The sequence below is a fragment of the Vigna unguiculata genome, chromosome 11 (assembly GCF_037176805.1).
Source record: "Vigna unguiculata cultivar grain cowpea cultivar isolate G323 ecotype 2 chromosome 11, ASM3717680v1, whole genome shotgun sequence".
In the NCBI taxonomy this organism is placed as follows: Eukaryota; Viridiplantae; Streptophyta; class Magnoliopsida; order Fabales; family Fabaceae; genus Vigna; species Vigna unguiculata.
In genome coordinates, this window is record NC_140802.1 from 4,654,054 (window position 1) to 4,726,142 (window position 72,089).

Genomic DNA, 72,089 nt, shown 5'->3' on the forward strand with positions numbered 1-72,089 from the left:
AGATAAGATTAATTTTCATGGAAAGTATATAAAATAAAGGTTAATAAAGATAAGATTGAAGATGAATACTTGCACTTTCTTGTATCACCATGAAAATCAAAGGGAACTTATGGCTTATGTGTATTAGAGAAGAGAAACAGAGAATATAGGATTGAAATGAAATGAGAGAGTTTGTCTAATTTTTATTGGAACCCTCATATAACTAAGTTCACTCATTATTCACTTTTTTTTTTTTGTAGTCCACTAATTATTAGCTTATCTGTTTTTATTTTTAACATTCTCCATGTTACCATCTTTATTCATTTTAATCCACTATAAATAGAAAAATCAAATAATATCTAAACTAATATACAAATCTTAAATAATATCATTAACAAAATTAAATGTAAATTTAATTTAATCATAACTTGTGAATAAATTCCACATGTACTTACATAAAAGCAGTTTTAATTAATTGAATTGATTAATTTAATTCTTTAAATATGATGATATATTTTCACTTATTAACCCTTTTTGATAACTCGCCCAGACTTATTATTAAGATTTTATTGGTTTTGATGAACAACAATATTAATATTTCTAACTTCGATTTTTTTTTTTTAAGAACATTGATAGTTGTATTTGATTTATATTGAAGTTCTATCTGAATGTTTTGATAAACTGATGAAGAGTTTGATTTTTTTTTTAGATATTTTTATTTGTTAAGTAGGTCAACACATGAATAGCCATTTCATAACTTTTTATTTTTCAAATTATAAAGAATTATTAACTCACCCCAATTCACAAGCTTCCAAGAGTTGGATAAGATTGTAACTTGATTTCTTAACTATTCTCAAAAGGGGTCCAGTACAATCCAAATTAGTTTTTAACTAGTTCAACACAAGAAAAATTGAGTAATAACTCATTTTATCAATCCATATCTTATTTTGAAACACTCAAGACATTGGATTAATTAAAACTCACTAAAATTTGGAGACAGATTCCGTAACTTATTTTCCAGAAAAGTCACATAATTTCTCAATTTTTAACTCATTTAAAAAAAAAAATAAAGTTGATCACTTAACAGATGAAAATTAAGAGAAGTTAAATGATTTTTTCAGGAAAAAACAAAACACTAAATCCGTTCCCCCTCAAATGTATATTTTTGGTTCTCAATATAACTATTAGCATTTAATGAATCTTAATCAATGGTGAAAAATGTTATAAAGAATGTATTGCTTAAACATTTGTACTTGTACATGAAAAGATAAAACACTTGTACATTTAGATTTTATATTACATGTGTAAATGATAAGATCAAAATTACAAGGCATTAGAAACAAATAAAAGAGTTAGCTTGAACTATGCCTCCAAGTCAAATCCCTGTCCCATAAAATTTTGATAACAATTTATTACCACCACTACATAGTAACAAATTACCAGAATCAATTCTACTTTTTAATAGAACCCTATCAATCAACAAGCTCTCAGTTGATGATTGAAAACTATACTCAAGAGGTTCGCAATAATTTGATCTCACAGTTGAAGACTTCAACACATTTTTTTCGAACTTTTTTATGTATTGTTGAATGTCTTGTTGAATTGCAGAGGTTTCAGATGGTTTCTGTGAAAAGGAAAAGCAGGGTTTGGAACCAGTTTCTGTGCTGTCAGTGGTTGAACTGACTTGACCATGAAAAGCTCCCATAGAATCATTGTAGGCAGGAGATTGTGAAATGCCATAATGGATATTCATCGATTGCCCTCGAGTGCCCGATTCCTGTGAAAATGATGCAACAGATTTGTTTCAGAAAAACACACTATTCATGATTTCCTTTACGAGTGTACAAGACCAAGACAGAATTTGTAACAACTTCAATGAATTCAAAAACAGGTTTACTTCACCCGACACATTTTTCGAAGCTTTTCTTGTCATAAAACTTTTTACATTCAATGGAACGGAAAACTAAGGAATTCCATTCGAATCATCATAGGCACGTGACTATGATTGAAAGTTGAAATAAGATCACTAAAACATTCCTCTTAGCATCTTTTGTAGAAAGATATTTCCTAACAAGCACATTTGACAAGAGTTATAGTAAGCTAATAAAAAGGCGTCTTTTCCATTCCTAACAATCAATTTTCTTCCTGCCTTTTGGTTCCTATTATCTTGAACAATCATAGAAGTCAAGATTTTGGTTCCAGCCTTCTTAATGCAACAGAAAATAAAAAAAACTGGAATGAATACCAGTAAATCTTTTATCGCTGGAAGTAAAAACTTCCAAACTTTCACAACCCAAATATTTAAACAGTGAGTATACAAGGGTACTATCCCACTGGGTGAGAGATGGGCTGCATGGCTTATATGCAGCTTAGTTAAAGACCAAATATTTTAAGATATTGTTAACCATGAAATCCATTTTTAGCAACTTCGCACAACTTTCTTGCCCTTCTCACAGAAATGAAAATCATTCAATCTATTCTCTAATTAGTGTCACACTAATAGGTTTTTCATCTACAATCATTTCCTATCATGATCTCTTTTGTGTGGTCAGAAACACATCTTAACATTGTCATTTGTTATTCCCAATTTTTCTTCTTGTCCCTTGCATAAGAAAAATCTTATAAAACAACAATGAACCATTTTCCCTGTTGAACAAAAAATGCCAAAATGTATAATGTGTAGTGAAACCATTGACCTCAATTTTCTTAGTGATTTGAACTGTAGTTTTTTTCTTCCTTTACCGGTTCCCCTTACCACTAGCAACATGGCTACCCTTGTTAATCTACTATCCTCTGTAGGGCATATACTAGTTTCCTTCAATAGGCAACACCTCAACTTTCTAATGCGTTCCAGCAATAGGCGTCAATTATTAACTTTTAATTGTGTAGAAGATCTATCCTAACAAGCCATTTGACAAGAGATGTATACAAGTCAAAAGGCATCTTCCACTGTTATCAATCGATTTCTTATGCCTGCCTTCCAGTTTCTCACTCTTGAGTGATAACTAAAACTTTCAAATATCCTTTAGCCAAATTATTCTGAACCATCATAGAAGTCAGGTTTTTCATTCCCACCTCTTCACTCTCCTACCAGGTTGTGAGAGAAATTTTACTGGCACACAATTAAGTAGCCTTGAAGTTATTATAGATCTAATATCAACATCAAAAAGAAAACAGTAAAAAATATAAAACCTCAAACAAGCAACATAGTTGATCAGTGTACATTACTTGCCTCTACTGAGAATGCGTATACTTTAGACCCCATTTTCAGGTGTCAATAAGCATGATAGTATCCCACCTTTAATTAGTTAATATTTCCTATTAATGCCTTCAAGACACCAAGATAACCGAAGGTTTCAAGTATTATAATGGATAATATTAAGAAGATATTATTTACGAACTTTATTAGGGATTTAGAAAAAAATTATTCGAGAAAGTAATCTTCAGACCTGTTAATCATTGAGGAATGTAATGAAAGTAGAAACTGAAGCATTAGGACTTGCCTCGGTTAAAAATACATGGCTGCCAGAAGGAGTAGGTGGACCAACCAAATTGTGTGAGGGATCCTCTTGGGAAGAAAAGTCAGAACTATCAAAAGTTGATAGCGAGACACACTCATCAAAATAAGCTTTGGCATCTTCTGCAAGACGTTTTGACATCTTCCTTCTTTCAAAGCTAGACGACTGTGACCAAGTTTTTGGTTCATTAAAATGGAAATGGAGCAAAATTAAATACACAAAAAAATGCACACCTGCATAAATATCTATAGCAACAGCTATAATATCATCATCTTCATCCCACAGCATGAGATTAATGAGTTAAAATATTTCAAATAAGGTTTGTGATTTAGGCAAATCTTTCCTTTCTACATACATAATGATAAAATAAGTTCCATGCACCGTACAAAACACATGCTTAATGGGCAAAAGAATTTAAGAATCACACATGACAAGTTTGAAAAGTTGCATTAGAATAAACAAATTCCAAAATAAAACATACTTTTCTTGCTGTACGAGATTTTTGTACAATAGGGGTCTTGGGAGATGGAAGAACTTCTCTCAAGATTCTATCCAGTTCCCGCTCACGGTGCTCTTCAATGGCCAGTTCTGCTCGAAGATTTCTAGCTCGCTGCTGGGACTGTAAGTATGATAAGGTCCGCTTAGAGTGAAACTAAAAATAGACGAGACTATAATCCTAATACACAATATAAACTCTAAAATAAAGGGCAAGATTTCTTTTTGTAGTAATTTGATCTTGAGAGAGGAAATGAATTGGTGGCTCGTTTGAGATTTCCCACATAAAATCATAAAAGAGCTTCAGAAACAAAGCATGTTCTTGGGCAACAATGATACCAACCCTCAAGCTCAACTATGAGATGAGCACCAACAAAGAAAGAAAAGTTAACCAGGCTCCATTTACAAGTATCGAATGGAACATCACCTCTTCATGCTTTTTGGCATACTCTTTTCTAATCTCCAAAACCAACTCTACTGCACCAGGGTTTACCAAGTCAGGAGGAATATCAGCCACATTACTAACAGAGATGGCAGTAACATTTCTCTTTTGGATAGCCTAAAACCCAGAGTTAGAAACATGTTAGAAACATAATACTTCCTTTTACAATTATATCAACAATAAATAACACTCAGACTTTGTGAGTTTTGTAGTGATGAGCAACCAGAAATTTTGAGCACAAACTATATAAAGAAAGAAATGATGTCAGTAAGCACTTCCCTAGAAATATAAATGAAAGTCACAAGAAATGCATCAATTGAGAAAAGTCATGTACAATGTCATGTGTCCTGGACCAGTTCAACTTTCAACTTTGAAAATACGGTGAAACTAGAAGAGGTTGTCCTCAATTTCTTCGTCAGGGGCAATTTATGATTTATTCGCAGAGAATAAACTGACATACCCTGCTTCTTGGCTAACAATTACTTAAGACTAGTAGCTGTCGAATCCAACCTTTTTCTTTCATAGCTTTATAAATGTTAATAATATACAATTTTAATTATTAGTATGAGACACACAAACCATACTCATGAATAGTGGCATATTGTATTAATCATGATTAGCTAAATCGATTCAATCAGTGGCAGTTGACTTAAAGCCAACAATGAGAAAGATAGGAGTTTATGAAACATACACTTTCAAGTTCAATCTGAATCTCAGAAATAGCTCGCCTCACTTCAGAACGAACTGTTTCATATATATCACTGGCTTCTGGCAGATCTCCATGTACTGACTACAGAAATCAAGACCAAAATATGCCAAAAGTTACTAATTGTCATCAAGAACAATTATTCATTTTATGCAGTCTCTATATCATAGAAGCATTAAAGTTATTCCCTAGGAAGAATAATTTCTCATGGATTGAAATTTCCTATTTGTGGGAAACAAAATCTACATCAGTGAACTGTGGCATTAAGTTTTTAAGCACAAATGACACAAACCTATGAATGAATTTGTATGGATTTTTTATGGTAGGAGGACTGAAATGGAATAAAACTACTGTAATATTGTTCATATATACTGTGATAGAATGGATTATAATAAACAAAAAAGTTGGTTCTATGTTGGAAGGGAACAAAAACAGAGGCAACAAACGGTGAAAACTGCAACCGATTCTGCTTGGTTCCTTCTAATTTCACCATATTTTGAAAAGTAAACCTTTAAATTATTAGACCAAAGTTACACATATCACCACATGTCCTGAAATTTTTTATTTCCAAACCTGTTTTTCAAAGAACTAGAACAACACCACAACAGTCCTCAAATTATTTTATTAAGCAAGTAGCCCCTAGAGACAGAAGATCTAGGGAACTACTGTGCAAGCTAGTAATTTTGAAGGATCAACTTGACAGTTTATCAATAACAGTTAAGACTATTCTATCCTGGTCCTTTCAATCAATCCAAACATACATTGCAAACTATGTTATACCTCACCTTCATCTGTTCAAAAACTGCCTTTATGGTTTTCTCATCAGAACCAAATCCAGAACTTGCTGTTGAAGCTTCGTCATCACAGGTTTGAGTTTGCAAACCAGACTGCAAAAAATAAAATGACCATTGAAAAATAAGTAAATCTTTCCTGGACTTGATATTTCCAATACGCTACAACACACACCAGCAATGGAAGGAACTAACCAAAGTGGCAGCAAAACAATCTGAGACCTCAACAGATGAATGCCGACTAGACCACGTGTGCAAATCCTTCACTTGATCAGTCACACCATTCTCACTTCTTCCCACCAAATTGCCTTTTCTATTACTCCCCACTAACTTCAAATCATTCCCTTCTTTACATTCAACCTCGCTCTGCACAAACAAACGACAAATATGCAAATAAGTTCAATTTCTCGTAAACCTTTCCTTCAATGCCTCCATTCCAAAGTTAACCTTATCATGTTAATTCATTTTAGTTTTTGGTCTGCATCATCAATATTGCTAGAGATATAAATACAAAAATAAAAAATTAATATTACATTGAAAAGCTACAATAGCACTTACTTAAGAAACTAATTTTACCTCTTACACTACACCTGTTATCTGACATATGGAGTTCCGAGCCGCCAAATTTCTCAGCACAAATTTGGGGTTCCAAAAACATATAATGATATTAAAGACACAAACAAACAAAACTTTCATTCCTCAATTTACATTGTCTACATTGTTTTTCAAACAATCAAGTCTTATAATACAATTTTAGTCCGTCTATTCAATTTTCATTTTCAGTTCTCTATTTTAAAATAAACACGCTCCTCGCTTAGATTTTACTTAACAGCCTCATGTCCATGAACAAAAAAAAAAAAAATAGAGGTTTAGTAATCTATTTTAAAAAATTCACAATTCTAGTTTAGTCTTCAGCTTTGCCTACATTTATTTCTACATTATAATTAAATCATTCTTTAGGATTTTGAATGAATGTATTAGGACTACTAGTAAGTATTCAATTCAAACAAAATAAAATAAATAATTCATAATAAAAATTAATAATTATACTACAATTGTAGATTTTTTAAAATGAAGAATCCAATATCTTTATCTTAAACTAAGAGACTAAAATTGTATTTAAGCCATGAACAAGTTTAATTGTAATTAGAAGACCAGTTCAACGCATCAAACACCTCAGAAGTAGAATAGTTCAGATGCCGCCTCGAAACCGGGCACTGTGAAACGGACCGCGTCCGTCGACCCGATTCCGCTCTGGAAAGAGCCCGACCCGATTCCCTCCGCGCCGGTTCGGCACTTCGCGCCGCTCCACGCGCCGTGGAAGTTTCTATAACAGTTTTCGCTGACTGCGTTTCATCGAAAAGAGGATTATCCCTCTTGTTGAGGAACTCAGTGGAAATGTCCGAACTACCCCTTGCGAACGCGCTCACGCTCCTCGACCTGCGAGTGGGGTTGGGAGCTCTAGTGGAGGATCTACCAGAGGAAGAAGAGGCGTTGGAAGGAGCAGAGGATTGGGTTCCTCTTCGTAAAGAGGATTTGAAAGCTGCAACTGCCATTGAAGAGAGTTCAGAGAAAAAGTGTGAGAAAAATGAGAGAAAATATTAACGGATTTTAGAAATGGAACGGTGCGAAAGTTGCATCTGCATTCATCGTCGTGTTTGATTCGGATTCTGCAATGTAAGGTTTTTTATTTTATTACTATCATATATTTTATATTTTCTTAATTTTATTATTATTACTATTACTATTATTATTTATTATTATTATTATTATTATTATTTGTGTATGGCTTTTGACTGAATCTAGTGTTATTCAAGAAAATTTTATTGATTATGAAGGATCAAATGTTGTTTTAAGAAACCAAGGGTTTAATAATTATTTTAAGGGTAGGGTTGGGTGTAAAGAAAGAACTAAAATATATAAAAATAAAATAAAATAGGTCCAATAATAATATATAAAATAAAATTATTTAATTGGATAGAAATGGAAGAAAATAACAATAGAATAAAAATAGTAATAAATTCTATTATATTTTCTATCTGAATTTTATTCAATCAAACAATTAGAATTATCATGATTAAAAAACAATTGACATTTTTTTTTCCTGATCTTCTTCTTTTATTCTTTTATTTCATGTTACGGAAATGGAGAAACGTGTTGAATAAGAGTCCGTTTTAAATTATTATTTATGAAAAAAAGAACTTCATAGTTAATTTCAATTTCGAATTCTATATTTTTGAAAATTTTGGTTTTTTATTTATATAATTTATATCTTTTGGCCTTAATTCATGTAATTTCGTTTTGTGGAAATTTTATTCCTATACTTTTGTTTTGTTTAGATTGTTCTCTTTGTAATAAAAGATCATTAATCAGATTATAAAAATTGTGTGTGATGATGATATATTCCATGATCAAGAATAAAAAAGTTAAAAATAAAATTATAAAAGGTAAAAATTAATTTGTAAAAGTATAATTACATAAAGCAAAGATAAAACATAATTATAAAAATTATTACATTTCCATTAGTCACTATAATTAAGTACTTCATTTCAAAATAATAGTATATAGAAATTGAATTATGCATTAATACTATAAGTTTAAATTATTACCTAATAATAATATATCATATAAATTACTTTTAATTACATTTGCAATAATTAAGAAATAATAATTGTAATGACTTTTTTTATTGGATATCATTTATCATCATTTTTAATTACATCTTTTATTAGGAATTAATTAGGAACTACCGATTTAATTCCTTCAACAAGATTACAAACAAGCAATTTTATCATTCAATGCATAAAAAAGCATAACCTTTAGGCTTTGTTTTTATGGAGGAGTGGATATGGAAAGAGTGAGATGATGGATTTGTGTAGATTTGAGTCGATGAATTTTTGTGTTTTTTTTAGTGGATTTAGGCTTTGTTCGTATGGGGGAGTGGATATAGGAGAGAGTGTGAAGTGAATTTGTGTAGATTTGAGTAGTTGGATTTTTGTGTTTTTTTAGTGGATTTAGATAGTGAGGTGAATGAATTTGAAGATAAATTTTATGAAAGTTAGTGAGAGATTTGACTGATGTGATAGATAAAATTAATTGTTAAAATAAATATATTTATTAAGTTACCATAATACCCTTGTGTAAAAAGAATTTTTTTTTAATTGATGTTCTTAAAATAATTCCTAAATTAATTAATTTTAATCATAAAAATAATTGAAATTAATTGAAAAATGAAAAAGAAAAAATTTGAATTTTTTATTAATGTCAGAAAAGTACTACAATAAAATGTTAATTTTTTCTTAGTTTTATGTTTAACAAGTTTAATTAACCTAAACCATTTGCACCAAGGTTCATAGAAAATCTCAGAATTGCATCAACTTCATTTTCCTTATTATTGTGATACATCAAACAATCACACAATACACTATAAGGTAATGTTCCTTTCGTTATTAATGTATCAGTTCATGGAACTATCATACTATCACAAATGATCAAATTCAAACAAATCTCGGATCCTTCAAAGGAAGCAGTGTCATCTTCAATTTATGAATTTTCAATACAAATAGAAACACATACCAAATCCAACACACTGTAACTCAACATCAACACTTAAAGCACCAGATTCAGCAAGATCCAAAGAGGCCTAAAACCAATACCTTGCTGAAAAAATTGCCGCCACCACCAACATTGAGCTCATTTACGAGGTTGATGGTGGCGTGGAGAGTCCCATGAAGCAGAATTTGCGCCATCTCCCACCTGCAATGCAAATCCACACAACCCCACTTCGCATTAGATCACACAAACTCCGCAACGCCTCCACCTACAAACAAACCAAACGGCGTAAAAAATAACTCACTCCGGTGAAGAAACCATCAGCTCCGGCGACCACCTTCACCACCAGTACAGACACATAGCTCCTCCGCAACTCCGGTGATGACAAGCAACTCTTCCACCTGAAAAAAAATCAAAACAGAAGGTAAAAAAAAATACCCAACGACACCGGTGTCGTAATCAGTGTCACTCCCTTTATAAACAAGGCACCGGTTGCCATCACTCAACACACTGCAGGACCGCTTAGCTAATCGGTGCATATCACCACCCCATCACGTCCAAGCAAAGCCACCACCTAGCCACCACCTCGTGCAACCACTACCACCTCTTCATCCTCTTCCTCGTCCACCAAAACGAACCACCTCATCTTCTACCCCCTCCATCGGACTAAATAATCACACACACCATAACTCACTTCTCAAACACCACTGCTAGTTGGACCACTATTCTCAATCACACTATTGCTTGCATTTTAAAACTGATATTCAAAAATAAACAATGTAACGAAATCTTGCTAAGTTGACCAGGGAATATTGGTCAGGAATCTCGACAAAGGAAGGAGGAATCTCGGCAGAGGAAGGAATCTGGCAAATGAAAGGCAAGTGCTTTGGAAACGAGAGCAAAGGTTAGTTTCGTCATCTGGCCAAATCATATGCACTATCTTCCTAGTTTTGAAGGGATGGATTAATTCATTCATCTCCCAAATATGCACTCGTATATCCCTTCAAATCATCGAAAGCGAACGAGGTTGATGACCAATATCTGCGCTCTCAAATCTGATTCAACAGTGCAATTGCTTCATACAAACACTGTGTTAGAGAGTAAAGTGAGTGGATTTGGAGATAAGTTTTATGAAAGTTAGTGAAAGATTTGATTGATGTGATAGATAAAATTAATTGTTAAAATAGATATATTTATTAAGTTACTATAATACCCTTTGTGTAAAAAGAGATGAATTTTTTGAATTGATGTTGTTAAAATAATTTCGAAATTAATTAATTTTAATCATAAAAATAATTAAAATTAATTCAAAAAAAAATGAAAGAGACACTTACCCCTCTCCTCTTCGAATTTCAAAAGAGTAATTGTAAGTGCAATAGAGAAAACAAGAAAATAATTAAATCATAAATAATAAAGAATTAACCAATGGCACAAAGAACTGATTATGTTAGATGTTAGGTGAAACTGATGTAATGAGGGGAAAACAAAAACCAAAGGCCAAGAAGAAGTAGGCATTAATATATTGTGGGGCATGAACAAATAAATTAATTAAAAACAACTAAGTGGCAATTAAAAAACAAGCACAAATGCATAAACTTACCTCCAGACCCATATGCAGAAATTGAGAGTGGCAACATGAAGAACAGCAGCAGCAGAGCCATGAGAGTTGAATGTGTCTAGTAGTAGCATAAAAGGAGCACTGCTAACACCGAATAACTCACTCCAGCGAAGAAACCATCAGCTCCGACGACCACCTTCACCACCAGTACAGACACACAGCTTCTTTGACAACTCTGGCGAATGCAAGCAACTCCTCCACCTTAAAAAAACCAAAACAGAAGGTAAAAAAAAAAACCCAACGACACTGTAGCAACACTAGTTAGCTAACTGGTGCATATCACCATCCCACCACATCCAAGCACAACCACCACCTAACAACCACCTCGTGCAACCACTGCCACCCTTTCATCCTCTTCCTCGCCCACCACACCGAACCACCTCATCTTCTTCTCCCTCTATCGGACTAAACAATCACACATACACATACACCATAGCTCACCTCTCAAAACACCACTGCGAGCCAGACCACCATTCTCAATCACACTGCTGCTTGCATTTTAAATTGATATTCAAAAATAAACAATGCAACGGAATCTTGCTCAGTTGACCAGGGAATATTGATCAGGAATCTCGACAAAGGAAGAAGGAATCCAGCAGATGCAAGGCAGGTGCTTTGGAAACGAGAGCAAGGATAGTTTCGTCATCTAGCCAAACCATATGCACTATCTTTGCAATTTTGAGGGGATGGATTAATCCATCCATCCCCCAAATACTCTCTCGCATATCCCTTCAAATTATCCAAAATGAACGTGTTGGATTCCCAACATCCGCTTTCCCAACATCCGCTCTCTCAAATCTGCTTCAACAATGCAATTCACTCATACGAACAATGCGTTAGGGTGTGTTCCTTTGTGGGAGGGGATATAGAGGGAGTGTGAAAATGGATTTCTGTAGATTTGGGTGAATGAATTTTTGTGTTTTTTTGAGTGGATTTAGATGGTGAAATGAGTAGATTTGGAGATAAGTTTTATGAAAGTTAGTGAAATATTTGATTGATGTGATAGATAAAATTAATTGTTAAAATAGATATAAATATTAAGTTACCATAATAGCCTTGTGTAAAAAGAGATTGGTTTTTTTAATTGATGTTCTTAAAATAAATTAAAATAATTTATTTGAATTATAAAAAGTATTAAAATTATATAAAATCTTAAAATAATAAAAATTAAATTTTTATAAATGTAATTTTTTGTATAGAATTAATTTAAAAAAATGATACAATTAAATTTTAAACAAAAGTTAAAAAAAAAAACAACACACACGACACCAGTGTCGTAACTGGTGTCAAACTCTTCTATGCAAAGGCACCGGTTACGTAACCGATGCCATACACACACATGCACCATGCACTGGACTTCATCCCCATCACACGCCACCACCTCCTTCACCCGAGTTTGCCACCACAGTCCACCACCTCCATCCTCTTCTTCCCCAACACACCCAAGCACCTCATGTTCTTCCCCATCCATGACAGAAACATGGGAAACGTGATAACATAAGGATATTTTGGTAATGTCAATCAAATAATTCGTAAATCAACCCACTTTTGTGGGGATGGATTAAACCATCCATCCCCCAAATCCGTTCTCTCACATCACTCTAAATCGCTCAAAAAGAACGTGATCAACCTATGAAATTCACTCTCTCAAATTACCTCACACAGTTCCTTAATCTTAAAGATAGAATAAATAGTGGTAATATCTTATAATTTTTCATCTTTCAAAAGAAAACTGAGATAACTCGTAATAAACAAATTAAATTTTTTAACAAAACAAATATTACTTGTTATAATAATAATAATATCGTCGTAACATTCATAATTAGTCACAAGCCTACAAACATGAATCTTACAAAAAAAATTCAATGTTTTAATGATAACAAATAATATGATTATGTGATTATTTACCAAATTTACATAGTGTGAAGCAGATAACTCAAGTTTGTAAATCAATATGCTTTAATCTTATGTTCATAGACACACTAAAATTAAATAGATGACATAATATAGGATGCACTAAATTCTTTTGTTCATAGGCAATGTTGTATAATCTCAACAAAAGTTTACTTACACTTTCCTAAGAAAATTCCAATACATGTACACTTTAATCCTATGTTTGTGTCCGGGTTTTAATATTATGAAAAAAAAAAAACAAAGTAATTAAAAGTAAGAAGATCGTGATCCACCATTTTTTTCTTCTTTTTCCTCTCTTTCTTTTTTCTTTCTTTCTTTGACACATCTCAATCTATATTATATGAATCATCGTAGTTTTTTAGTTAGTAATATCAATTAGAAAAAGATAACCAGATTTATTTCTTAATATTAATCATTAACAAAGTTAATAAGTATTTCACCATAATAAAATAATATATAAAACAACAAAATAAGTATGTTCTATAATCCACACCCACCCGACAGCATAATATAAAAATAAAAAATAATTTTTTTTAACAATATTAATTAAAAAAATTAATGGCAGAATTTATTTTTTTTCTTCCCAAATGGAGGAAATAATCTAATTTTTATAATTTTTTTTATCAATATTCAAGAATTAACATTTAACCTAATAATTAATAATCAAATTAAAGAGAAATATAATAATATTATTATTATAATTATGATAATGTTTTTTTAATTAAATAATGTAGTTGTTTTTCATTGATTTCTTATTTATTTATTTTTGACCTTATACTTTTTCTTCGTCTTTCTTTTTACAAATATTGTAAGAACAAGTTTCTATGCAGAAGAGTACCTTAGAAGAAAAAAACTTTACAATTTGTAGTCTGTGATTCCAACTGCAATCTGTTCTCCACTGGAACTAGAGCTGCCACCTTCACAGCCACGTCGAGCCTCGCCACTCGCCGATGGCCGGAAACTGCTTGCCGCCGGTGAATATCACCGGAAGCGGCCGGCCGGTGCTCGAACCGAACGAAATCGAGTGCTTCTTCCTCTCCGCTGTTGATCTTCTCTGCGAAGACGAACCCAGCACTTCCTTCCCCCACCTCAAATCCGGCCTCCTAATCCTCACCACCCACCGCCTCCTCTGGCTACCGGATTCCGCCGCCTCAGGCGGTGGAGCAGCCGGCGCAGTCCCCCTCGCCGCCATCTCCCACATTTATTCCGTCAAGAAGTCCCTCCGCTCGGTGTTCTCATCGCCGCGGGTCCGGTTCCAGGTGTCGCTGTCGCCGGAGGGGCGGGTCACGGCGGTAGGATCGCGATCGGTGGTGGTGACGGTGGTGGTGAGGGGGAAGGGGGACTGCGACTCGTTTCTGGCCAAGTTTTGGGAAAATTGGCGCGCCAGAGCGTGGGAGGAAGCAGGTAGTGGGTCGAGTAATGCGGCGGCGGCGGCGGAAACGGCGACGACATCGTCATCAGGAGGAATTTATTCGAGTGACGGGACAGTGAGGATGGTGGGAGTGTCGGGAATACTGAGAAAGGAGCAGGAAATGTGGGAGAGTACTGATAGAAGCTTGCAGGAGGCTTTTCAGGATTTGAATGCTCTCATGGTATGTAATGTGTTTGCCAAAAGGTCTTCTCTTTTTATTTGGTACAATTTGAGTGCAGCATGTTGCCCCCTTTGATTTTAGAGAGTGTTTTTTGAGAGATTTGGCTCCTCGTGTTAGGGTAAATTTGTTAAAGAGAAAATACCGGGTTACACCCTCGTGCTTGAAGGCTAGGCTATGAGAAGGTATGAGAAGAGTCATTGTATACATCCTCTCCTTGCATATGCAAAGAGGCTTTCGAGCCCATGATCAACTGATTACCAAGGTTTAACATTAGTGGTTGGTTGGTGATGTGAAACCTTAATATTCAAACACCTTTTTGATTTGTTATGCATGTATACATAACATTAAGACTGAGATATATGATTTGTTATACATGTCTCGGTATCATTGACTATTGATTTTCTCATCAACAGTTGATTTACTTACTTTACCCTTTATAGCAAGTTGTTCACTTTAGAGAGTCAATGGTTGATATTACTTACTTTACCCTATACAACGAGTTGTTCACTTTAGAGGAGTCAGTTACATTTTTGAATGTTTGTATACGAGATAGAGATGATTATGTATGATGTCAATTATTTCGTGTTCAGATAATGTATCTGGTTTCTTTTGTGCATACTCCTATTGTCTGAAAATATTATTTGGTTGATAATTTTTTTCTAGTTGGAGCAACCGAGGGTTGTTTTGAGTTTTCACAATGGTATCCAGAGGAATTCCTTCTTCTTAAAGTGTTGTGAACGGCTTTATAACTTATGTGGAGATAATTATATGCGACGTCAATTTGTTTATTTGTGTCTACTCTGATTATGTGAAAATATTATCAGAAATTGGATAGTTAATTGCTTGTGTATTCTTAGCAATGGTATTTGGGTTTTGTCAAAAGTGATAGTGATGACTTTTAACTCATCATGAGAGGTAGGATTATGACTATGGAGATAAGAAATTATTCTAAGACATAACTTTTATATTAGGTGTGCATCATGAAAACTGTTTCAAATAGATTATCTGCTTTGAGCTTTTCGGTTGAAAGAGGTTAGCATAGATAGGTTGGATTGTGCTTTCCAGAAAATGTAGTTAGTTTGAGGGATCTGTAACCTGTAATTATGGCTTAATAGGATTTGGTTTGGAATTTGCAAGGGCATCATAATTTACTAAAAATTTGTTTCCTTCTCCTTTTAGACTTGGTTAATAAAAAGGGAAGCATCGCTCTATTAGATTGAGGAGGGACCACTACGGAAAATGATTGATGATCCAATAAATGTAATATTTCTTCTGCTAGTTTTGTAGTTGAACGTGTGTGCGCTGAACTTTACCTATGTTTGTACAAACAGTCATCAACTCACAGTTTCTCCTACTTGATTGTAACAATGTAGTTTCATCAAAAAGTACTTGGACTGAAATTCTTGATCCGATTTTGTGTAGTTTGTATTAAGATAAAGGTGTTCAAATTTTGGGTTGATGTTGGATTTGCAGAGTAAGGCTAAAGAGATGGTGATGCTAGCAGAGAAAATGAGGTTAAAACTTTTGTCCGGCTCAAGTTCTCAAGCCAATGCAACTAACGATGAGGAGATGGGTTCAAAGGAAGAAATGCAAGATTGGTTATTGAGTGTTGGTATTATATCCCCAGTTACCAAAGAGTCTGCAGGTGCTTTGTATCATCAACAACTTTCTCGTCAGGTTCTCTAGTTACTCCTCCTCAACCATGTGTTATTTTCATAGTAATAGAAAGATAATGCAATTTGTAAGACATGTTAAGAGAGATAATTATTATCATTTGTCAAAACTGTGTTGCTCATTGTGTATTTTAAGAATTTTATATTTTATCCTTGATGTAATTTTATTCTTTATCACAACCATATCTTGGTAGTAATACTAGTTTTATGTATTTAGAAACAATCCCATAATCACAAGAATTTGTCTCTTTAAAATTTGCTGTCCATATTTCCTAAAATAACAAGGCTCTTGTATGTGTAGATCCTGACCTAATAATTGATACAATAACGTAGAATATTATTATTATTATTATTATTGGTCTTCTATTTCCTCTCATTTAAAGATTGGCTTGATCTAAACAGTTCACAATTCAGGATTGTTATTGCAGAGCCTATTGTTACTGTGGAGCATTTTGTTGCTGCTATTTTTATTGGGGGCATTCTTGTTACTTAGGTCGTTGAAAAAATTTACCATTTTGAAAGTAAACCAAGATTAGAATATCCTCGGTTAATTTAGAAACAGAAAATATGCTTCATGTACACAAAGCTGTGGTTAAAATGTTGATGCATGCACAAGATTGTCAAACAGTATCTGTTTCTTTGGATTGCACAATAGTGGTCTTTTGACTCTCTTTCTTGTGCAATAACGTAGAAAAAGATCATTCTGTCTCATTCCTGGGGATGTGGGTTGTTGGTTTTGATATTTTGTAACACCTTCAGGTTGTGCTCATATAATTTTCTTTTAGTTTTTCTCACTTGAATAAAAGTACCAATATAAAATGGCCTTTTTTAATTTTCTTTTATTTTGTTTTGTATTTGTTTAAAGCAATCTAATCTCCTTGCTAATGCTTAGTTGGCAGATTTTGTTAAAATTCCACTTGAGAAAGCTGGGGGAATTATCAATCTTATTGATATATATTGTCTATTCAATCGTGCTCGTGGCACAGGTTCCAATACTTCCTTCTGTGTTCTCTTAGAAAATTTCTATCAAGTAATGCATTTTTTGAACTAATGCTCCCCTTGTTTTGATTGTATAATAAACAGAATTGATCTCTCCTGATGATTTGTTGCAAGCATGTTCTCTGTGGGAGAAGTTTGATGTGTATGTATGGCATTATCTTCTATTTAAATTACTTCTGTTACTCTGTTCCATGGCTTTTAAATTTGGGATTAAATTGTAGTTGGAGTGAAATTGTTGTAAAATCGTGATTCAATTCAAGTGGTAAAATTATGATTTTAAGATTATTTGAAGCTGGCCAAGTTTCATTTTCATTCCTGTTATAAAGTTAGCATTGTACCTGCTTTAAAAGTTAGTGATATGTGAAGCTTCTTCTTTGTCTTCTGCTAACTGTAATTGAAGGATGAAGCTGCCGCTTCTGGTTCATAATGAACCCGAACCACTGTATTCTCTGTCTTTTTGAGTCAGCTGCCACCCTCCATGGCTCCCTGCACCAGTCACCATTTTTTCTCTTTTTGCTTTTTCTAGATTATTTTTTGTTTGGAGTTGTCAGGTTTTGGTATTGGAATTTTCCTGTTATTGTTTGAACCCAACCAACCTTTTATTATGTTAGCTCGGTCACCATGCTGATCTAAAGTGGCGATATGGTTATGATTTAAGAATATTGTGCATGATTATGAATTTTGTAAAATCTTACTTTCAATTAACAAGTTTACATTTTGCACCCCTATTCCTGCTTTGTGGTAAAATCCAGATTTTAACCAACTTGTTAGGATTCTACACTGTTTAATAATTCAATGCAATACCCTTTTTGGTTGTTGTATTTCCGTGCTTTGATTATGTTATTCTATTGTTTCAGCCCGGTGGTTCTACGGAAGTTTGATAGTGGAGTCATGGTGATACAAACTAAGTCTCATAGTGATGAGGAGGTAAGTTCGATTTATCTTTCCTTCCGTGGTGGTTGTTTTTGGTTTTTTATTGTTATTTACCTGCAAAAGTCATCCTTGTACAATTTGTGAAATTGTAATATGAAGTTTGTGTATTGTTGTAGAATGGCTTGTATTTATTCTACCCGTGTTTTTGTAATGAACCGTGATATCCTTAAACTTTTACTTAGATTCTTCCCTGTTCACTGACAGTGTTATTGGCCAGGGTGGGTCCCACAAAGAGGTTGGGTTTTCTTCTCCTACGCCATTTAGGACTGACATAAAGAGCATAGTTACATGAATCACAGCAGCCTGGCTTGAAAACTGGATATTTATTAGGAGATTCAAAACCAGGAGGTTACTGCAAATAAACTTCATCTAGTAATCATGTCCTTTATTAAAAGGGTGTTATTCAAATCTGATGTTTGATTGGCTGCTAATAGGTTAAATATTCTGATGAAACAGAATTTTGTTTGGTATGGAGATTGGAGAAGTAGTAGTCAATTAAAGCAGAAAAAGATGAAGTATGAGTAATGGGAAATGAAAGAAGAAATGGTCATGCTGAAATGAGGAGAATGGGATTGGATAGAGAGTGGGGAGTTTTCTGACTTAAATGAAACATGGAAAGGATATACAGAGATATAAAATCTATCATATTGAGAAACGCTATATTCTTCATGGTTGGAATACTTGTAGCTAAGGAATTTATAATCAGACACTCTAGTCTGAAGGTCTTTGTTATTAAGAGAGGTTATGTAAGTCTGTTAATGATACAAGACAAGTGGTAGTCAGGAAGGCATGCTCCTAATAAAAGAAGTGTGATGCTTGAGCAAAAAGGGCTAGACTTGTACAATATGTAATGTTTATGTTCAACAGTGGTATAAGGCTTTGTTGTTTGTTATGTTCTAACAGTCTCATTTTGACATTGTGTACCGGGCAAACGCCCATCGCGCCATCAGACTGGATAGATTTGCTTTTGTTTGGTAGCTACTCTGTGATAGATTTAAACTAATGAAAGATAACAGCCCTCGACTTTAGTGTGCATGCATCAGCTAAAGTTACATTGTCTTAGATTCCACCAGATGATAACATAGGAGCTAGTCCCCACACATGATCAGTAAATGTAAGTTTAAAAAGGGTAAGCAGAAGCTGATGACGATCATGAAATGGAACGCAACTGATGAGCCTTCCTAAACAGCATGCTTCGTAGAGGTCAATGAATATTTTAGTTATCAATGAAATATTAAAAGTGTTGGGTAAAGTCTTAACAACATCTGAATCAACTGTGAAACAGAGTAAAAATATTCCTTTTAACTTTTAAGGATAGGGTAATCCTCTTCCCTTGACTTAGCTTTTGATTTAAATTAAGTTTTGTTAATTCTAATATGTTATTAAAGCCTGTTTGGTCTCGAAGTTGGGTTGATGACCAATGCTGGTAGTGCAGGGTGTGTTAAATGTTGCACATAGACTAAGAATATGGCCAAACTACGGCCTTGGGAAATCATTTCTTGAGTTAGCTTTTGGAGTTCAGTCTATTTCTAATTGGCTGCCTAGTGGCCACACACTACAATCCTAAATTGACAGATTTTGAGGAGATGGCAGAAACCATAGAAAGAGTAGCCGATCTTTTTAACTCAAATCCTGGTAGTCTTTGTTACTTTGCCTCTTCATCTTGTCTGGGAAACTAATTTGGAATGTACGGTTAATTTCTGATCTGTACATTTAATGATCTTCCGTTACTCATTACTTGTTGCTACTTTCACCTAAGGAAAATTTTCTCTTCCGGGTTCACATTTAGGGAGTATGGAAATGTCACAGTTGGTGGCATTGTAAGGTCTGCAGAGTAGAAGTGAAGACAAGGATCACCTGATGACTGAATGTTTAGAAGGGATATGTTGGTGAGGCTATGCCAAGGTTGGAAATCAGGCTCTATAGCTACCCTACTAGGTTTGAAAATGATACAAGCTGCCGTGCTATTATTGTAGAAGATATAGTGGCCATGGATAATGGGCTCTTGTTATCACTGTTATAGATTTTTAACTGGAAAAGATAAAGAAGAATAACAGTATAGAGAGGATAGAGAGGGAAAAGAGAAACAAAAATCAGATAAAGTGTGCACTGCACATTTTTATTATCATTTCAATCTGTCGAAAATGTACAAGAAGAACCATGCTTTATTTATGTTATGACATTACCCGACTGCTTGCAGTTATAAATTCCTAACTAGCAATATCTGCGTAACTTACCAACTGATATTCTTCTCTTATTTATATTTACATAGCAATTTATCCTTATTAACGAAACCATATTTGTATCAAAATGCTTTGACACATCTTTAATTTCACTTGCCTTAAGGAATTTTTAGCTTTATGTTTGGAATATTGTTCTCATTTTAACAAATGTTTTAAAAAAAATGACATGAGAAGATGGATGAACTAGCTAGTTACTCTTGCATACATTTGGTTGGTTGCAGTTTGCATCACTTCTGGTTGGATTACTGGACCAGGGATTCAACCAGTAATCCAGTGATATGGCCTTTTGATTAGTTTGTGCAAAGCAGTAAACCACTTTCTCCCTTTCCAATTGCTTACGTGAATAGTAATTCAACTACAGTTATTTAACAAAACATCTCATCATGTTATTTGAGCTCTAAAGTTGATGTTTGGATCTCCCCTTAGTTTTTACTTGAGTTTTTATCTGTAATGTATGACGTATGCCAAATTATATTTTATATTATTATTCTTCTATCTTACCTTTAATAGGTTGCTACGTGGACATGAGATTATATTTAGATGATTTCAATCTTCTTCACGGTCACTCTTATATTAAATATGATGGAGGTTTTCCTTAGTTTATGTTTTTAGGTTGTCAGTCTTCATGAACGTTTTTTCATCTTCACTTCAACTTTTACTAATGTGGAAATGGTAGGAGGTAAAATTAGACTAAAATGACTAACTGCTATTTGGTTTAGGTTTTCAATAAAGTAAAGATGCTTGTTATGAAACCTGATGCTCTTCGAGCTGGGATAAGTGCTAGTGATGCTGCAAGGACACTAGGGGTTGCCCCAGCAATGGCAAAGGAACATCTCTTATCTGCTGAGAGCAAAGGTATGCTGCTGGATCACTCTTCAATATTTTAGGCTTTTAGCTACATAACCGGCTTGTGATTGTTAAGGCTCAGAAAATAAAGAAGAATATTTGAATTTGAGAAAAATTCTTAGACAAGATACAAAAAGATAAGAGATAAGCTATATATAACTGTGTAATATTTAACATATTGTAACTAATATCTAACTAACTGAGAACAGAAAACATAAAGATTGTTACTAACTGTTTTACATAGTAAAATACTACTCTAATGCTCCCCACAAAGATCAAAAGATTCAGCCACTATGAGCTTGGAGCGAATATCAACAAACTGAGCAGGAGAAACATCTTTGGTTAGTGCATCTGCTTACTGATCAGATGCATGAACATGCACAACTTGAAGTTCTATACTGATTACTCTTTTATGAACATAAAGAGATCCAGTTCCATATGCTTAGTGCAAGCATGAAGTACAGGATGGTGAGCAATAGCCACCATGCTCAAATTATCACTATAAATCCTAGAATAGGTGTGTGGAACTTCCAAGAAGACTGAATTCAGGAGATTTCAGTTGTTGTGAGAGCTAAATTAAGATAATCAACATCAGTGCTGGAATGGGCTACAGCGGTTTGTGTCTTGAACCATCAGGACACAAGATTTGGCCCTCGAAACATTCCGAGGGAGGGAGGGGGATGAGAAGGTAAGTGATAAGTTATGGTGTTGATAGCCACATGTGACCCTAATAAGATCAAATTTGGGGTTCTTATAATCTAGAATTCTGAAGATTGGACAAATAGAAAACTTAATCTTCTTTTAGAATTCATACATCGCCCATTGCATTACAAGTACACCGTTTTATAGGCTAAATTATGTGTCACTTTTGACAACCATAATAAGGCCCACTACATTCCACATTAAATCTTAGTGGTCTCAATTGTCCATTAGCAATTAACTCCCACTAGTGTTGTGTTGCTTTTAATTCCCACTATATGCATTGTTATCATGAGAACATGAATGGTTGACCTTCTCTTGTTCCCATGTGACAATTCAGCCACGTAATCACAAAGAAAACCCAGAACTATATTGACCTTTTTTACATCATATCATTGGGCAAAAACGGCTCTAAATATAGTCCCTAAGAAATTACACCCTTGAGATACAAGTATCCTTTTAACTGTAGACAAATGATGCTCAAGACGTTGAGACATACACTTGTTAACTTTTCTATCAAAAAATAAACATGCGTTTTCTAAAAGTAAGCAAGTACCTCTTTTTCTGTTAGACACATGCTTAATGGTTCTACAAGTATCTGCCTGTAATAATTGAAGAATGAGTAGCTCTCCAATCGCTCCTCTTTGAAAAAGGATCTCTATGTTGTTTCCCCACCAAACAATCTTTACACAACTTTAAGGGTGACTTTATCTGTGGTAACTATTCACTGTTTGTTTTTGATAGAGTCTGCAAACCCCTTGAAGCTTAAATGCGCATACCTACTCTTAAATTTAAAAGAATAATATATTTTTTCTGTAGTTCAATGAGGTCATTGGACTTATAAATACATGAGCCTACCATTTATTTTAGAAAATATAGAGAGCTAACAAATCCCTGTAATTATGGTATTGTTTTTAAATAAATAATCCTAGTTTTAGTGGACTCATTCCTTTAGCCAAACTTCAAGTATAATGTCAAGATGTTCTTTACTGCAGACATCATCACTACAATAGCAGTAACTTCATAAACAAGGTTTTGAATACAAAGAAGGTAATCAGAAATTGAACTAATATACAAGGAAGTATTGTGAAGTTCACATCTAAACTGTCGAGCACAAGCTTAGTGTGTGAGTGGAAGTAGTTGTGAATCTTGTCCCAAAGTTGCCATGGAGATTTGTAGCCTACATGAGAGTATATAATGAGAAATTGAGATTGTAGCCAAGAAAGTAGAAGTTGATCTTGTTGCTGCAATAATTTGGTTATATCTTTAGGCGATGTGAGATCTCTAATTCACTTCTAGGGAATATGATAGGCCTAACAAATCTTATTAAAATAGACTCTAATACCATTTTAAATAGATTTTAAGCCTAACTTAGTCTCATTTCATCGACTAATAAGATTAAGTTTGCATCTCATTTATATACCATAGTTTGATCATATTTTTAGTTGATATGGGATCTATAATATGAAGCTTATTCTTATGCCATGTTAAGGTTCAAAGAAAAGAAAAAGGAATATCCAAACGAGTTAAATTGTATATGTGAAGATAAAAATGATAAGAGATCAGCTATATATAGCTGTGTAACATTTAACAGTCTGTGATCAATATCTAACTAAGAGGATAAAACATAACAGATTGTCAGACGCAACAGACTTTACCAACTATACATCTGTTCAGTCATTATGGAACATATACTACCGACTGTTATACATGGTAAAATACTACTCTGATTCTGAATCTCATGGAATTTTTTCCAGGTTTACTATGCAGAGATGTAAGCCCCGATGGATTTCGCTTCTATATTAACTTGTTCCCTGAAATTGATCGAGTTGACATGCATTTGTAAGTCAACTTTCTATACTTGACCTGTAGTTTTGACTTCATGATACTCGAATCAAATATGTTGCCTCTTGAGTTAAAATTTTATATGGTATTAAGCCTACATTATTTTATGCTTGCTCAGTATTTCTTGACCAGTTGTCCTTACTGTTTTTTTTTTATTTATTTTTTATCTTTCCGATGTTTTTTAATCATTTTAAATCATACTAGAGACATTCACTGAATTCCTTCACATATGAAGAAAAGAAATTCACTTTTCTGTCATCCTTCTCACAGTCTCGGTGCTTCAAGATTACAAAAATCCTCTTTAGATAATATGCTAAAATAATCAAGTCTTCCTACTTGAAATATAGAGTATATTATTTTGATTTGAAATTGATGCTTGAACTAAGAAATTAATAACTGGCCTTGAAGTCTAGCTTTCTGCTTTGTAGCTTCACAAGAGTTATAAATCGATTTCTGTGTTCTTGCACCCCATTGGTTTTTCTAGTGTAAAATCTTGCAATGATTTCATATGAATTTGTTCATTGATTGATTTCATTGATATAAGTTATTTGTAATGTTAATATTGGCATTTATGCAGAGTAAAAGATCGGGAAATTTATGCCTTGTGGGTACAGGCTAACCATAGTCATGCTTAAGAGTCCCAGGCCTTTTGAATTCAGGCCAAGAAGGGAAAGAAATTACACAAAACGTTTTACGGTGCTTCAATGAATGTGATAGTTTCTTTGTAGAGTATACTTACTATAATCATTGTGTAGAAGGATTATAATCCTTGAAATGAAAAGATGTTGATGCAGAGCTTTTATATATATATATATATATATATATATATATATATATATATATATATATATATATATATATATATTTCTGATAGTCAGGATTAGGAGGAGCATTTTTATTATGCACATTTGGCTGTTTGGCAAGTAGAAAGAAACACTAAGCTCATAAGTGTCACTCTCATAACTTTACATCAATTGTCTTGAAATGAATTGAATAATGTGATTAAATTTGCTAAGCACACACATATGACAAGTAGGTGAGAAGAAGCATAGAATGAAAGGAATTAGATTGAAGCTTAGAATTCGAACTGCATGTTTGATGTGTAGCCGAGTGCATCAAGGTGAGTAGCCATGGCTTTGTTCATTGCTGGTGGACCACACCTTAGTATCTGCAAAAATTTAACCATTTTAATTTTAAATATAAAGTAATAAATTATCTGGCCATGTCTATTGTGTGCAATGTAAGAGTGGATTATTTTTCTTCAGATTTAACTACAATTTTGTCCAATTTATGTTATGGGGGTTAAATACTGCATTCGAGAGAGTTTGGAATTCGGTCAAAGTTGTTCATAAACAACTTTTCAAAGGATTGAAACATAGACTTAGAATTTGTAGTTTTTTTCATAATTTAGAAAACGTTTCATAATTTTGTAGTTATATATATATATATATATATATATATATATATATATATATATATATAAAATAAAATTAAACCTACAACTTTACTAAACAAACAAATACTTAATTTGTTTGAGTATGATCTCATATAAAATAATTTAAATATAATTTCTTTTCAATTTCTTGAAAGGTTTTTTAAGAACAAATTATCAAAAAAACTACAAGCTCATTTCTTTTATTAATGTACTTGGGTATTTTTCTTGGTATAAAAATTTCATTAATTAAACTAAAAGAAATAAATGTATGAAAAATCAAAGATGATAACAACAAAATTGCAGGCTTTTTTTAATAGGAAGCTTGATTGTCTATTTTGAAAATGAAGAACTCTAAGTCTGGATAGTGCAAAATTAAAGCATTTAAAATTTGTTTGGATAAACATATTTATAAGCACTTTTAGAAGAAAGTTTTTGAAAAAATATCTTCATTTACGTAACTAGCTTATGTAAGTTAAAAAAAAAAAACCTGATCTAGAGATTCTAAAATAAGATATTTGTACAAATTAATTTATGTATTTTTTGATTAACAAATTACTTTTAATTTATGATTTATTTTTCTTTTCTTCTAAAGATGATAAAAAAATTTATTATTTTTAAGTTTATTCTTAATTAAGATGCTGTTAATACACAGTAACCTGAATATCTTTCGCTGGTTCAGGGCAATGTGACTTAATCATCTCCATCGATACAAACCCAATGCCACCATTCCATTGTTGAGGAGGCTGCAAATAATTAATAATAACATTTAAATCCAGAGACATTGATGACCATTTCATTATTCAACTTTATTGTGAGAAAATGATAATAAAAACTTTTATTTCTTATTGGTGAAAAGATTTTTTGAAATAAAATTGATCTAACGTTTTTTTAAAAAATGATTGAGATATTTAAAAATATATTGGTATGAAAAGTTTGAATATTATACAAGAACAAACCTTATTAAGAACATGATATACTTCAAATCTTTGAGGAAATTTGTCTGCAAAATTATCTAGTTCTTCCTGCACCACCAAACACATCATTTTAAAAAACACCAAATAAAAATAAATATGTATGAAACATTTTTAATTTAAATAAAATGCTAAATAAAAATAAATAAATGAGATAATTTTTAAAATGGTTAAATATGTTTTACCTTGTAAACTTATAGGTGAAATTGAAATTCATTCTTGTCCCAGATTTTGGTACATTTTAGTCTCCAAACTTAAAAAATGGATAAATATAAATTTTTTAAACCAACAACATTATTTTATTTTATTATTAAATGGTATTTTAGGATGACATTTGAGTTGAAATGTATCAAATGGTTTAAAACCTCAAATGTCTTCCCCAAATTTTGTTTAACAAGTCAAAAATATTTTACGTACTTGAATTAGAAGGACTATATCTATTAACTTTTAAAGTTTAAGGATCAAATTATTTCAAAATTTAAAACATAGACAAATTTTAATTTTATTTCCATTTTTAGGAACTAAAAGCATATATTTTATCATTTTTAAAATATGCTAAGAAATTGATTTAAAGAAATAAGTTGAATTAATATAAATGATCTCGAGTGTACAACGAGTCAAAATTATTACAATAGTGAATTTAAGTCATGTAAAGGAAGAAATATATCTGATGAAATATTTACCTTTAAATAAACTTGAAATGAAAATAATAACTTAAATAATAATATTTGATAGGAACAAAAATTATAAATAACATAGTAAACTCAAATTGTAATAAGAATTTTAGTAATAAGATTACCTTCAATAGAATGTCATCCACTGTTACATTGGCATAAATGAGATGCACCTTGGTTTTGTCTTTAGGGTTTTCTAGAATGGCTCTTATGATCTGCAACAAGAAAATGAGGACAAAGAAACATAACCTCATTTTCTATTTATTACTTCCAAACAATAATGAATAAAACCTAAATTTAATGTATATTAATGTAAAAAAAAAATACTTAATGATGAATATTTAATTTAATAAAATTTTTTGGATCCATTCAACCAACCAAACTAGTAAGTAGGAAGATCAAGGTTTAATTTATTTATTAACAAATTTCATTAATAAATATTTTTATCAGTAATTATTTTTTTTCAAATATGCTAATAAAATATATCAATAAATTCTATTTTAACAACATTTTTTTATTACTGAAATTTTACCAATAATTTAACAGTTTCTTATAATAAATTTATAATATATAAACAAATATTTTGTAATAATAGAATCTATTAAAAAAGTTTACACCTGAAACATAGGAGTTATGCCTGAGCCTCCTGCAATCATTCCAAATGCCCTAACTTGGCCAGGTTTGTAACTGAAGCGTCCCTACAGTTTATAAACCATACAATTAATATTAAATATATATTTGTTAGTAGGTCCTTCATGTTACATATAATTAAAATCTCATTCAATTTTTATTCTACTAATAGATCTCCCTTTAATATCTTAAATAATATTTTGTAAGTCTTTTGTACTAAGAATATTTACAATATAACACTTTTTATAGCTTTGAAAATCTTGAGGTTCCTAACAACATACTCTCTATAGGAAATATTTTATCTCTCCCTCTATTATAAAATCTTTAAACAATATAAATTATTACTAATATATTATGGTTAAATATGTTTTTCTACTTCAAGTTTCACCGAATTTTGGAATTAGTTTTTCTTCAAAACTTTATATCAATTTAGTCTCTCATCTTTAAAAATACGTAGATTTAGTCCTTCGTATCAAATTTTGTTAAGTTTATTTGATGTTTTAAACATATTTTATGATAATATTTGAGATAACATTAAAGTAAAAATGTATAAGCAGTGTAAACAATTCAAATACTGTCATGAGATGCGCTTGAAACGTCAGATAAACTTAACCAAATTTGATTAAAAAAAGACTAAATTCACGTATTTTTAAATATGAAGGACTAAATTGGTTAAAATTTTTGAAGATGGAATAATTCTAAATTTCACTGTAATTTGAAGGACCAAAAACATATTTAAATCTATTTTTTAATTAAATATTATTTTGTCTAATTAAATAAAATCAATACCTTTGGACCCCTCACAGCCAAATAATCACCTTCCTTCAGTTGTCTAAAATGGTGGGACATTTTTCCATTCGGGTACATCTGCTTGGAAAAAAATAGAATGTATATCATATGATTATTACAACAAAATAATAATAAACACAAACTTAAATATGTATTTATCTTTAAATATCTTGGAATTTTTAATTTTTAGTCTTTAAAAAAAATTACATTGTATTTCATGTTGTGGTAGCATTGACTCATTTAACTTGATATGTGATTTTATCTAAAAAAATATATTTTTTTAAAGAAATTATGTGACAAATACACCAATAAAATGGAAAAACAAAATGTATTTAAATCATAAATATATATATGGAAAAAGTGAATTCATTTATCTTTTTGCAAAAATTTTCTACAAAAGTTTTACCTTCACAACCAACTCGAAGTATCCAACATCTGAATCCAAGGTGATTGGAGTATATGATCTCATAACTTCTTCTCCTTGGCTATCTCTTCCTCTGCTTAATATAAAAAGTTTATACATTTTTTTTTTTGTTATTTTTCAAAATTATAGTATGTTTTATTTAAAATATGTTAAAAATTAAATATAATATTAGAAATATAATGTAAATATTTTCCAAACCTAACAAGTATGTTTTTTCCAACGGGAAGACCTAATATTGAAGAAGGAGTAGGAAGGGCAAATCTGAATCTTGCAGTGTTGTGGCTCAGCTGTGTCTTCTTTATGAGTTTAAATTCTTTGAAATTTTTGGGGTCCAAACATCCTGAAAAAAAAAAAAAAACTCCACTTTTGATAGTAAATTTGTATGCAAAGAACAATCTAATGACTTGCACCTTTCATTTCATATTAATTAACTAATTTTGATTAGTTTTCTTTAAATGTCACAAACTTTGCACTCTTTTTTGTTATTGAAATCCCATTATAGGTTAAAATTAAGTACACCAATACAAAGAACATGTATTTTTAATATATGAGATTAAATATATTTTGTTCGTGTCTAAAAAACTATGCTTTGTTTTTAAAATCAATTATAAATCATTTTGTAAATAAATTTTATGAAAATTATGTAAAACATTTTTTAGTGGTATATGAAAGTTATAGATATAATTGCGCCAACTTTTCTACGTTGCTTTTAGGTATAATTCACATAGAAAATCTTTTACATTGTTATAAAATTGTCACCACTTCAACTTTTTATGCCAGTTATAGATAGAATCGATATATAAAGTATTCTACTTTATTACGAAATTATCATCGTGTCAACTTCTATGTCACTTTTAGTGATAATCGATATAAAAAGTCTAATCTTATTTTCAGTTCTACCCTCTTATCGTTTTAAGAGTAAGAGTTTAATCCTATCCCATTTTCACAGAATGAGTGCGGGAGGGTAAATATTTGTGAGTGATCAATAATAGCTTGACAAGTGAATGATAAAATATGGGTAATTGCTTCCTGCACTCCATCAAATTTCTCCTCTTACCCCATCAAAAGCTTCTGAAAAATGTTTTTCATAAAAAGAGAGGATGATTGATTTCACGAAAAACCATTCCAAAATTGTTTACTGGGTCCAGGAAAATGAGTTTTGGAAGTAATAGGGTGTAGGAAGAAAATGATTGAGTGCAGGAAGTAAATGTATGAAATAAATTTATCAATTTTAGTTAAAATCGACTCTGATATCATATTAAAATAATGAATTTATGTACGATTATTCTCATAAAACCAACTATTTAAGATAAGAATTGATCGTTCACGTAAGATCTTGAACAACTAAGTAAAAAAAAAGAAAAAGAAAAAAACACAAGAGTGGTACCTTTGGGATGTTTGGTGCGATAGTTAATGTAAGCAGCAGTGAAGCCAAGAGCAACAAGAGCAACTACACCACCAAGAAGTTCAGGGTTGAGGTTGTGGGCAAAGGGCAAAGACTTCAAATCCAAATTGGGAAACCTAAGTGCCATGTTCAATGGTAGTTCCAACATTTTTCCAACAAACCCTAAATCAAACAAATCAATTAAATTCTTCTTTCATATGCATGCAAACTACCAAAGCCACACATATATATAATATCACAACTTGTTGATTCTTTTCTTCTTCGTTTCAATGTCCTCGTCAAATGAAGCAAAGAATAATCGCAAACGTGTCTCATGGAATGATACAATGTTCCATTTATACTTTAACATTTACGATATAAAGTTGTCGATGTTTCCTACGAAAAAGAACAAAACATATGTTTTTTATTACACAGATGGGGTCTTGGTCCCTTAATTTGTTTATTGTGGAAGATATTTTATTAATAGTGAAATTACTTATAGTAAAATATTGGAAACAATAATATTTAATTATGATGTTTTTTATCTTTTTTTTTTGTTTTGATATAATGATATTTTCCTTTTTCTTTTCAAATATTTTTTTTTTCATGTAGAGATTATTTTTTTTGATAAATATAGTTTATTTTAAATAGTTTTTTCTCTTGCAATTCGTTATTTTTAAAGTTATGTATATGATGTACTGATAGGTTTATTATTTTAGTTCTTAAAATTTAATGTGAATTTCGGTTTTACCTTTTGAATTTTCAAAATTTAGTTTATTCTCTCAAATACATATTTAACCCCTAGATTTACTGTTTATAACCTGGAACTGTTTTAAAAAATATATATAATTTCATCCCTTCAAATTCAGTGCTTAAAAATTAAAAGTATTTTTTAAACTTTGAAGCGGTAAAAAATTGGGAAAATAAAAAGTAAAATTTTAAAGACTTTAAAAAACCTTTTTTTTTTTATATAGAAGATTATTTCCTTTTTGAATTAAGTTGGCACTCAAATATTCACTATTTATATGTTCGTAAAAAGGATAATATTATTGAAAAGAGAGATAAAACAAAAAGAACTGTAATATCCATGGGATCAAATTTATTGTTCTCAGCTTAAAAAACATGATTGAAACTCGATGCTAATATAACAATACAATGTAATAAAACTTTTAAATAATAGTTAACTTTAATGATGATTAAAAATTGTTAGTTAATATAACAATCGATTTATAAAATAAAAAATTATTAATTATTAAAACGATTATTATTATGAATAAAGAATTATAATAAATTATTAAATTAGTCATTAATTAATTTTAATTTTGATATAAATAAAATTAATTTTGATAAATAAAAAATAATTTTAATTTTGAAATAATCAGTATATAAATAAAAATATTTATTTTAATTTTTGATATATTTTGTATATTTGAGACCGTCATTATTTTTGTACACCTATAAAATAATGTTAACATTCCAAGTATATTATCTGAAAATCCACTATATTGAATTTAGTTTAATAAAAAGGAACTACAATTTTTTAAAATACTTTAAAAGCAAAAAATATATTTAATCTGATAAAAAAATGTATTATTAAGTGTGACTGAAACATCTGAGCTTAAACTACAATCTTTCATGCGTTAAAATTTTTACACGTGTTTAGACTCATATTTGTATTCTCCAATTTAATTAGGTCACATACGATGAAATTTGCACAGAAGAAAAATTCTCCAGGTGATCACAATGTGTTTAACGATAACACATGATCTTTTCATCTTCATTCAAAACCAGAATTATTATATTATTATAAACACTAAGATGTTGAAATGGTGAACCTACAAAGAAAAGTTAGTACAATGGTGGTTATATCTGTGTACCATGCGAAAGATAATTCATTTTAGGTTAAATTATACTTTTGGTCACCATTTTCTAGCAAAATATTAATTTAATTTTTCTATTTTTTCTATTTCAATTTAGTTTCTATTTTGAGAGATTTGATGCAATCAAGTCATTTCCGTTAGTAGTGTAGTAACGGTGTTAAATGGAATATCATGGGTCAGTTTCTAATTTTTTTTTATTTTTTTCTGAATTATTTATTTATTTTAAATAAAAAAATTAAAAATTTGTCATGTGTCAAGTTAACATCGTGCCACGTGTTACTATTATGTCAGGTGTCATTTTCTCATTCTCAATTTGGTCATGTATTTTAATTTTTGTCTTAATTTAATCCCAAATTTTGTACAAATGTTTTTATTAAATTTGATTTTTTTATTCAAATTGATAGTTTTATTATATATTTTCAACAAAACTAAGTTTATTTAAATTTGTTTCACATTCAATTTTACTTAAAATAGTTTTTAAATTTTAAATTTATTGTTTTTGATTGTTACATAAGCTAGTTAATTTTTCTTAAATTTATATAATTTTTATTTTTACACCAACTAAAAATTTGTATAGAAATTATTGAATTTTACACATTTTAAAAATATGTAATAATTTAAAATATAAATTCAAATAAAAAACAATATTAAAATATGATGTAATAAAATATCAATATAATTTATGATTTTTTTTGTTATTAGCAGTATTTTCTATTAACAACTTTAAAAATTTTTTAAATAAAGTTTAATGTAAAATATAAATTAAAATAAACTTAATCTTGTTAAAAATATTTACTTGAAATATCAATTTTGATTGAAATATTTGTGCACATTTATATAGAAATTAAATTTGGTTTCAATTTAGAGAGGGACAAAATTGCACAATTTTTCAAAAATTTGGACTAAATTTAGACAAAAATTAAAATATTGTGACCAAATTGAGAATAGAGAAATGACACATGGCAAATAGTGACACATGACACTATTACTGCCACGTGGCATGATATCAACACGTGACAAATTTTTAATTTTTTAAAAAAATTTAAAAAATTAATAAATAATAAAAAGAAATTAATTTTTTTTAAAAAAATCTAGTAACTGACACGTGACACCTCATTTGACGCCGTTACTACATCACTAATAGAAAGGACTTGATTGCATCAAATTTCTTAAAATAGGATCAAATTAAGATAAAAAAAAAATCGAGAGATCAAATTGATATTTTGCTACGAAAATGGGATCAAAAATATAATTTAACTTTGATTTTAATTTAGTCTTAAATACATGTTTTGTAACTTAAGTTTTGGTTTTGATTTCTCCTTATATTCAATGTCACGTATTAATTACAATGTCTTGTAATTAATGAATTGTATTAACTATTATTAAATTCTTAATTATATTGTTTTATAATTAATGATTTTTATTAATTATTATTAAATTACTATAACTGCATGTTTTTAATTTTATAATAATTCAGTGATTTAACTTATAAATATGTCTTAAATTTTGGATAAATCTCGGAACTTTCAAATCTTTAATAAATTTTTATGATATATGGAGTATATAATAAATTTAAATTATTCAATTGAATCCTTTCTCTCTTAACTTCACCTTTTTGTTAACTTCCTAATGTCACTACTATTAAGTGGCTGACATGCATGGTTATTATATTGAGAGGTTATCCTTATTATTTTATTATTTTTAAAATTTTATAAATTATAATTTTATAATTTATGATTTTATAATTTTTAAATTTTATCGTTAAATTGTCGTATTGTCGTATTGTTATATCATGATATCATTATATTGTTATATTATCATATCGTCATATTATCATATCGTTATAACATTATATTATCATATCGTTATATAATCATATTGTCATATATTGTTATATCGTATATGATCATATTGTCATATCGTTATATCATATATCGTCTTACCGATATATCATATATCATCTTATCATTATATTATTATATTATCATAACGTCATATCGGTATATCGTCATATCTTTATATCGCTATATTGTTTTATCGTCATATCGTTATATCATCATATTGTTATATTGTCATATCACTATATGTCGTTATATCGTCATATCATCATATGTCGTTATACCGTCATATTTTTATATCACCATATCATTATATAATCATATAATCATATTGTTATATTGTCATATCGTCATATAATCATATCTTTATATTGTTATATATATTTTATATATATATATATATATATATATATATATATATATATATTGTCATATCATCATATTTATAAAATTATAAAATAATAAAGTTACATGTGGTGATAATCGATTAAGGTGACATGACAAAAAATAAACACGTTAACCATCTAATAATTACATCACTAAGTTTATCAAAGTCAAACGTAGGGATCCAATTAAAAATAATAAATTTCTTGAATACTCAATATACTATAAAACTTTAGTCGAGATTCAATTGAAAGTTCCCAAATTTATAAGTACTTAAAACATTAAATCACTTATAAATTATAAATTTTTAAAATAAAACATAACACTTTAATTACTTAGTAAAGATACTACACATATTTACTTTTATATATAAATATTTTATAGTAATGCAGAATATTTAGTTATAATGTATTATAATTATATTAGTTAGGAATTTGTTATTTTCCAAAAATAGTAAAAAAGTTAAACTTAAAATAAAATATTAAAAAGGATGAAGAAAATAAGAAAGTTAATTAATTAAAAATGGTATTATTATTAAAAGAAGAGAAATAAGATTAATTTATAAAATAATTCTTACAACAATAATTAATAATAATTAAAGTAAATAAATACTCAAAATTAAAACTTAGTATAAATAATAGTTGAGATTACCTAGACGAAAGAGAAGAAAAGACAAAGAATAGAGAGATGAAGAAAAAATTTGTACCATTATTGTTGAACTAAAAAATAAAGGAGATTTGTATCATTTTAATTATTTTATTAATTTATTTGACAAATTCTATTTATTTATTTATATTTTTGTAAGTGTTATTTCACAAGATTTTAGATGAAAAAAATGGTGATATTTAAGTATTTGACCTTAGGTTTTTGAAGATGTATAATGGAAAGCATAAAGAAAGTTGTTTAAACAAAAAGAAAAGAAGAAAGAAATATGAAAAGAGTGATTTGACTTTATTTGGATCCATCATTTGTGGATTACATGAAATAATATTCATATAAGAAAACACTGGTGGATGATAAAGATAAGACGAAAGAGCTAATCAACAAGGATATTGGCACGTGCAATCTTCGATGGGACTGCAGTGTCCACTCGCTAATTTTCCACGCTTTTTGGTACAATCACTTTGACACTGACTCTCGTGACAACTCCCAGTATACAACGTCTCATCACACCTTCTTGCTTCTACCATTTTCATTCCTCCTTCATTTTCTACATCACAAACACAATTCAAAATGCTCAACTTCATAATAATTTAACTCTTTCACAACAAATAATTCATTTCAAACCAAAACATAACATACCAATCTCAATGGAAACAACAAGCAGAAGGAGCAAAACTGAAGTGATGAACTTCATGTTAAATGATCTTTCAGTAATGTTAAGTTGGTTACTCTTTAGTTCAACTCTCCAAAATAATTCTTTGTGATGATTTGGTATGATGTATGTTGTGATATATATACACTAATATTATGACACACGTTTAATAAAAATAATCAATACCTTTTCTCTTGTAAATCCTACATTTATTAATATATTTATTAAGAATTTATTAATATATTTATTAAGAGTAAGACCAATTTAAAATATATAAGTGAGAGTAAATCATCTTATAAGTTAAGTTTTGCAAGATTGAGTTAGACTTAAATTCAATTTTTTATGTGCATTATAAATTTTGTTGGATTTATTATTCATTATCAGGCCATATACAAATAGGAATAATCATCATGTTGAAAGTTCTACATCGACTAGAGATAAGGCCAATTCATAATATATATATATATATATATATATATATATATATATATATATATATATATATATATATATATATATATATATATATATATATATATATATAAGTAGGTGCAAACCTCACCTTATAAGTCGATTTTGTGGGGGTGGCATTAGGCTTAAAATTCATTTCTTAACACATAATCTTACAAACTAATTTTATAAAAAAGAATTAGTCTCACTTATTTCTTCTGTATTTGGGTTGAGTTTGGCTTTTTTTTAGCCAACGTATTGGATTTTGACAAATGCAAACCTAATATTTTTGTGATTTTGGTTTGTATTTGGGGTTGAACATTATTTTGGAGTTTATTTAGATTTTAATCACAACTATAATTTAGTTTTTTTGGGACTGAAGGAGAAAAAAATGTATTCATTTAATCCATCAATCCGTGGTGAATCGGACCGGATTCAAATTTTTTTGGTTCATTAATAAGTGAGTCGGGTTGGGTTGGCTCACTAATGTTGTGTTTAGTTAAGGGACAAATTTGTGCAGACGGATGCAAAGCCAAAAATGAAGAGAAAACACGAAAAATGATAAACAAAATGGTAATTAAAACCAAAAAAACGAGGCAAAATTTTCTTTGCTAACTTTCTTCACAAAATAGCAAAGATTTGCAAAGAAATTTGCTGAACTATAATAAAATATTAATGAAAATTTATGATTACTATATTTCTCCTTTGTTTGCAGCAGGAAAAATTTAATTCACATAATATCAAGAAATATAAAATAAATATCTAATAAAATAGTATAATATAATAAAATAACAAAATTATTATTATTATTTACATAATAATATAATTACAAAAAATAAAAAATAATAATTAATTATATATTTGTTATTATTATAACATAATATATAAAAAACGAATGTAACGAATCTATTCGTTATATCTATAAAAGTAATAGGTAGGAAATACTTATAAATTTTATAATTTTGTAGGAAATAATTATCCACGAAGAAATTATTTGTCAATTAAGATTTTTAGAAACAATAGCAAAAAAAAGTTCATGTAAATTTTTTTAACAAATTTGTAAGAAAAATCTCATATAATATAATTTTTTTTAAATATATGGTTTTTTATCTTCGTTCAAAACCAGAATTATTATATTACTAAAATGTTGAAAAATGGTGAACCTACGTAGAAAAGTTAGTACAATGGTGGTTATATTTGTGCAGCATGTGAAAGATAATTGATTTGAATTTAGTCTTAAATACATGTCTTGCAACTTGAGTTTTGGTTTTGATTTGTCCTTATATTTACCTTTCAATGTCACGTATTAATTACATTGTAATTAATGAATTGTAATTAATGAATTATAATTAATGAATTGTATTAACTTTTATTAAATTCCTAATTATATTAGTTAATAAATTTTAATAATTATTATTAAATTACTATAAATGCATATTTTTTGATTTTATAGTACTCTAATGGTTAAAATTATAAATACTAATAATTATTTATGGTATATTGACTAGTCAATAAATTTAAATTTTTCAATTGAATCCTCTTCTTTCCTAATTTTACTTTTTTTTTGTTAACTTCATGATGTTACTATTAAGTGGTTGACATAGTTATTATATTGTTAAAATTTTATAATTTATGATTTTATAATCTTATCTATATGTCTATATATCTATATATCGTGTTATTATCTTATTGTTATATCACCATATCGTCATATAGGATAGGTCTGATAGCGGGTAGAACAAAATGTTTAAGAAAGTTCGCTAGGATAGACTCTAACTTGACTTTGATACCATGATAGAAGTGAGTTTGAAGTCTAACTCAACCATACAAAATCAGCTTGTAAGGTGAGATTTGCATTATCTCTAGTCGATGCAACATTACAATCACTTAACTAAGTTAGCAAAGTTAACCACTGGGATTCAATTGAAAAAAAAAATTATTAAGTACTCAATACAATATAAAAATTTAGTCGAACTCAATTAAAAATCCTCAAATTTATCAAGTACTTCAAACTTAATTAAACCACTTATAAATTATAAATTTTTAAAATAAAACATAACACTTTAATTTCTTAGTAAAGATATTATCCATCTTTATTTTTATTTGTAAGTATTTTATAGAAATTTTAACCATAATTTTACAATAATACATACTTTAACATCTAAAATTTTATAATGCAATATTTTTTAGTTACAATGTATTATAATTATATTAATTATGGATTTGTCATTTTCCTAAAATAAAGATCAAAAAAGAAATAAGAAAGTTAAAATTAAAATAAAATATTAAAAAGGATGAAGAAAATAAAGAAAGTTTATTAATTAAAAATGGTATTATTATTAAAAGAAGAGATTACCTAAACGAAAGATAAGAAAGATAAGGGCCAGAGACTATGTGTAACGTCCCATTTAATTAATAATCGTAATTAAAAGAAACGCCACACACGCATAGTACAACAACGCAGTCCTAGGGTCCTTAACACAATCCCTACAAAAGTAGGCACACCACGATGCCAACAGAAAACCAGATGGAAAGTCTAACAGAGGAAGGTAGAGTTTTAAAGCATAAAGCAATACATGGGCCATAGCCCTAAAGAAAACCCATTAAGAAATTAAAGTCCAGCCCATGGAGACTATGCAGCGGAACCATCACCTCCTTGTTGCCCACGGGTGTTCCTCGCATCTGCTCACATCAACAAGTTGATGATCATTGCTAAAGAGAGTACCACACAGCAGAACACACAACAATAAAAGTAGGGTAAGCTAGAGAACAAAAGATTTCATCCATGCAATCAGATATATTTTCACAATCTCATACACTCATATCAACCAAGCATGTTATGACTTTCCAGACAATACACTAAGACACGAGTCGACTCAGGTCAACCTTTATAAATCATACTCATTCATATACAACGGTGGAATCAATACCATCTCACCCTTTCTGGAGCACGAATACCAATTTGTATCATCACACCATAACCATGTCCCTTTTGTACCAACCATCTCATTTAAGTCTCATGTCCATCTCATACCAAAATCATGCATACAGTTTAATAACCACAAATTTCCATGTGTTTCACAAGCCTCATACTTTAATTAGGGTAGATCCATACCTCAAACAGTTCATAGTTACCAAACAGAGAAAAACGGCGCGACCTGCAGCGGGTCTCGCTTTGCTCAAGCCAGAGGCCTTCGCTCAGGCGAGGGGAGTGCCCTCGCTCAAGCTGCAGGCTCTCGCTTAGGCGAGACTGCGTCAAGGGGCCTGGGAGTTTCGCGAAGGCTCGCTTAGGCGAGGCCATCTCGCTTGAGCGAGATGGTCTTTTGCTCAAAACACAATTCACTCGCCCGAGCGAGTATTCGAGAAAAAACTCCTGGGCGAGGACCTGTTATTCTCGCTTAGGCGAGATGAGCTCGCCTGGGCGAAAATAACAGGTTCCTCCCACTGTTCAACATCTGCAATCCAGAAACAGCACACTCCCACACCAATCATTCAAACACGATTCAATATACATTCAATATTGTTTTATGCACGCAACAGATGAAATAAACCACACACTTTATCATACACAAATGAGTAATCTTGCTTCCCGTATCTGGGAAATGTTTAGCTAGAGCTCCGATACTCGAACGGTGGAAAGCAGTAGTTCAAGGAGTAACTTTGAGAGCTGAAAACTAGTGGGACAAGGTTAGAACGAATCTCCTAGGACAAGCTCTAGTGGAACTCACATAGAAGAGACGAAATGGACAAAGCTCGAGTTGGAAGGGACTTACGCGGAGTGGAAGAACGAGATTGAGCTCGCTTGGCTATGGTGATTCCAAACCCTAGCAGAGGTGACAGTAGCAGCTCAAGGAGACACAAGGATTTCTGTTTTACGAAAAAGAGAACAAGGTTAGGGTTGAGGCGGATTAGGTTTAATCCTTCCCCTTTGGGCCAGCCTCTAGGCCCACAAGATTGGGGCAACCCTTAAAACAAAAGGGGCAGAATAAACGGGCCTTACACTATGATGTACAAATATGATATATGTATCACATACGATATATGTTTGATATGTTGATACATTTATTTTAAAAATAATAGGACATGATACGTAATATATACATAATATATGAATATTGAAAAGTGTGCAATAATTCTTAAAAACATAATAAATATATGATTTTTATTGTGTGAATCCAAATTAAAATTATATGTACTAAAGTTGTCAATATAAAAAAATATAAATTATTGTCATCATACAAGTACAACTCTGCAAGAAAACTCTTAAATAATGACAAATTTTAGTAACAAAAAATATGTTAGAGACCAATTTAGAGATTAATTTCCTAATTAGAAACCAATTTAAAAACCAATTATTTTGGTAGCCAAAACATGATTGCTAATGTTAGTAACAAATTTAGAAATTAATTATTTTGGTAGTCAAAACTTTAATAGCTAATATTAGTGAACAATTTAGAAACTAATTCATAATATAAACTATTTTAATTATCAATTAGAGACCAATTAGAATTTTTTTGCAACTATTTAGTTGTCAATAATTTTTAGTTTTTAAATTGGTACCAAAATTTGTCACTATACTTTGACTATTTCTTTTTTCACTAAAATTGGTCATTATTCAAAGATTTTCTTGTAGTATACTACAAATTTATAGATTATATACTTCATTGATAAGTATCGATAAAATATCCTGAAGTATCGGACACAAATACGTGACCCAAGTTGAAGTATCGATGCATCATAGATTTTATCTTTTGAAAATGGGTGTCATGCAATGTGAGCGATCAGATAGACACCAAAAGTCTTTACACATTTTTATTTATTATATTTTTTAATATTTTCAAAATAAGTGTCATGTGACGCAAACAGTCACTAAAAGAGAAAATAAAGAAAATAATTTTTAATTTTTATCATTTTTGAAAACTATTTTAATTTTTATTTCTATTTAAATATTTTTATTTAAAAAGTGAGATATATAAAATTGATGGAATAAAAATGAAATCGAAAATAAAATGTGTGAAATGTCAACTTAGAAAAAATGGCAAAATTGGAAATGAAAACATGAGAGTGCATGAGTATGTATATGTAATAAAAGAAAAAAATAAAATTAACACATGACTCGATGGATGCATATTTAAAACGCGGTGCAGAAAGTAAAACACAACCTAACCCAAAATAAAAAATAATTAGATGAGTGTGGGGTGTGTGCTTAGTGAAATCGTAGGTACAGGAAGTAAATTAAAACTAGATGTGAGGTAGTGTGAGGTTATTGCTGGGAAGTGCATGAAGAAAAAAAAGCAAAACCAATGGCCCAATTATGTATTATGTAGCAAATCTGCATAGGCATGGAAAACAAATGGCCGAAACACACAGCACCTCAAAGTCTTCTTCCCCAACTTCATCTTCAACCTCACGATGCCTCCTTGTGCGCAGCCACCAGAACAGACGCCAACGCTATTCCGCCCATTGCCAGATCGCCGGCGACGACTTCGGTCACCATCTTCGCGCCATTACCAACAGCGGCGTTGACCAGCATCTACGGCGGCGCTGGCAACCACCCGCCTCCTTCTTCCAAGTTCAGCCTGGAGTTTCCCATTTTTCCTCTCAAACGTGCAAAGAGTGATTCCTTTCACATGATTTTCATACCATTAACATTAACATCCAACAACAGTAAGAATAAAATATGATAGCAGAGTTGAAGATTGTGTAAAGATGAATCTGTGTGTGATCAAAACCATCCTCTTTGTTTTTGTGCTTGAAGAAGAATGACCATTCCGAATGGCAGTTCCTCCGCTTCAATATTGCGGTTATCAAAGACTCAATCACTGTTCCCGCTTCGTTTTTACCACAATTTTATTTTGGATGGTATAAAGCAAAATAGTGGTGGAGAAACGAAAACAATGGGCCATTCAGCCCAATTGGTTAACAAGAGGTGCATAGACTAAAAACAAAGGGTAAAAACACATTAATTGGGAGGTTTCTCCCTGCACTCCAACCTTTCTCCTGTATCCCTAATAATTACATTTTTATCTCCCACAAAATTGTCTCACACAAACCACCACTTGAGACTACTATGTCTCCACTATAAAGAAACTTCTCTTGTGCTCGACAAGGATTGATTTACGTAGCCAAACTATTCGCAAGCAAACATTCTTGAAAAAAAAAAAGGAAACGGATGTCGACATCTGCAATTTGAGTCTCTGAAACGGATGTCGACATCCACTATGGAAAAAAACAAAAAAAAAAATAACGAAACAGATGTCGACATCCACAATTCAAATTTGCGAAGCGGATGTCGACATCCACAATTCAAATTTGTGAAGCGAATGTTGACATTCGCAATGGCAAAAAAAAAATGAAACGGATGTCGACATCTGCCGATTCAAATTTGCAAAGCGGATGTTGACATCCGCAATGGTAAAAAAAAAGGAAACGGATGTCGACATCCGCAACTCAAATTTGGGGTGTAGGAGGTGGGTGAATTATTTTACTCTTTTAATTTTACTGGTGGGCAAAGACAGAATTTAAAAGAGTTTTGGGAGTACTGGATAATGTTTTGGGAGAACAGGGATAAGCCCCCATTAATTGGACTACCAAATTACTATAAAAAGAAAACATGAGAAAGAAAATAAAAGTAGAAACATTCAAAACTAAATTATTTATTATTATTTTTAAAACAATTATACCTTTTTATTATTTTTCTATTTTGCTTTTTAACTTTATTTTAATTGTCATTATTATTATTATTATTATTAGTACTATTATTTTTATTATTTATTTTTAATTTTACTTTTTATTTTTTATCTAAAAATGAAAATCCCTTTTCTTTAATTTTTTTAAACATAAATTAAAGAAAATATTTTTTAGTCATTTTTTGTTATTTTTAAAGCTAATTAGTTTTATCCTTTTTTATTTAACACTTATCATTTGACTTTTTTGGAAAACAATTTTTATTCACCCAGACAAAATTAGGTCTTGATAAGTTAAATCTGTGTTGTTCATCGATACAACATCAGGCGGTACCACCGGACCACTAGTGACATTTGAAAAACATAAGTCAAATATGTAAAGGATGACGACATTGGGTGCCACTTCTTGAACCGTCGAGCACTCTCAAGTCAAAGAGTTCTAGGGATTTTAGTGTCGGAGCCAATTTTCTAGCGTCAAACGCCACCCCGTTATTTTTTTGTCCAAGTCATCTGGGGAAGATTGAGATTCTCGCTTCGTTAACCATTGAATCGAGCTGAAATTTGGACAGCTGGTCCTAGACACATGATTCTTCATATCAAGTGTTGGGATATTCAATTAGAGGCTTGTGGTTAGATAAATATTTTTCATCGTTTTATTATATTTAGTGGAAATGTTATACTTGAATTTTATGTTAATACATTAGAAGATAAATGGTGAAATATTAACTTTCAATTTGAAATAAATAATAGGTGATTTATGTTATGAGATGAGTTTGGTTTTAGGTAAAATACTTTTTTTTTCTTAATATATATGTATGATATGGTGTGATGATTTAAGATTATATGAGAATGTGATGAAAAAGGTATTTGTGATATGTTATTCTTTGGCTATTTTTCTTGTGAAGGTGTTTACCCTTTTGGTAATGATTATTGAGAATTAAAATGAATGTAGTTTCGATGATTATGTAAAGGAATGTATGGGTTGGAATAATTAGTGCTAAGAGATGTGTTCTCTAGAACTGTGATGTTGTTATGAGTAAGAAAGTGGAGAAATAGAATGGAAAGATGTAAATTTTGAATTGTGTGTTTCTATGAGGTTTGTGCTCCTAAGGGAGAAAAGCAAATAGTTGTTAGTTTAGTTTTATGCATTGACTATAGGTACTTGCTAGGCAGAAGTCATCCTATACTTTACTAGATTTACAAACTCACACAGTTTCGTAGTCTAGGTGGTGAGAGTTGAAGGAAGTTTTTATGGAGGGATTAGGGATGGGACTCCTCATCTGGTGATGCCATAAGTATCTTAATGTATTCATAGGAATTTGATTGGTTTGGTTAGCACAAGTAGAGCTAGGGCCTTTGCTATAATCCACTTTTGTGACATGTGCAAGGCCTTTTGTGTCGAAGTCCATGCATAAATTTAAATATTGTATCTAGAATAATATATCATGTATGTGATTTGTTTATTCTCGAGAAGCATGGTTTTGTGTTGTAAGTAATAAGGATAACTTTATTTTGTAAATTTAGAATGTGTATATGCTAAAAAGTTATAATTAGCTCAATCTTCTTTGTTTGTTTCATTGTTTGCTTGTGTTTCTCTTTTTGTAGTGATCACCATGCTGGTGTGAGCAGAGAGGCCTACAGGTTAGAGCGATCATAGATCCTAGGATGGATAATTCTAGTGGGAGTCTTTAATATGATGTCTAAGATATTTAGACATTTTGCATATTGTAGTGTTGTCTTTATGTTTTGGTCCAAGTTATGTACAAATTATCTTCTTTTGCAAAACTTTGATACTATGGACTGCAATTACATTTTATGAATTTGTTTAAATAGGTCTTACATCTTTTTTCTCAGGTTTGCCTAATACTCCAAAATTGTAGGAACTTTATTAATAAAGTAACTTTCCTTTTAAGGTTGTTACATTTGTTGTATTAGAGTAGTTCATCCATTGGATGACCAGAAGGTTGTGGGTTTGTTGTGCCTTGTGTGTATGAGTGTTTAAGTTTAAATTATACAAATGGGTATGAAACTAAATGTATTGAAGAGTCTTGATGGAGTGACTAGGATGCACACTCATGACTAAATCAAAGATGACTTCCCTTCTTATTTCAAAAAGTTTTGGTAAAAGAGAGAATAAAAAACAAAGGACAATTGTTAGAATGTATGTGTATCAAAACTAATGTTGTTCAAGATAGAGTTTCAATTGAGTTTATTTTCTATTTTTAATTTTAATATTAGTTATATACAAGTTTTTCACCTTCATGGTTTGCGTGGAGTGTTCAGTGGCGGTAGAGGGATGTAGGTCAACCTGATTTCTTCACATGGGTTGGAAAAGGTGTTTGAGGCAATATCCTGCCTCGAAAAATTGTTGTTGTTGGTTGTTAATTACCAATTGGTGGGTAAAGTTGAGTTCTAATCTCATGGGATGGGGAAGATGTTGGATCCAAAGGTGAGGCCTTGGATCGAGTAAGCTTCGATAAGAGGTTCTTGGAGAAGTATTTTTCCAAATTAGCACGGTTGGAAAGTGTAAATGATTTCATAAGGTTCGTGGAAAGGAGATGTTAGAACATGCGTAAGCAACAAGGTTTAAGCACATGATGAGGTCTACCTTCAAGTTGTGTTTGAAGATTGAAGGTGCAATAGGCTTGTGGAAGGTTGGATGATAGAGTTGAAAAAGACAGTGACCCCAAAGTGCATATAAAGGAGATTCATCTTTTGGTATATAAGGCTGAGATGAAGTAGAGCTTTTAGGATTAGTCAGGTAGGGTAGTGTTTTCTCAAGGGAGATAATCGTCTACTAGTAAGGGTAAGGTATCACAGGAGCCTTATGCAAAGCCTAACATTAGAAGAAGGTGGTTGGATCTTCTTAATAGCAACGACAACAATGTCGAGAGCAAGTTGGTTATATTTCAACTATGGAGGTTCACACTAAAGGAAGCATTGTCCTCAAGCCGAGGTGAAATGTTTCAGGTGCTAGAAGGAGAGGCACATTGCTAAGATATGTTCTTATGAAGAAGGGTAAGCTAGTGCTTCCAAAGTGCAACCAAGCAAGGAAAGAGATGGAAACCCTCAAGTAGGGGGGAATGGTGTTCACAATGAATGATGTTGAAGTTGCTAGCACATGTAGTCTCATTTAAAAATGTGTGTTACATAAATGTTTGTTGTGCTAAGGGTTTTGGGTTGGTTTGAAGAAACACACCTTTTGGTGTGTGACATACTTGTGTGGATGAGTCAGGGTTGCCTATGACAAATTTGGAACTTGAACTAGTGGTTTTCACTGCAACTTTGGGTCAAAAGAAGACTGCCTTGATGTTTAGCATGTCTTGTGGTTGTCATGGGGCACAAATTTAAAGTCGGTTTTATTTGTGTTCTTATAAAAGCTTTGGGCATGATCTAGGAGGTGGATTGGTTGTTTCCCAATCACATTCTTATATATTATGGAATCAAAGAAGAGGTGTTCCTTGTTTCAAAGGGGTTTGGGTCAATGGTTGCACATTAGATGTCTGACAAGTTGAGAAGCGGGGTAGAGTGTTATGTTTTTTGAGTGGTTTGGCAGAGGCCAATGAAGGGTAGACGTGAGGGATCCATGTTGTGGAAGAGTTTTTATATGTGTTCTGAAGCAAGTGCCAACACTACCACCAAGAGGGATAGACGGAGTTCACTATTGACTTGGCGTTTGGAGTAGAACCAATGTTAATATTTTCTTATTGGATGACTCTTCCTAAGAGAGTGGATTTGAAGAAGAAGGTGGAGGAGTTGTTAGAGAAGTATTGGTTTAGACAAAATGTGTTACCATGAGGAATTACATTTTCGTGGATTTTGAAAGAAATCAGTTGTATGCCCAGCTATCCAAAAATCAGCTTTGTCTAAGGGAGGTGTAACTCTAAACTCACGAATAAAAATAGGGTTGAGAAAGGAGAGTCATAAAACTTTTATTGCAGTGAGCAGCTTCAAAGACAACATTCATATTTTTTTCCCTATTTTATATGCACGCAGTTATTTAGATTTTAAACGATCATGTACAAAGTAAGGAAAATTGTATTTCTTACTTTAGTGAATCTGATATCAACAAAATATGTTTATATTTTATTTAAATATTTCATTAAGTAAATATATTTATATTTGAATATTAGTTTTAAATTAAATTCTTAATACTTTTATGTAGTATAACTCGTAGATTAATCGTGTTAATGTCCCTTTATTTCATTGTGTAAACTACGATAGTAACAAAGTGCTTTATTTCATTTACATACACAAAGTGATAGCGACAAATTCTCACGCCAATACAAACCTAATATTCCATATTTGCATACACAAAATGATAATGTTTTAGTTCATCATGATTCTTTGTAATTCGGGACACGGTACACACTACTAAAAAAAATTCATATTTCCTGTTAATTTTATTTTGAATTTTTTTTTTAAAAATACTTACAAATTTTATTGTGAAAATATTTTTTTACAAGAAATCGTTACCAATTTTCTTGTAAATATTTTGTATAAAACACTTTTCACAACAAATTTTATAGAAAATAATTATTCACGAAAGAATTACCTGTCAATTAAATTTAAAAAAAATAACATTTTTTTTTACAATCTTATATAATATGAAAATTTCTAGTAATTACATGATTTTTTAATGAAATTTTATCCTAAAAAGATATGATATATGACTAATGTTATAAATGAGTTTTAAGAAAAATAAAATAATATATACAAAAATTTGAACTTCTCCATACGATCATGACAACCATATTATATACAAAAATTTGAACTTATCCATTTACAAATGTATTATTTTACAAGAAATTACGATAATTTCTTTGTACGTACCAAACTGATGACCATATGAAACCTCTATCACTTTTAAGAACTGAAATCTGCATCAAAATTATTCGGAAGTTAATGTTTATTATGATAATACTTAAAATATTTAAGAATATCTTCTTGTAAATGTTTAACCTGTTGTGATATGATAAAAACATATTAAATGATACATCGGATATAAAAATAATAATAATTTATTATTATATGTAAGAAAATATTTAAAATATTAATTAATAATAAACTATATCAGTTATTTAAATCTAGGAGTGATTGTTTGAGTTTTGAAATAATTGATGAATTAAAAAACTATTTACATCTTTAATTTTAGTAATTGTTACATCGAACACTTGTCATTTGACCAAAAACTATAATCACTAGTCGAGATGCAATTATTTTTCCTTAAGAATGTAACAGTTCAAGCACCACAATTCGATTGTGACCCAACTCTCCGCCACAGGACAATTGATGGCACATGTAACAAAAATGAATCGATCAACCCTATTCAATTTTTTTGCTAAATTGAAAATTTTGTAATTACTTTGACGAATCACGAGTTGGTAGTTAAATGGATATTAAAATGTTTGTTTTTCTAATTTATTATATATATATATATATATATTTATTGTAATATAATCATAGTAAATCAAATTTATTTATTTTTAAATAATACAATCAAAATGTTTATTTATTTTATCGAACTTATACTATGAAGATAGTATTTAAAGATTAACACATCAACCTACATAATTTGACAAAAAAAAAGTTAAACTTAAAAATTGTCAATCTACGTAATTAAGAGTGATAAATAATTATAATAAAAAAAACTTATAAAAATAGTATAAAAACTAAAAAGAATTGTTATTGATGGATTATGGTCAATCGATTGTCATCTAATTCAAACTCGTTTAACCTATGAGTTAAGTGAATCTGATTCGGTTTAACCCACACTTAAAAAATATATATTTTTTTTCAATCTAACCTAACTCAACATGTGATAAACCATTAGTTCAATAATTTAAACTCATTTTAACATCTCTAGTTTACAGTGTTCTCTTTGAATAAATTTAAAATAGGTTTAATTAGTCGAATGGTACCCACTTTTGTTTGGATGAGTATAACATTTTCAATAATACTCACATTTTTCATTAAAAATGATGTTATAACATATTATATTTTTCTTAATTGTTAACCCATGTTTTGATATTCATGACTTGAACTACTAAATTTTAATATAAATATCAATACTTAATTTGTAAGTCATTTTAAATAACAAATATCAATATAACATTTATATAAATAATAAAATTTGGAAGACAATATTTCTCTATTTTAAAAAGAAAATTAGGACTAAATTGAATGAAAAGGACATATGTGGAGATTAAATTGAAATCAAGACAATAACACTTGGTAGTGACACTAACATGCGTGACATTGACACTGCTAGGTGTCACATCTTAAAAAAAAATTAAAAAACCAGAGATTGACACGTGACACATGACACGCGCCATTAACGACGTTAATATTTTTTTTTTCTGAAAGGGACTTAATTGGGACACTTTTACAAAAATTGGAATGCAATTAATACTTTTTTAAAAGTGAATACCATCCAACTAATTAAACTTTTAAAATAAAAACAAACAAAAAAAAGTTAACATTATCGCTAACTTCAACGAAAAGAATAATAAATGAACTCTTTTCTGTATTTGTTTTCAAAATATTCATTACAATTTTTACTTTCATTTAATATTTTTTTACACTTTTAATATTTTTTAATTGTGGGATTAAAATGTGTATCAGATTTAATTCTTTAGTTTATGGTTTTTTAATTTTTGTAATTCCATTAAAAGGAAACAACCAATAAAATAATAAATGAACTCTTTCCTAAATTTGTTTTGAAAATATTCATTACTATTTTTACTTTCATTAAATATTTTTTTAACTTATAATCTTTTTTAATTGTGGGGACTAAAATGTGTTTCAGATTTACTCTATAAGAAAAATAGTTTATGGTTTTTTATTTTGGTTGTTTCAATGATACATTCAATTTTGATCATGTATATGTGTGTGACATATAGTATATTTTATCGATACTTATTAATGAAATATTTAATTTATAAAATATTAGTACTTTTATGATGATAATAATATATAATTTTTTACGTTAATAATTTTATTGTAAATGATTTTAATTTGGATTTACATAATAAAAATCATATATTTATAGAGTTGTCAAAATGGATTATCCGGCCCGGCCCGGCTTGGCCCACCATGGGTTGACCACTTAGTGAGCCAACCCAACTCGGCTCACTTATTAACCAGCCAAAAAAAAATTGAGTCCAGCTCAGCTCACCACGGGTTGGTGAGTTAAACGAGTTGGCTCACAGACTTATTTAATTAAAAAAAATACATTTTTTCTTCTTCAGTCCCAAGAAAACTAAATTAGAGTTGTGATTAAAATCTAAATAAACTCCAATACAATTCAAAATAATGTTCAACCCCAAATACAAACCAAAATCACAAAAATATTAGGTTTGCATTTGTCAATCCAATATGTTGGCTAAAAAAACAGCCCAACCCAACCCAAATACAAAAGAAATGAGTGAGACTAATTCCTTTTTATAAAATTAGTTTGTAAAATTATGTGTTAAGAAATGAATTTTAAGCTTAACTCCACCCCCACAAAATCGACTTATAAGGTGAGGTTTGCACCCACTTATATATTATGAATTAGCCTTATCTCTAGTCGATGTGGAACTTTCAACATGATGATTATTCCTATTTGTATATGGCCTGATAATGAATAATAAATCCAATAAAATTTATAATGCACATAAAAAATTGAATTTAAGTCTAATTCAATCTTACAAAAATTAACTTATAAGATGATTTACTCTCACTTATATATTTTAAATTGGTCTTACTCTTAATAAATATATTAATAAATTCTTAATAAATATATTAATAAATGTAGGATTTACAAGAGAAAAGGTATTGATTATTTTTATTAAATGTGTGTGATAATATCAGTGTATATATATCACAACATACATCATACCAAATCATCACAAAGAATTATTTTGGAGAGTTGAACTAAAGAGTAACCAACTTAACATTACTGAAAGATCATTTAACATGAAGTTCATCACTTCAGTTTTGCTCTTACTGCTTGTTGTTTCCATTGAGATTGGTATGTTATGTTTTGGTTTGAAATGAATTATTTGTTGTGAAAGAGTTAAATTATTATGAAGTTGAGCATTTTGAATTGTGTTTGTGATGTAGAAAATGAAGGAGGAATGAAAATGGTAGAAGCAAGAAAGTGTGATGAGACGTTGTATACTGGGAGTTGTCACGAGAGTCAGTGTCAAAGTGATTGTACCAAAAAGCATGGAAAATTAGCGAGTGGACACTGCAGTCCCATCGAAGATTGCACGTGCCAATATCCTTGTTAATTACCTCTTTCGTCTTATCTTTTTATCATCCAACATTGTTTTCTTATATGAATATATTATTTCATGTAATCGACAAATGATGGATCCAAATAAAATCAAATCACTCTTTTCATATTTCTTTCTTCTTTTCTTTTTGTTTAAACAACTTTCTTTTTGTTTAAACAACTTTCTTTATGCTTTCCATTATACATCTTCAAAAACCTAAGGTCAAATACTTAAATATCACCATTTTATCATGTAAAATCTTGTCAACTAACACTTACAAATATAAATAAATAAATACAACTTGTGAAATAAAATAATAAAATAATTAAAATGATAGAAATCTCTTTATTTTTTAGTTCAATAATAATGGTACAAGTTTTGTCTTTCTTCTCTCTAGCCCTTATCTTTCTTCTCTTTCGTCTAGGTAATCTCAACTATTATTTATACCAAGTTTTAATTTTGAATATTTATTTACTTTAATTGTTATTAATTATTGTTGTAAGAATTATTCTATAAATTAATCTTATTTCTCTTCTTTTAATAATAATACCATTTTTAATTAATTAACTTTCTTATTTTTTTCATCCTTTTTAATATTTTATTTTAAGTTTAACTTTTTTACTATTTTTGGAAAATAACAAATTCCTAACTAATATAATTATAATACATTATAACTAAATATACTGCATTACTATAAAATATTTATATAAAAAAGTAAATATGTGTAGTATCTTTACTAAGTAATTAAAGTTTTATGTTTTATTTTAAAAATTTATAATTTATAAGTGATTTAATACTTTAAATCCTTATAAATTTGGAAACTTTCAATTGAATCCTGACTAAAGTTTTATAGTATATTGAGTATTCAAAAAAATTATTTTTTTTAATTGGATCCCTACTGTTGACTTTGATAAACTTAGTGATGTAATTATTAGGTGGTTGACATGTTTATTATTTGTCATGTCACCTTAATCAATTGTCACCACATGTAATTTTATTATTTTATAATTTTTTAAATATGACGATATGATAATATATATGATATATAACAATATAATGATAAAACGATATAACAATATGATAATATGATTACGTGACGTTATGACGATATAACAACATGATGATATGATGATATGCTGATATAACAATATGACGATATAACGACATATAATGATATGACGATATAACGACATATGGTGATATGACGATATAACGACATATGGTGATATGACAATATAACAATATGATGATATAACGATATGACGATAAAACAATATAGCGATATAAAGATATGACGATATATCGATATGACGATATGATAATATAATAATATAACGATAAGATGATATATGAGATATCGGTAAGACGATATATGATATAACGATATGACAATATGGTCACATATGATATAACGATAACACGATATAACGATAAGACGATATAACAATATGGATACAATATATGACAATATGATTATATAAGGATATGATGATATACTATTATGACGATTTTTTTCATGTAAATCTTGTGAAATAACACTTACAAAAATATAAATAAATAAATAAATAGAATTTGTGAAATAAATTAATAAAATAATTAAAATGATAGAAATCTCCTTTATTTTTAGTTCAATAATAATGGTACACACTTTTTCTTCCTCTCTCTTCTTTTTGTCTTTCTTCTCTCTAGCCTATGATGCATCAATATTTCAACCTGGGTCACGTATCCGTGTCCAACACATATTCGTGTCCGATACTTTAGGATAATTTATCGATATTTATCAATGAAGTATCTAATTTATAAATTTGTAATACACTACAAGAAAATCTTTGAATAATGACCAATTTTAGTGAGAAAAAAAATAAATAGTCATTATATAGTGACAAATTTAGGTACCAATTTAAAAACTAAAAATTATTGACAACTAAATAGTTGCAAAAAATTATAATTGGTCTCTAATTGATAATTAAAATAGTTTATGTTATGAATTAGTTTCTAAATTGGTCACTAACATTAGCTACCAAGGTTTTGACTACCAAAATAATTAGTTTCTAAATTGGTCACTAACATTAGCTACCAAGATTTTGGCTACCAAAATAATTGGTCCTTAAATTGGTTTCTAATTAGGAAATTGGTTTCTAACATATTTTTGGTTACTAAAATTTGTCATTATTTAAGAGTTTTCTAATTAGGAAGTTTGGTTTTCACAAACTTTGTTTTATCTTTATAGTTTTCCATAGCTTTTTAGAATAAACTATAGTGATGGCTTCAAATCTCTATTTTCAAACCAAATTTCTTTTTGGTTTGTCATCCTGTCGTGATTTAGGTTGCAACATAACTGCATTAGGACACTCAATCTTCTAATCTAGGTCATTTTAGCTTCTGTTTAGTGGAAAAATCATTGTTTAGTTCAAAATACACCTTAGATTGAGGTTAAAACCCTAGAAAGAAGGTAAAGGAGAAGTGTAGAAAAAAAGTCTAAAGAGATTGTGATTTTTTATAAAATGAACTGTCATTAACACGACACTTATTTATAGTCTTAACCTTTTATTATTAAAATATCCTAGAGTTATCTTTTAAAAACCTTCACTATTCTTAGACCATTTTTTAGGTTTTCACATTCTTCCTAACAAGAAAGATTTTCAACCTCAAATTTCCCTTATATCGGGTAACATACTCTTGTCATTTCCTCGTATGAAATTTCTATTTGGTGCATTTCATTTTCATTTTTCTTTTTTGTAATACATTTCATGTCCTTATTCTTGTATCATCTCATCTCTATTTCATATGAAAAAGAAAAAAGAAAGGTTTCCAATTTATTTATTTATTTAGGAAAAATGTTAAGAATAACTTTTAAAAGGGTGTTGATACTTTGATGTGCTTTATATTTATATATATATATATATATATATATATATATATATATATATATATATATATATATATATAATATGTTTTTAAATTTATTTTTCAAAACATGATAAAAAAGATAAAGTATTATATTGTTTTCAATACCAAGACAAACAATATATACAGGGTGGAGCATAATACAGAGGGGCTACGGTTCCCAAAAATTATTTATTTATTTTTTTTTGAAATTTTTGAAATTATGTATAGTATTTTAAATTTTTTAAATTATGTATAGTATATGAAAAATCAAAGAAAATTAAATTAAATTTATTTTTATTTGATTTATAAATCATAATATTTAATATTAATTAATAATAAAATCTAAAATCAAATATAATAAAGAATGAAAACATTATTAAGGTATTTTTTATTTATTTTCTGAATTTCTTACATATTGTTCTCATATTTTATTTTTAACTTTTTTTTTATTTCTAAGGAGAAAAAAAAACCGTTGTTTCTACTCTCGTCTCTTATATGTTCTCTTTTATTTTTGAAAAAGAAATATTTGTTTTGTCTCACTTGATAATGAAATATTAATTTAATAGTTAACATTATTTTTTATCTCACGAGCTTTTGTATATTTATTTTTATGAATATAGAAGAAAAAAACATTGTACTATGTGTTTTTTTCATAACGGATTTTTGATTGTAGTTTGATTATCATAAATTTTTATTTTAATATTTATATCTCAATTTTTTATTAAATTATGACAAATTATTTTTGAGTCTTAAACTTAAAAAAAGCTATATTGATGAAGAATTAAAGAACAAATTCATATTTTAAAGGTGATAAAAAGGGAAACTATCCATGAAGATAAAAACATGACAAATTTAACATTTTCACATATATTCTGAACCATGATACTAATGATCCAATTGTTCAATTATAGAAGTTCTTTCTTAAAATTCAAAGAATTACATGGGAGTCATTATAGAAAAATTATTTTTTGTAATGAAGATTATCAAAACAAGATTGTTGAATAAAAGATGGAGGGTGAATTTTTTGCTGACAATATGTTTATTTACATTGAAAAATAAATAGTTCAAAATTTCAATTCTGATACAATTATTGATGAGTTCAAGAATACGAAGGAACAAATGACAATAATTATGATTTTTTTATATTTTTATGGTTATACTAAGTTATATATTCATTATTTTTGCCTTAGTGACAATAATTAAATATATAAATTTTAATTGTATTATTTTGGCTTTCCCTAAAATATTAGTTAAGATTTGTCACTGCATATATATTCGTCAGTTTGCATGTTAACATATATGTACAAATATGATAATAATGTTAAATCTCTATCAAATTTTATGAATAAAATCTTTATTCACATTATTTTGAAATTAATGTTTATTTTTACTAGATATGACAAATAATTCTGTCTCGTGGATATTGTCCGAATCCGTCCCGTTTTAATTATTAATGTTTATCTTTTTTTTTTACTTTATTGTTATTAATTGTTATTTCATTTGAAAAATTCTTTTGTTTCACTTAAACAATTTTCTATATTTCTCAACCATTGACTATGTTGATATTTGAATAGTTTTCTTAGATCTCTAATGTATTTTTCATCTTATCATACCCTTAATTATACTTTTGTTTTCCTTTATGCGATTTTATTCAATAGTCTCTCAAATTGTTTCTAATAAGGCACACATTTGATAATTTTTTAATATTTTTATTTATTGTTTATTTTTATCATATAGAATAAAATTTTGATATATTTTATATAATTATTTTTTATTTTCTAACTCATTATCAATCATACTGTAATTTTGTCATTATAATTGTGAAAATAAATTTATATACTATAATATAAACATTTAATGTAATTGCCATGATTTTTTTATCACCATCCAACTTATATTGAAGTTAAAAGTTAAAAAAGATATAAGATCTATGTTAAAGTTTTATTAGTTTAATATTTGTTCTTGGTGTGATTTTGATCAAGTGACGAAGTGATGTATTATAACTTTTTTAGTGTATAAAAAATATTCATTAGAACTTAAAAAATTAAAGTAAACATACATTTAAAATATATTTTAATTTGAATATTGGTTTTCCTTTTATATTTTTAAAATTTTATCAATTAGGTTTCATTAATGTTTACAAATTTAATAAATATTTTAGTTTTGATAAAATTTTATTTGCTATTTTAATTTGAAATTTATGCAATTATAATTTATTTCTAAATATTGGATATCGAAGAAACAACCCTCCTCTTACTATTGACTCTTTGACAATATTATATTTCATTTACCGTAATTTTTATTATTTTAAAATAAAATAATTAATATTGAAATAGTAAAAAAATGGGTATGGGTATGAGTACTAGAATATACTTATTACTTGGTGGGGATGGTGATGAGATAAAAGTTTGATACTAGAATATACCTATTGAGTTTTAAGTATGGGTATGTTGATACTTTTTTTCTATGGGAATGAGTATGGAATAGAAAACTCATCCCGTTGCGTTCCATTGTTATCCCTAACCCTAATTGTTATGCTATTAATTAATTAAAATATAGGTGTGGTTGTTCAGTAACTATAAAATTTAAAGAAACTAATGAATTAGAAACGCACCATTAATGGTTGTGAGACACTGATGCTCTGTTCACTTGAAGGAGAGTGATTGAAAGAGAGTGAGTGGAAGGGTTTGAGTTGATTTAAGAGTGAAATTTGTGTTGTTTTTTTTAAGGGATTTAGAAGTGATGGTGAGTAAATTTAGAAGTAATTTTTGTGAAAGTTTGGGAAATATTTGATTGATGCGATAGATTAAAAAATATGTTTTAGTAGAAATAATAATCAAATTACCATTTAGCCCTTAGTTAAATTAGTGTTGTAAATGAATTTCTTAATTTTTTTAAACACAACAAATGATCCACCCTCACCAGCCAGTGCGTATTCGATCCACCCTCACCATGCATATTCGATCCCCTCACCACGTATCCGATCCAGCTGAGCACAAATTCGATCCATTATCGAGTGTATCTGATCCAGCTATCACCGTATCTGATCCAGCAGCACAATGGGATTGAATCCTTCACACATGATATGCTTTTCCCGCGCCATGGTTGCAGCTTCTCATGGTTGCCAGGGGTAAATATGTAATACCCCAACCCAATCTCCCTATATCTTCGCATATAACCCGCAATTAACAAATGTGATAGATTCCTCAAATGCTCGCTCTTCCTTCTGCACACATACCCTTAAACGAACAGTCCATGAAGTCTGATTTCTTTCCTCGCAAACTTTCTCTCCTTAAAACAAACCTAGTGTAAGTCATCCATATGAACACTATAAATAGAAGTGTAGCATGGCTATGTATTCACAATAAAGTTACCAAAATAATCATATAGGCCTCCAAAGCCTAATAATATTCTTTTGCTCTATATAGCTCCCAAACATTATGGGAACTTCATATCCTTATCCTTCATTGTTAGTGTTTTGGTGTACTCCTCTTCCCTGAAAATCCAATATGTGATGGCGTAATCACTTACCCCTTTGCATAGAGATCCTCATCAAGAACCTAGAATTGACAAAGTTGTAGTCCATCATGCCAGTCTACTTTTGAGGGTGCCCTCCTCCTCCGGCACTTGGTCCACTAACATAGATTTATTAAGAATTCAAGTATGAATTTAAGTCCCAAATTGGATAGAAATGAGAAAGTATAGTATTATATAAGGATAAAAACCCATAAATCAATTGCTTTAAGGTTTTTGGTTGAGAGTGATGTTAATGTTTTTATGTGATTGGATTCAGGTCTCATTGATGTTTGTATCTCCTCAATAAACTTTTTCTATAGACCTAAGAGGATTACCACATTGTTAATATGTTCTTTAGGGTGCACTCCTCCTCTGAGGCATGACCTACTGGCATGGATTACCACTTTACCGAGTACCTCCATGCAGAGGAATAAGTGGTGGTGCCATCACATATTGGGTTTTCGACAAGGAAGAAGAGTACTCCAAAATGGTAACAATAAAGGATAAGGATATGAAGTTTCCATCATGTTTTGGGATGTAGCAAAAGAATGATATATTATTAGGCTGTGGAGGCTTATATGATTTTTTTGATAACTTTGTTGTGAATACAGTACCATGCTACACTTCTATTTATAGTCTTCATGGATGACTTAGTGTCTCACAACAATTAATATTAGTACGTTTCTAATTCATTAGTTTCTCTAAAGTTTATCGTTACTAAACAATCACACCTAGATTTTAATTAACTAATAGTATAGCAATAAACATTAATTTCAAAATAATTTGAATAAAGATTTTATTCTTAAAAAGTTGATAGAGATTTAACATTATTGTCAGATTTATACATATATGTTAACACGCGAACTAACTTGGTTTAAACAACAATATAATATTTTATTTTATATTTTTTTTATCATGTTTTGAAAAATAAATTTAAACACATTCTCTCTCTATATATATATTTATAAGATCATTATATATAGAGAGAAAGATTTAAAGCAAGCACATCAAATTTTAACGTTTTTTAAAAGTTATTCTTAACATTTTTCCTAAATTTTTCCTAAATAAATAAAAGTTCATAGAGATGAGATGATATCGGAATAAGACAGAAATGTATGACATAAAAAGAAAAATAAAAATGAAATGCACTAAATGGAAATTTTATACGAGGAAATGATAAGAGTATGTCATTATGTCTTATTCGATATAAGTGTAATGTTGAGGTCGGAATTTTTTTTGGAAGAATGTTAAAATCTAAAAAATGTATGAGAGTAGTGAAGGGTTTCAAAAATATAATACTAAAATGGTGGCTTAAACTCTGTTACTCTCCTTCTGGTCAACTTTCACTTTTGTTGACCGAATAAAATGTATTTCTGAACATTGAAAGGAAAAGGGGAAAGTAGGAAAATGTCATAAATAGCTCATACGCTTTCTCTTATAATTTGAAATAGTATTTTTTAAGTAGTTTTAAAATATAGAAAAATAAAAAAATAAAAGTCACTTCAAAAATGTTATTTTAAATTATAAATAATTATCAAAATTTAATTATCAAAAAAGTTATTTTTCAAGAAAAAAATGGGAGAAATGAAATATAACTTGGGAAATGAGAAGTCATGGTCGGCATTGTTTCTTAAACTGACGTACAATATTATAATTTAATATAAATACAATTTTATTTTTGATTTTGGTGCTCTGTCTCGAAATACGTGTTATGTTATTTTAACTAGGTTTTGACCCGTGCATACGCACGGGTCTTTGATTTTATTTTATTTTTACTCGGATATGATATAATTATTTAATGAATTAATATTTAATTGTTAGATAATTTTATTATTTAATTATTATTTTAGTATTGATTTATTGTTTTGAAAATAAAATATAAAATATTTCTGTATTAGTTAATGCAGAATGTCTTTTTGGATGTAAAAATAAAATTTTTGGATTGTGTAGAAATTTATTTATGAGGTTATACATAATGTATAAAAATATTTTGCAAGACCTATTGTTGAATTTTAAATATAATACTTAAGTTAAGAATTACATGACATGATAAAGTTAAAATTTTTTAATTTGTGTATATTTTTATAATAATAATCATATAATTATAAATAAGTAGTATTTTTTATTATTTATTTTTTAAAATTAATATAGTAGATCATATTAATCTTAGTAGTCATTTACACTATTTTGTTGATTTATTTTTGATTAATAAGAATAACATTAATTGATGAGAAGGTAGAAGTTCAAGTGTTTAAATATTTTAATATTTAGAATATTTTTAATTTTTTATTATTGTAGGGTTAAAATTGAGTTATTATTCTTTAGTTACTATTGTTTAGTAAACCAACATTAAATAAAAAATGTGTTTGCTATGATATTATTGCACGGGTCGTTTTTTTCTGTTTTCTTTTAAACTTAGATTAGGAAAATTATTATAATTATTATTAATTTTAAATAAATAATTTATTTATGTAATTATATTTAAGTGTTATAATTGTTCATAATTATATTTATATATATATATATATATAATATTTAAAAAATATAAATATTTTTTTATACTAATAATAAGTCTACTATTAATAATAATAATACCAATATTAAAACAATATTGTTCTATGATTAAAATTTATAATTAAATTTTTGAATTATATATTATATTAAAATGAAATGCATAAACACGAATCATTATTAAAATAAGATATACATATATTATGCTTTATAGATCCGTACAAAATAAAAATACAAAACCATTAAAATTTGTTAATTTGTTAACAGAAACATAGACATACAAACTTAAACCAATATTTAAAATGAATTGGCCATATAGAACACTTAACCAAAATATATAAATATAAATATATATATATATATATATATATATATATATATATAAAGATTTAGAATAATATGAAATTCTGTGTAAATGGGCTATAGCTAAAATAAAATGTAGGCATATTTTGGATTATGGATCCCGTACAAAACAACAATAATAATATTATTATTACTACTACTGAGAATAATGATAATGCAAACTATTAACAATAATAATAATAATAATAAATATTCAATAATATTATTAATAATAATAGTAATATTAATTCAAATAATAATAATAACAATAATGGTAGTAGAATAGTATATCAATATTGTAGATCATGGATCCCATACACGATGATAAAAATATTAATAATAATAATAATAGTAATACTAAAAACAATAATAATAATAATAAATATTTATTAATACTAATCATATTAATAATAATAACATTAATATATTATTAGTTAGGTGTAGTGTAAGACCCGTGGAATTTAATTAATTAAATAAATAAATAATTAATAAATGCGGGTAGTGGAAGTCTTTATGACATTAAATATTGATTAAGGTGATGTGGAATAATATTAGCTTAAGTGGTTGAGAGTACTTGTTTGTGGGAAAGGACTTAGATTCAAGTCTTATCTACGGCAATTATGTGTTATTTATTTGCTATTATATTTTTATGTATGTGATCATGTTGTAGAATAATATAATCATTCAATTGTATTAGTTATCATGAAATAGGAATTGGTTGGATGGTTTAGCATTGACTTTGCATTGTCATGGTGTGGGTTCAAACCTTGGAGGAACCTAAATTGAACTTTATTTTTGCTAATGGTTTGGATGGAATTGGAAGGGTTAAGGAAACCCTAACTGAATTAGCAGCCAATTGATTTTTGACAAAAATTTTGAGTTTAAGGAATCCAGGTTATGGGAGTTGAACCACGTTCTATCTATGTTTTTACGTGTAATTGTATGATTATAGCATGTATATGTTTGGCCTTGTTTCTGTTTACATTGAAACCTGCGTTTCTGGAAATTTTCCAAAAACCGCCTGGCGGGCTACTCATAGCCGCTAGGCAGCACATGCCAATTTAGTGTATTTCTTGGTTCTCTGAGGAACCGCCTGGCGGTGAATCCTTGTATCGCTAGGCGCCACAAATCTGCAACCCAGTTTCTGGGTTTTTGTGATGCACTACCTGGCGGTGATGAACACCCACCAGGCGACGCGAGTTGAATTGACTCGGTTTTGATGATTTGTGTGTTCTGGGGTGATTCTGATCGGGGAAAAATGAAGTCCTACTTGAGTATTGATGATGTGATGTGTTATATTGTATAAGTACATATGGTTGAAGGTTCAATTTGATAAATTTCTATGAACACCTTTAGGGTTGAATCTTGGGATGTCTTTATTTATGATTTGAGAATGAATACTATGAATTGGCATTTGAAATTATTGATCAATGTCATTAGGTTATGGATTATTCTGAATGTGAATGAATTCGGACGAAGATTGATGGAAATTTGCAAAGAAGGAAGAATGGTGAAAGGTTGGGGTTGTAACATCCCGTCAGGATATTACGGGTTTAAATAAAAAAAAATAAAATAAGAAAATAAAAGTGCATTAATTATAAATCCATTTCCCAAAAACGCGGGAAATTTCAAATAATTTATTTCATAATAAAGATAACTCTAAGTTCAAATCTTCTCAAAATTCAATGAAATACCAAAACAGTCTCATAATAGATTACATCTTTAATCCAAAACCATAAATGATAAAACTCTATAAAACTATTCCCATGAGTTTTCCCCGCTCCGCTGCTAAGCCTCACCAGATCCACCTAGCTAGGATTTCCAGAAGAAGATGCCATTCGTTTGATGAGAAATAAAAAGGGATATCGAAAATTCGAGTGGCTGAAGCTGAAGCACACTCTCAAATTCGCTCTTCGTTTAGTTTAGGTTCACCAAGGTTCGAACCCATCCCATGCCAATGTCAAATCAATGCATAACCATTTAACCAATTCATGTTTCGTGATGATTAATATAATTCTATGATTATATTATCACTTAACATGATCAAGCGTATTACTAAAAATACTAATAATTAAAAACACACATAATTGACGTACATAAGACTCGAACCCAAGTCCTTTCACACGATAAAGTACTTTCAATCATTTAAGCTAATGCTTTTCCACATCACATCAATCACTATTAAATGCCATAAAGACTTCCACGACCCGCATTTATTAATTATTTATTTATTTAATTAATTAAATTTCACAGGTCTTACAAGGGTTACGGGTGCTGGGAAAAATCTGGAAATGCCCAGATGGTATGCACTGCCTGGCGACAGGGGCTTGTCACCAGAAGCCAACGCAAAGGTTATAATACTGCATGGCTGAAATGGGCATTGAGGGTCTGGGGAGTTTTTCTGGGGAGAATTGGTTCATTATGATGGAACCTAGGGTCACTGGATCATGAGCTTATGACTTGAATTCCATTTAAATTGTAGATAGGTTATGTTGAGTTAAGTATATGTGATAATTATAACATAAAATTTGTTGAGACACTAGTGTGATGAATAATCTAGTTTAATCAAAATATAGGATCCTGGTGGGCCTTGTTTATATGCCAAAGTGAATGCACTAGTTTAATTGAGATAGGAGTATAAGATGGTGTGTTGGTCTTAGTATGTACGTAATCCATGAAGAGGGAAAAATGGGAGCAAGCTTAGTGGTAGACATAGGTACTACTGGGAGTAATTGATGGAACATCTTAACTGGCATTAGGATTAATTCTGGTGGATTTGGAGTTCCAAGTGTTGAACTTAGTAAAGTCTAAGAACGAGACTGCTGAAGTTGGGAACCCAAATGGTTGTAGATACATTAGTAACCAGCCAAATTCGTAAGAAATGGTATGATACACTTAGTGAGTTTTACAGTGGGTGCTAGAGTCTACTAGTACTGGATAATCAGAGTTAGAGCATATAAACCAAAAGGCACTGTTGTACTGATACAACGCCTGACGACGTAGTGAATTCGCTAGGCGATAAACGGGAAAACAGAGAGCACCTGGATCGCGTGCGTCTGGCGACGTGAGTGGTCTTGGCAGGCGATAGCTTCCCAATAGGGAGTTGTTGGATCGTGTGCGCTTGGCGGTGAGAGTCTTTTCGCTAGGTGGTACCTGCAATGTGATTGAATCAGAGGCGTTACATGCCTGGCGGTACGTGTCCCCCGCCAGGCGGTACGTGTCCCCCGCCAGGTGATTTTGCTATTATAACTTTGGGTTGTTGGTTCTATAGGTGTAGTCTACAAGGCTTTTAGTGATGCTTCAAAGGTGGGATTGCTGGTGTTCCTTAAGTTCAGCTCAGAACGTATCCCTTGAGTTGTGGCTCGGGATAAAGGATTAAACACGTGGTATTCCTTGAGTTGTGGCTTGGAATAACATCTCTTGAGTTGTGGCGATGATCGTGTACGCGGTACACGTGAGCAGATGATGTTGATGCAGGTGGTTCTAGTGGAGCTTAGCCACAGAGAGGGGATATCACGAGAATTTTATGTTTTTATTATTGTTGGTCTTAAATAATATGTAAACTCTTTTGAGACACTTTGATATTATTTATGTTTTATAAACTATGGATTATTGGTTGTTAAATTTCCCGTGGCTTGGGAAATGAGGTATTATTAAATATAATGTATTTATTTATTTTCGTTATTTTATTAAAAATACGTAATATCCTGACGGAATGTTACAAGTAGTAAAACATTATCGTTGTATAATTAAAATTTATATTTAAACTTTGAGTTATATATAAAATTGAAAGGATAAAATATTAGTATATTGTGCATTATGGATCCGGTACAAACCAAGAATACAAGACGACATTTATGATAAATTTTATTAACAGAAACATAGATATAAAAGCTTTAATCAAGATTTAAAATAAATTCAACATAAATTATTCTAATCATTTGTAATTAAAAGTAATATATATATATATATATATATATATATATATATATATATATATATATATATAATATGCAAGAGAGTGTGAAATATAATTTCTATTAAAATAAAAGTTAAAAGTTAGAATAAGATGAAATGCATTTACAGGTTGTTGCTAAAATCAAATATAGAAATATTATACATTATGAATTTCGTACAAAACAATAATAATAATACAATAGTGTAAATATATTTTGGATTATAGATATCGTAAAAAAATAATAATAATAATAGTAGTATGAAAAAACTTAAATAATTAGTCACAGATATTTTTGTACAAAATAATTAAAAAATATATTATTTTATACTAACATTTTAAATGAAAATAATAAAGTGAAATAAATTTTTCTAATTTTCAATAAATATAAATTCAAACTCCAAATAGTATTAAAATAGTAAAATTAATAAATAAATCAATAAATAAATAGAATATAATAATTGATGACATTTATAATAACAAACAATAATAAAAATAACACTAACAATCGAAGAAAAGTATTAAAATAAAAGATAATTATTGAATAAAATTATAATATCAGTAATAAATATAATGCAAATTAAGAAAAAAAATGTGAATTGAATTCTTGATTTTTTTATATAATCAAATAATCACTTGGATTAAAACAATTTATTTGCATGGTAATTATATAAATAAGTTAATATTAAAACTAACATTGTAAGTAAAAATTATAAAATGTAATAATAATATTAAATATTAATAATAAAGTATAACTAATAATAATATTATTATTATTATTATAATGAATTGTATTAATAGTAAATAAAAATGATAAAAAAATAATATTGAAATTAATAATAATAATAATAATAATAATAAGATTAGAGTAAAATGTAAATATACAGGGAGATATAATTTCTATTAACATTTTGATTACAAAGTAAATAACATAGTTATTATTATATTTTAATGAAATATTTATTTATATCATTATGTGAATCTGTGCATTTGTTTTATATTAGTTTATTATATTTGTTTTTTTATGAAAAACTAATTTGAATGTTATAATTTTAAATTTAAATAATTGAACTGTCATAGTGTATTTCAAATCCATGTTTTTTAAATTGAAGTTCCAAGTTTATAATTTGGTTATTTAAATTTAAAATTATATATTTTTTTCAAATTTAGATTTTATGAAAAAATTTGTTGCACTTTTATTATATCAAAGAAAAACAAACCAAATATATTATAGGATTTTAAATATCTACACATAAATTTGACATTATAATGACAATTTTTAATATTTCCACGTAAATTACAACAAAAATGTTGTGAAAAATATATAAACTACAAACAAAAAATATTTTTGTTATATCAAAGATATTAAAAGATAAATAAGTTATAAATAAACTCTGACTTTAGAAATATCAAAGATTCAAAATCATTTAAAAAATGAAGATTGTAATTGGTACAACTTTATGTCATAATTTTTTCATAACCTAAGTTATACTTTTACAGTTTCAAGAAGACATGTGATTAACTAATATCCAATTGATGTGGTTGTGTCATTTTTATGATTAATCATATCAGAATCCACAAGAATGGGAACCTCAGCTGCAAGCCACGATGCAAGACCAAAGCTAAGCTCATGAGCAATACCAAATCTAGGGCTGTCAGGAAATCCAATAATAGAAACATATCGTTGTTTAAATTCAGAAACATTAAGAGGATGCTCGGTAAAATATCCTGTCAAAAAAGGAATGTCACATGATCCTAAAATTTAGGTTATTTATCTAGAAGAAAGAGTTTACAACTTTAAATCATTGTTAGGTTACTAAAAATGAAACAGCCTTAAAACGAAAAAAGTCAAATGACTATAGCAACACCAGTCTGGAAACAGACATTAAGCCTCACATCAATATTCTGCTAAAGTAAAATAAAGTGTCATGTTAAGTTGTATTAATATGCACTTGCTTTAAACAACTCCAAATGTTCATTGACGTGAATGAAGCAGAGCATGTACCTTCTAGTTACCTTATCCAGCTTTACATGTTGATCAATCAACAATATCATTTGACCAAGGACCGTAATTGGTTCTTGTTGGAATCTTAAGAATCCTAACTATTATTCTGTCTCTCCATGATGTGAGTAGAATGAAAATCAAGAATCTGATAGATGATTCAAACACCTCTAACACATATCAGCAAAAGTTATATATAATTAATAGTCAGCAATTTTTTTCACACAACAGTAAGCCAATGTAGACCAAAATACCTCTTTATATATGAAAAGTATACAAGTATGACACATCATGCACCAATGAATTTTATAATAGAATAGAACATAATTCAAAAACTCATGAATTGTACACAGTGCCAGAGTGCATAATGATGCCAAAAATTTACTTCCATTGAGATTTCCTGTTACATTTTAAGTTCCATAGACAATTTCCTAATTCCAAGATTAAAAGTTTCAACCATGAAATGAGTGCAAAAATTATCAATTGCTAGTGGCGCTATTAAAGTTAAAGGAAATAATTGAACTAAGTAATTGTGCAATCCAACACAAAATACTTCTCAGCAGGGTTATGTTTCCTCCTACAAAGGCACAGGCACTGAACATGACTGTAGGGTTCACATGACCACCATAATGGTTTGCCTCAACAAAAACAACCACAAAAGCCCAAATTCATGAGTCATTGATGAAGCTATGAGACCAGTAGGTGTTGCAAGTCCATTATTGGTAAGCTTGCCTACCAAAATAGCAATTTAATAGCTACACACAAAATCCTCACATTATTGAGCCTAAATATCACTAAAATGGAGCACATGACAATTGAATTAAAAAAAAACTAAAGCTTTATGTCATTTCGAGATTGATTTAAACCAAATCACAAACACATAATGATTCTAAACCATATAAGAATTTCTCCTTCGCAAGTGAGATAAAGTTGATGTAGAAGTTAAATGATTCAACACCTGAAGAACATATCAAAATGATCTGGCTCATTTCTTATGGAATATATAGCAAAACAGTTTTCACTTGGATCATAATGTAATAACTTATATTCATATATATGAAACTCTCGCTCTAGTCCCTGCAACATTTGCTTGTCCCTAATTTCCAATAGCTAGTGAGTATTTAAGTCCAATTTTGATGGTTTTTTCTTTAATAGCAAATCGTAGATTCGTTTCCCATTATTGACACGCTACACATATTCATAGGGTACACAAATTTAGGCAACATAGAATGAATGTGATAATAGATATAATTTGAAGTCAGCACAAACCTTCTGTACATATCCCCTAACATCCATCTTTAGCTTTTTGTATAGCTGCTGCATCAAAAGTACATAAATTAGAAAGTTACTAACTATGTAAAAAGACATTCAAACCACAAATTTAACCAATGGCTTCTCTTTCTACTTTCACACACCTAATAGTTTCTTGATGTGCATCTTGCCTAGCATTCCAAGGCTCAACCATTGCCTGTTCTAGTTGACCATAGAGAGCATCATCCATTCCTCCATCCTGGAAGTGATCAATTACAATTTCAAAATATTAGTATAAAGCTCAGCTTTGCAGATTTAGGAAGCAAGAATGGCTCTTCTTCCATCACAAAAGTAAAAAAAAAACACCCTTCTTCCAAGAATGAAACTTCCATAATTCAGTGGCTGGAGACTCATTTGAGCATAGATTCCATCTGTCTCCTTGTTTTCCTGTCATAAAAATACAAAAGTGGTGATTTAAATTTGAAATAAGCAAGATCAAGCTTTTATAAGACAATAATAAGGAGATCAATTAATAATTGAAGCATTAATCTAAAAAGATTAAGTTAACCATATTCAATGCACAATATACTATCTAGAGGAATCATAACTCTTCAACATATGCATATCCAGATCTTAAAATTTTTAAGACAACATGAGGCACTTTTTCTATTATCAATCAAGTAAAACAATTTTTAATTAAATAGAATTTTGGATTATTGAATTACCATTCTCAGAATCACCTGTAATCAGAAATGCTCCTTTTGAAGTAGTGAGATTAGTATCCATAAGCTCAATGCCAAAGTAATTGAGTGTCTCCATCAACTTGCTGAACTTTCGCCTTTATTTGTGCCATAGTGACATCTTCCTGCAGAAAGTAAGAGTGTTAACATTAGTAATAAATAATTTTTGGATTTTTTTAGAGTATATTTGTCATTGCATTCATACATATTAATAATAGATATGAATTTAGAGTGATTTCAATTTAGAACCATGAAAGAAAAAAATATGGAGAAGGCAAACTTACAGTAAACATTCAACAACAACTCCAATTGCTATGTTCATTCTTCTTGCTCAATCTAACTAACATTCCTTAGCAAGTGGACCATGTAAATGTGTGAGCAAGCTATGATTAGGCATGTAATCATACACAATAAATTTTTTATCTCCTCCTAATACAATACCATGTTTATAGTTTAAGCACTTACTTTAGATCAAAATAATCGAGAGTTTCATCAACAAAAGTGGACAATTGTGTGCCTCCATTTACATGAGCTAGAGACTTTTGTTGGATTGATGAACCACTATTAGCAAAAAAAACTTGTTAAATAATCAAATACTAAATTTACTTTGAACATATACGCTACTTCTAAATGAAGGTGTAAATACCAATAACACGTAGGCAAAATTTTATAAGACAAGATATTTTCAAGTGTCAACAACTAATAAAGAGTATAAAGAAAGTAAATTTAAATGACTTATATTTGTAAATCATATAAAACACAATAATACACCGTAACCATAAGTACCTAAAAATAGCATAACAGTAAAATATAATTACAATTGTGGTTAGAGTAATATACTACTACATCTATAATCATTCCTTTTCTTTATTAAAATAGCATAGCATGTAATATACATTTGTTCTTTCAAAAATCCACTAGTTTGTATGAAATTGTTATAATATTAGACAGAGGTTCACATAAAGAACGTCAGAAGCATCATCATATAGCACAATGAAAAAGTAAAATAGAAATTGAATGACACACCTTTTTACCACCTGTTGAAATACATTCAATGCTAACTATATACATGTTCTTTCAAACATATATCTGAAACCAACTTAGTAAAGAGTATAATTGCACCGAACCTATTCCTACAGTCAACACAACATGTAAAAGGCATAAACCAACATATTAGGTAGAGGTCGATCAAGAATAACATAGTAGAATTTTGAGAACTCATGTGACAACCCAATTCAAGCTAAGATTTTTCCATTTCCAAAGATGAAATGGTTTTTTGTATCTACGATCATCAATTGCAGCTGCTACTATTGCTATCAATGGATTGAATGAAAATAATGACTTGGAAAAAAGACCACCATTTCCAATACCCTATGCCACAAACACACCAACTTTCACATCTTCAAGAAGTGTAGCATCAAAAGGATTCAAACACGTTTTGGTGCTTGATGGAAGACTATTTGGTCCAACTAATATGCTAATTATATCCATCCCATCATGCACAACCTATTCACTTTCAAATTTAAATAATTAGACACTTTGAAATAAAATGCATAAAAATTAAGTGCATAAAAAACTGGATAAATTGGACACCAACTAAAATCGACAATAACAATTAAAACCATGAAAGAAATTAAGAAAATAAAACCTCAAATGCCAAAAAATGATATTCTTCTGTTGAATACACATGTCCATCATGCTCAAGTCAGTTTCATAGCCAAAAACAACATTAATCCATATTTTCACCTCCAACAGTCAAGACACATTCATCAGTCACACATAAAAAAAAATCTAAAACATGAAAATTACACTCCAAAAACAAATAAGTTTAATTAAATAGAAAGGATTTTACCATTAAAAAGAACAAAAATCACTTGTAATGAGCTTGTCACACTTCATTAAGGATAATACATGATAATAAGGATAATAATCAATCTTTCTTTCTTCGAGTTGGTTACTACAACAAAGTAAAATGGTTATCTAAAACTAATACAAAACAAATGTCTTACATGAACCACCCCCTCCGAACAAACTTGCAAAATTATGCTTTTGTTACCATAGTGATTACAAAACCTTTCTATAGTAAAAAATAATAAACACTAAGAATTTTCTTCACTTTTGAAGGATAGGTTATCTGTAAACTGGCTTTAAATTAAAAAAAAAACATGAATGGCTATCAAACACACAAAATCAAATTGAAAAAATAAAATCAACTTATTCCGAAGCCCATTCTTACGAAGCATTTTAACCACTTCAGGAGGCAGAATAACGTGTCTGCACAACAAAATTAACATCAATACAAAAATCATTGAAATAAAAATAATATTAGAAAGGTAAAGAAAATGGATTCAAGCATGTATACTTGTATTCATAAGTGTCTTTGAAGTCCTTCTCAAAATACTGGATCTGACCCATCTTAAAAAGTTAGGGTTTGCAACTTTATTCGATTAGATCTGCTATAAGATGACACAAAAATTCTCAACTAAAATAGAATAATCAAACATTAATAATGGACAGAGAAGAAGAAAAGGAGTACAAAGATGAATTTCATCAAATAGTTTGTGCACATAACGCAACGATGCAAAATGACGGTCAAGAATAAAAACAAACCTCAGATGAAGGTCTTGTGCCACAACTATCGAAGGTGGAGCCCCCAATCTTGGTCCCTTGGCATGGTCCAAAATGAAACTGTTGTAAGGAGTGAACCCTAGTTCCGACAATCCATCGCGAACCGCAGAATGGTAGATGAAGCAAAATGGAAACAAAAGAATTACCAGATGAAGGAAAACAACCGAAACAATCATTAATCCAAAATAATGGCAAAGGAAAATGGAAACAAAACAATTGGCAGATGAAAGAGAACAAAACCTTAACAACAAAAGCCAAAGAAAAAAAAGTCTAAAGCTAGGGTTTTAGAAATATGAGCAGGAGAGAAAGTATTATTGCCTGTTCATTTCACAAAACCACAATAAAATATAGCAATTAAGTCTTCATAGAAGCTTCCTGAACAATTTTGCAGTTTGAAAAAAGTCAATCATGTCAACTACAGTACTCACGCCATTATAAATGCTCAGCAAAACTTCAAATGCTCAGTGAAACTATGAAAAGTCGAAAAAACATAATTAAAGGACACGTCAAAAATTTAGGTAGGGGTATTGAGGTAATATTCCTACCAATTTGTTTTCTTATAGTTATAGTAGAAAGGTATTAGAGACGTGTTAGATTCCCTTTAGCCCACTCTAATTTTCCAAGTTATATTTTAGTTGCTTTAAAATCTGTGTCTCAGATTCTAATAGCATCCGTTTTTTTTATCAACTTAAATTCTTGGTAGTTAATTCAGCGTATTCTTGCGGTGAATATAAATGGAGGTGGGTATGTACATACACATTACCGTCCTTATACACAATTTAAAAAATCGAGTATTTCTTTTATATATATATATATATATATATATATATATATATATATATATATATATATATTTGTATCTAGTCAATATAGAGAAGTGAAGTGAAAAAAATATAAAGTAAACATTTTCAACATTTATTAAATACAATTTTCACTACAAAAAAAAATTCATTAGCAACCAATTTTGGTGATCAATAGTTGTTAGTCACTATAGTGATCAGTTTACAAAATAAAAAATTTTTGGTTACTAAAATAGTCACTATTATGAATGAAAAATTATAATTGGTCTCTAAATTGGTCACTAATTAATTAAAGACTAATTTAGAAATCAATTCCTTTGATAGAAAAAATCAAGGTAGTTAATGTTTAGTGACTAGTTTCCTTTGGTAGCTAAATTTTAGAAACCAATTATAATTTTTCATTCATAATAGTAACTATTTAGTAATCAATAAATTTTTATTCTGTAAATTGGTAACTAAATTTGTCACTAGAATAACTAACAACTTTTG

The 72,089-nt window shown here is 29.5% G+C and overlaps 3 protein-coding genes and 2 long non-coding RNA genes across 34 annotated transcripts; 1 reads left to right on the forward strand and 4 right to left on the reverse strand.

Annotated features, from left to right (window-relative positions):
• Window positions 1-1,239: 1,239 nt before the first annotated feature.
• Window positions 1,240-7,603, reverse strand: LOC114170719 (uncharacterized). Its single transcript, XM_028056263.2, has 8 exons — window positions 7,107-7,603; window positions 6,127-6,297; window positions 5,926-6,027; window positions 5,126-5,224; window positions 4,420-4,551; window positions 3,979-4,116; window positions 3,483-3,662; window positions 1,240-1,756 (listed from the first exon to the last, which is right to left on the reverse strand). The coding sequence occupies exons 1-8, from the start codon at window positions 7,485-7,487 to the stop codon at window positions 1,355-1,357; spliced, it is 1,605 nt and encodes a 534-aa protein (XP_027912064.2). The 5' UTR covers window positions 7,488-7,603; the 3' UTR covers window positions 1,240-1,354.
• Window positions 7,604-9,318: 1,715 nt separating this feature from the next.
• Window positions 9,319-12,042, reverse strand: LOC114168277 (uncharacterized). Its single transcript, XR_014986116.1, has 4 exons — window positions 11,543-12,042; window positions 11,084-11,302; window positions 9,788-9,884; window positions 9,319-9,687 (listed from the first exon to the last, which is right to left on the reverse strand). It is a non-coding gene; the product is annotated as an uncharacterized LOC114168277 (long non-coding RNA).
• Window positions 12,043-13,827: 1,785 nt separating this feature from the next.
• Window positions 13,828-24,651, forward strand: LOC114169201 (EAP30/Vps36 family protein). Its single transcript, XM_028054241.2, has 8 exons — window positions 13,828-14,607; window positions 16,081-16,284; window positions 17,173-17,266; window positions 17,364-17,421; window positions 18,137-18,206; window positions 21,175-21,310; window positions 23,758-23,842; window positions 24,423-24,651. The coding sequence occupies exons 1-8, from the start codon at window positions 13,966-13,968 to the stop codon at window positions 24,478-24,480; spliced, it is 1,347 nt and encodes a 448-aa protein (XP_027910042.2). The 5' UTR covers window positions 13,828-13,965; the 3' UTR covers window positions 24,481-24,651.
• A 74-nt stretch (window positions 24,652-24,725) lies between these two features.
• LOC114170002 (NADH--cytochrome b5 reductase 1-like) lies at window positions 24,726-30,386 on the reverse strand. The gene is made up of 9 exons (XM_028055456.2): window positions 30,156-30,386; window positions 28,967-29,108; window positions 28,751-28,841; window positions 28,345-28,422; window positions 27,543-27,623; window positions 27,051-27,140; window positions 26,237-26,302; window positions 25,937-26,023; window positions 24,726-25,013 (listed from the first exon to the last, which is right to left on the reverse strand). Exons 1-9 carry the CDS (start codon window positions 30,319-30,321, stop codon window positions 24,921-24,923), a joined length of 894 nt encoding a protein of 297 aa, XP_027911257.2. The 5' UTR covers window positions 30,322-30,386; the 3' UTR covers window positions 24,726-24,920.
• A 35,188-nt stretch (window positions 30,387-65,574) lies between these two features.
• LOC146880900 (uncharacterized) lies at window positions 65,575-71,265 on the reverse strand. 30 transcript variants are annotated; one of them, XR_014986139.1, is made up of 9 exons: window positions 70,783-71,112; window positions 70,535-70,628; window positions 70,409-70,446; window positions 69,199-69,305; window positions 68,638-68,733; window positions 68,457-68,521; window positions 68,173-68,297; window positions 67,597-67,879; window positions 65,930-67,495 (listed from the first exon to the last, which is right to left on the reverse strand). It is a non-coding gene; the product is annotated as an uncharacterized LOC146880900 (long non-coding RNA). The 30 variants fall into 30 exon arrangements; XR_014986131.1 differs by adding an exon at window positions 65,575-65,831 and having other exon boundaries at window positions 66,185-67,495; window positions 68,638-70,446; XR_014986130.1 differs by adding an exon at window positions 65,575-65,907 and having other exon boundaries at window positions 66,185-67,495; window positions 68,638-70,446.
• Between the last annotated feature and the right edge of the window lie 824 nt (window positions 71,266-72,089).

Bases quoted from the DNA above. Each gene is read 5' to 3' on its own strand.
- LOC114170719 (XM_028056263.2), bottom strand. From the start codon at position 7,487: ATGGCAGTTGCAGCTTTCAAATCCTCTTTACGAAGAGGAACCCAATCC. The intron at 4,552-5,125 runs GTATGTTTCATA...TCTGGGTTTTAG, and splicing joins TTCAGATTGAACTTGAAAGT to GCTATCCAAAAGAGAAATGT. The intron at 4,117-4,419 runs GTGATGTTCCAT...TCATACTTACAG, and splicing joins ATGCCAAAAAGCATGAAGAG to TCCCAGCAGCGAGCTAGAAA.
- LOC114169201 (XM_028054241.2), top strand. From the start codon at position 13,966: ATGGCCGGAAACTGCTTGCCGCCGGTGAATATCACCGGAAGCGGCCGG. The intron at 17,267-17,363 runs GTTCCAATACTT...TATAATAAACAG, and splicing joins CAATCGTGCTCGTGGCACAG to AATTGATCTCTCCTGATGAT. The intron at 23,843-24,422 runs GTAAGTCAACTT...GCATTTATGCAG, and splicing joins GATCGAGTTGACATGCATTT to AGTAAAAGATCGGGAAATTT.
- LOC114170002 (XM_028055456.2), bottom strand. From the start codon at position 30,321: ATGTTGGAACTACCATTGAACATGGCACTTAGGTTTCCCAATTTGGAT. The intron at 28,842-28,966 runs GTTTGGAAAATA...TATATTAAGCAG, and splicing joins GGAAAAAACATACTTGTTAG to AGGAAGAGATAGCCAAGGAG. The intron at 25,014-25,936 runs GTTACTGTGTAT...AAATTTTTGCAG, and splicing joins AACCAGCGAAAGATATTCAG to ATACTAAGGTGTGGTCCACC.